The 72,089-nt window shown below is 39.8% G+C and overlaps 4 protein-coding genes across 4 annotated transcripts; all 4 read right to left on the bottom strand.

The window, feature by feature from the left end:
* Positions 1-7,091: 7,091 nt before the first annotated feature.
* LOC115808588 (bryoporin-like) lies at positions 7,092-8,040 on the bottom strand. Its single transcript, XM_030770008.1, has 2 exons — positions 7,883-8,040; positions 7,092-7,644 (listed from the first exon to the last, which is right to left on the bottom strand). The coding sequence occupies exons 1-2, from the start codon at positions 8,029-8,031 to the stop codon at positions 7,215-7,217; spliced, it is 579 nt and encodes a 192-aa protein (XP_030625868.1). The 5' UTR covers positions 8,032-8,040; the 3' UTR covers positions 7,092-7,214.
* A 21,386-nt stretch (positions 8,041-29,426) lies between these two features.
* On the bottom strand, positions 29,427-30,157 carry LOC115808694 (tereporin-Ca1-like). The gene is made up of 2 exons (XM_030770141.1): positions 30,018-30,157; positions 29,427-29,906 (listed from the first exon to the last, which is right to left on the bottom strand). Exons 1-2 carry the CDS (start codon positions 30,140-30,142, stop codon positions 29,468-29,470), a joined length of 564 nt encoding a protein of 187 aa, XP_030626001.1. The 5' UTR covers positions 30,143-30,157; the 3' UTR covers positions 29,427-29,467.
* An 11,933-nt stretch (positions 30,158-42,090) lies between these two features.
* LOC115806331 (DELTA-thalatoxin-Avl1a-like) lies at positions 42,091-42,501 on the bottom strand. Its single transcript, XM_030767002.1, has one exon. The coding sequence runs from the start codon at positions 42,499-42,501 to the stop codon at positions 42,091-42,093; it is 411 nt and encodes a 136-aa protein (XP_030622862.1).
* A 12,791-nt stretch (positions 42,502-55,292) lies between these two features.
* Positions 55,293-55,649, bottom strand: LOC115806332 (DELTA-thalatoxin-Avl1a-like). Its single transcript, XM_030767003.1, has one exon. The coding sequence runs from the start codon at positions 55,647-55,649 to the stop codon at positions 55,293-55,295; it is 357 nt and encodes a 118-aa protein (XP_030622863.1).
* Positions 55,650-72,089: the final 16,440 nt, after the last annotated feature.

A 72,089-nucleotide genomic window follows, 5' to 3' on the forward strand; every position in this document is an offset into this window, starting at 1 on the left:
ATTAACTTCCATTGTTAAGCTGATACTCAGGTTTTCTTGCATATCCAGCACAATGACCGCTCCCGACTGGCTAACCTTGAGGCATGCCTTTGAGCTATTAAGTGTTGGATGTCTTCTAATTTCTTGATGCTTAATGCAGGGAAGAGTGAAATGCTGGTTATTGGTCCCCCTACACATAAGCATAGATTTAGTGATCTTATCCTAAATTTTGACAACTGCATCATCTTTCAGAACTCTACAGCTAAAAGCCTTGGTGTGATCTTTTTACTCTAGTCTCTCACTAGTCACTCATATGAACACAACCAAAACTGCCTTCTATCACCTCTGTAATATCGCTAAAATTAAGCCCTTTCTAAGTATGGCTGATGCAGAAACCATTGTTCACACATTTGTCACGTCTCGGCTCGATTACTGCAATGTTCTTTACTCTGGTCTGCCTGCCTCTATAACCAAAAGTCTTCAGCTGGTCCAGAGAGATGCTGCCAGAATCCTGACCAGCACAAGGAAGTTTTACCACATTACACCTGTCCTGGTTTCCCTTTATTTGCTCCCAACTCATGCAAGGGCAGATTTTAAGATCCTATTTCTAAAATATGAAATACGACATGGTCATGCCAGCCTACCTCTCTCACTTAATTGCACCCTATAATCCCCATGTCCCCTGCGCTCTCAAGACTTTGGACTATTAGCCATATCAAGAATTTAAAAAAGAAGTCTGCTGGCTACCGAGCCTTTTCCTACCGCTCTCCTTTCCTCTGGAATAGTCTACCTTCAGAAATTAGGCAGACAAACTCTCTTCATAACTTTAAAACAAAGCAAAGATTTACATATTCTCCTTTACTTATGGATAATATAGTTTTGATTTCACTTTGTTATGGACATGTAAAGCCCTTTGAGACTATTAATAGTGATACTGGGCTCTAAATAAACTTGTATTATTATTATTATTATTATTATTATTATTATTATTATGCTAAATGAGGGAGTCTGTTTGCTTTGCTGACTTGATCGTTTCTCTGGGCTATATTCAATAGGCCTATAGCATATTATAATATAGTAGCTAGCTACGGTTGATTTTCAGGCCTGTTGGCTGGTCTTTGAAATATCGGTAATGTGAGAAAAAAACCTGAATCAATCTCTCTCTCGCTCACTCACTCACTGAGTAGTCGTATGTACGTGCATTGAAACCTACACTTTAAAGGAAGCCTACAACCGGGCAGGCGGTTCTAGTGCGTAGTATATGATCCTGCAGGCGCTACACCATCTCCTGACTCAGTTTCATTTCCCCATCCCTGCTCCTCTCCCCTGTGGACTGGGTGTGTAAGGAATGTGAAAACTGAACTCTGACTGGAATAAACGTTTCCTGTCACAACATAGACAGGTCTGATGTTTAGAGGAGCTGACACATATTGACTTTTCAACTCACTCATTACTGTGTGATGCTGCATCGTTTTTTTGTTTTTCTTTTTTTTTTTTTAATTGCTTTTCTTGTTTTCTTAGTAGTCAGCCAAAGTAAAGTACAGATGGTTTCATTCCTATACAGATATCCTTTTATAGACATACATACATTTCTAAGTTTCTTGCCGGAAGCAGGTCCCACAGACCTGGCCACCTCACAAAGCTGAAACACAGAACACAACACATAGCAGCATGCAGCAGCACATAGATGAGACACAAACAAAAAGTGAAAAGTGCTATTGGTTGAAAGTTCTAAAGAGTATATCTGCGTGTGGGGGTATCTGTCTGTGTGTGCTGCATGTTGCTATACATCTGCTGTGTGCTGTTGTCTTGTAAAGCATCAAAGTGGATGTGGTTTGCCCCACATACATATATCCTGTTTAGAACTTTCCAGCAAGTACATCTTTCGCTTTCTATTTTTGTCTTATCTGCTGTGTGCTGCTACATGTCTGCTGTGTGTTGTTTTCTGTTGTTTTCATAAAAATCACCGTACCTTATAAAAATGGAAAAATTGCATACATTTTTTTTTTTAATTTCAGATAGTTGAAACTGTCACATGAATGTAATGTTTTCTAAAAAGTCTGAAACTGTCATGTGAATGTTTTCTGATAAAGTTGAAACTGATATGTGAATATGCGTTGGATTGTAAAAAAGTTTATTTCTCTTTTCTGGTGAAAAGGTTGCTCTGATGATAAACCTAACATAAAAGCTAAGGAATGTGGAAAGAAAGACATGATAAGCATTTCTAAAGAGGAGGATGATCACATCCTTAAAAGTAAGAGAAAATCCATTTTGATGATATGTTTCATGTGTTAGATTGTCGTCCTGATTTCTGTAAGTGCTGTTTATTTTTTATGAATGTATGAAATGTAATTACGTAACATAATGCTGTGACAAATTTACTGTAAGATGGTCTCCCTTTATGGCAGAGATGCGGGATATGAGAAATAGCATAACTGCTTTGAAACAACAGATTGTGCATAAATGTGGAGGAGTGAATAGCATATATGTGTAATTTTATTCAATGAGGTGTGAAGCTCTCAACATGTCAGTGTAAACTGTTAGTCACTCACTTGCTCACTCATCTTCAAAGCCGCTTATCCTAATTAGGGTCATGGTGTTAGGGTCGGTGAGGCCTGGTAGACTGAGGACCCAAAAGCAGACTCAGAGGACAGAACGTTGTTTAGCAGATGTTTAATGAAGTCCTTCTTTCCAAAAAAATCCAAAAGACAAAATCACAGTGACAGTACCGGTGGGCAGAGACAAAGGTGGTGGTCAAAAACAGGCAGAGAAAGTCAGGCATGCAGAGACAGAAAAACCAGGCAGAAGTTCCAAAAAACACTATCCAAAAACAGGCAGGAGGTCAAAAGGTAACATGAGCGAGGCAAACAAACACAGAAAGCATGAACATGCGAGATAATCTGGCAAGCTAGTGGGGAAACAGACAGGGCTTAAATGCAGTGGCTGATGAGGTAAATGGCAGCAGGTGAGTGGGAACCAGGCAGGAAACAGGGTAAAACATGGACCGGAGCAGCCTGGAACAGACAGACAAGACATGCATGACAGGACACAAGGAAAACATGGATTAGGATCTGGAAGAGCAGGGCTGGACCGTGACACACGAGGGTTACTGGAGCCTATCCCAGCGCTCACAGGGTGAAGGGCGAGATAACACCCTGGAGAGGTCGCCAGTCCATCGTAGGACAGCATTGTGTGTCTTGAGTTAATACAAAGACATGCAGGACAGTGGGCCCCCAGGACCTCTTTTGGCTGTGTCACTTAATGGTGGGTTGTTTTTTGTTTTTGTTGTTGTTGCTGTTGTTGTTGTTGTTGATGTTGTTTTGTTCTTAAACATTCATGTGTATTTTGAGAGGTATGTAACTTAGAGCCCCTCACCTATCCTCACATAATCTCGTTCCCTACCCATATGTGGAATCAAAAGTATTTTTAAATAGTTTATAAAAAAGAAATTATTGCACATATGCACATTACATACATTGGTCACTGGGTGTCAGTGTTGTATGAGTCACTGATGAAAAACCAGCAGGACTCTGCACTTCTATGACCAGAAGCTTCTTAAAGACAGTGATTAGTTAGGTCGTTTATTTCAATGAGGTGATAAATTTCTTGGGTCTCAACCAACTCTCCTTATTGTTTCCTGTATTTCTTTATAAAAGTATTGTTTTTTCTATTTTAAAATAAGGGACGTGTTGTGGTCATCGATAGGGAAATGTGTGGAGTCCATGAGACAAAAGCATTCAATGACCAAAAATACTAGATGATCTGATACAACTGAATCTGTGATTCATGTTCTATGAAAATGAATGTAATATAAATGTTACATATCCACACATCACATACCACATATAATATACATGATAATATATAACATAAAACATAACTGGATTTTTTCATAAACCCAGAAGCTGTGTATATTCAGCAGCCAGTCATCAACTTCAACAGCAGTCCCAAGAGTGTGATCAAATGCAAAGTATGGGAGCAAAAGCATGACCACAAACCCCCATGATCCATAAAAATAAAAACATTGGTCTAACTACCCTTTAATATGTTAATATCTTACATATGGTCTAGTTACTTTGACTTCCTAAACAGATAAGATGGTGGGCTGTGGTTAACTTGGGCTGTGGTTATTGTTCACATTTTATTCACGTTCATTCAGACTGTAAATATAGCTAACAGACTAAACAACGGCTTATGTTAAAACATTGTCTCGTGTCATGATGAATTATATACCTGTAAGTACACTATTACCTACACTGTTGTCATGGCTTGGTGCTCACCACCTCCCCCTGCTGGCCAATCAGCACAGACTGTTTTACCAGTCTGACCACTTAACTGGTACTTGATAATCACTTGTGGTAGATAAAAGGGTCTGCACTTGATAATCAGGTATTCCAGATCAGCAGAGCAATAAGTGTCAGCCATGGTAGAGTTGGTGCATCATGATTTATTCACATAGATGCATAAACCACTGCCCCTGCTTTTACCTGTTGCTGTAGCAGCTCTCTCAGCCCTGAAAACCATGTGCCCCTCCAGTTCCACCACGTTGTTTGGGACATCATTGTTTAGCTAGGTGCTAGGTAGTGTTGGCCGGTGTTGATTTAGCCTTAGCCTAGCGCACAGACCTCCACACTTCCCCTGTCCTTGTTTATGGTCTCGACGCAGGCGCCGGAAATGTCCGTAGTGGTGTCCTTACTAACTCTGGCGGTAGTTTGCTGAAGTTGAATGGATCGTCTAAAATCAAGATGCCATTTTTTGGTCAACATATTTGAATAGTCCTATTTTCCCTGCATTTTCCCTAATGATGTTTCTGTCCAGAGGTCACAGGTTGGCTTTGATATCCTGGTAGTTCCCCTCATAGCCGATGCCTGACCCATGGGCCTGTGTCCTGACAGTGTCTGCTGTTTATTACATCTCCACACACAGACTGTGAGTGGACATCCTGCTCCTGGCACAGGCACAGAGGACATGCCGGCCAGAAACATTTCACTCACTTTCAGCCTCGGGCAATAGTGGTTGGTCTTGTTCGTACTTTCAGTGATATGATACTCTTTCACAAGCTATCATCTGCTAATGTTGTTATTTCCCATTATAAATGCATTATTTGCCTTTGAAAGTGAAGCGTTGAATTTGTTGTGATAACTGAGAGGAGAATGTGAGCGTTCCAGGACACTTGAGCGAACTTCACAGAAAACTCCACAGAAAAGCTCAGCGCAGTGTCTGTGATATACGGTCAGTGCCTGTGACTCATATCCCTTGTAACCTCATAGATCTTAATCACACAGCTCAGCCTCCAGACCTCCTGCTAGCATGGACATCCACTGTGTTTCCTTTAAGTACAATCCACAGTCCCTGGCACTGATGTGTTTGGTGCAGTCGTAGTTGTAGGAACAATTGTCTTTGCATGAGTTTGAAAACACCCAGCAGTAGCCAGTTCTAATAGAGGTTGCAGTCAGATGGGATGTAGAACATGATAGTTATCAGTTCATTACATTGTTGATTCTCCACATGGAGCAGCTCCTAAGTCAACATGCCAACTGTCACCCAGTATCCTGCTGAAGGCACAGATGTGTGTTTTGGTGGGGTGTATTGTTTCTTGCTAGCTGGGGCGATATGATGACATCAGTACCAAACTTATGTGTCCTATGAGGGATGAGGGAGTAAGAAGAAAACCTTTTCTGTGGACATGTGAATGTGGTATAATGAAAAAAAAATACACAAATGAAATAAAATCAAGGGGGAGTATTAACATCTAATATACTTACAGCTAAATATTAGTTCTCCCTTCTTCTAGAATGACCTGCCTACAGAAATAAGGGAGGCAAACTCTCTTCATACCTTTAAAACCAAACTAAAGACTTACCTATTTTCTCTAACTTATGGATAATATAATTTTGATTTGACTTTGCTGTGGACATGCAAAATCCCTTCAGGCTATAAATGGTGATACTAGGCTCTACATAAACTTGTATTATTATTATTATTATTATTGTTATTGTTATTGTTATTGTTATTATTATTATTATTGTTATTACTTCAGAAAAATATCTGCATAAGAATGAAACCACTCACTCACTCACTATCTAAGCCGCTTATCCTAACTAGGGTCGCAGGGGGTGCTGGAGCCTATCCCAGTGGTCATAGGGCAAAAGGCAGGGAAACACCCTGGACAGGTCGCCAGTCCATCACAGGGCAGACACACAGACAATCACACCTAGGGGCAATTTAGTGTCTCTGATTCACCTAACCTCCATGTCTTTGGACTGTGGGAGGAAACCGGAGCTCCCACGCAGACACGGGGAGAACATGCAAACTGGCCGCCTGGCCGGGAACTGAACCCGAGACCTTCTTGCTGTGAGGCCACAGCGCTATCCACTGCACCAGCCAGAATGAAACCATTACACAAAGAAATGGAAACCCTCTGGATACAACGAAAGCAAAAAGAAAGCACACAACAAACACTAACACACACACACACACACATGCTCATACTTCCTTACATACATCTCAAGCATCTTGCATGCATCATTCAGACACCAACATCATAACCTGAAAGACTAATCGAAAATAATAAAGTCCACATTTTAATATTACAATGTTTTATGATCCCACAAATCATTCCCCATGATAATATTATAATGATTATGTTCTTCTTGTCTTCAGCCTGTCTGCTCACACTGGACCAGAACACAGCACACAGAATAAGCGGTTAAGCGGTTTACTTAATGAGTGGGTGAGTTTGCAACACTGAACTAAAGCAACTTGTAATTCACTACTTATACCACATGTCCTTATGTGATATGTATACAGTTTAACAGTATTAAAAACAGTGTGAACTTTGCTTGTCGTTACTCTTCATTAACCTTTGGTTTATGAAACAATGTTTGTCAATAGAAGTGTGTTGCTTTAGTCTGACCACTTAAAACAAAACACACGCATGTAATTATAGTCACTGAGAGTAAATTACGAGTTCTCTGATATGGGTTCTCTCATACTAACTATGTTCAGTGTAAATCAGAGTCATCATGTGTTCACAAGTTTTCATAATGATCAGACAAGAACAAGTGCCAATCACATGTTTAACTTTAATCAGGTAAGTATTTCAGAAATCAGTGTTTCAAAACTGATAGAATGAAAAATACATTTGTAATTATCAGTGCTTTTTTCCTCTATAATAATGATGATATCATGTTGCATAATCTGGAATTACACACAATTTCTTACCAAGGCGTTTTTTAATTGATGCAGCACTTGTCATGGATCTCAACCTGAACATCAGCTGTTCTTGCATTGCTCATGGTAGCTCTGATTTCCACTGACTCCCGTGTGTACACGATACTAGGGTCTGTGGCCTTGACACGATTGAATCTATAGTCAGAATCATAGTACATGAATTTGTAGAGCGTTTCGTCACATGGTTGAGCTTGGTCAAAAATGCCCACCGCCAGCCAGTTGTCATACAAGTTGTAGTCAAAGGGCACAGAGAACATGATAGCTATTAGCTTATCAGAGCGGCTTTTCTCCCTGATGAACAAGTCATAAGTCAACACACCCACAGCCCCACGGGCAGTGCCTGCTGTCTTGGAGAAGGCACAACTGCTCTTGGTGTTGGTGTCCACAGTGGGTGAGGGAGGTTGGCTATTGTAGCCACTGTTCATCCAGACTCTAAATAAATAAAGATCATTTAGTTAAGCGAAATATGTGTCTGCTATCATTGCCTTTTAATAATAAATTAACTGGTGTATACACACATGTAGAAATAAGTGTGAGGAAAATGTTATTCTCACGTCACAGTGATCACATGTATAACTAAATAACTAAATCATTAAAAGAGCTTTGAGACTCATAGGCCTGACTTAGTCCTAATTTAATTGTAGAGATCTAAACCTCAGTCTGGTCTTACTTGGGATGGACAAGTGAGTAGACACTGCTGCAGTTTTTAATGTTTATGGTGCAGCTGTGACGGGAGGCATTTGCGACAGCTCGGCCAACGACTGGCACTGCGACAGCTGCTGCTCCAGCCGCAGCACCACGAGACACAGCCGAGAACATTTGAGAGAACATTTTATCTTACAAGAGAACGAGACAGAGGGAAACACACACACATAAAATGATTCCTTAAATCTGGAATTTCTTAATATGCATCAGTTAAGGTCAGCAAGAATGTGACAGAGTCACCTTATTCACTCACTTCCACAGTTCACTCAGACTATTATAGAATACCCATTATTTAGATAACAATATTGAAAGGAAAGTAGGAACAAGAAATTCTTCAGTTATCAACTGATGATCAACTACATACAAGGCTCTGGACACTCACCTCTCACGGTTCACTTTTCTGTGGCTCAGTTCACAGTGTTATACACTTTCCCTGACACTCCTTCCCACAACCCCACCCTCAACAACACATCAATACACACATGCTGCCAGCTAATGCATGTTCGCCTATCTAGGCATACTGACAAGAATTTATAACATCTTAGGTATCAGTGACGTGCACAGACGTTCGGAGGGGGAAGTGGCTCTACAACACATAAGCACTAAAGTTTCCGTTAACCCATAATTACCCATTTTTGCATGGTAAAATTTATATTAAAAAAATAATAAAACTTGCTGGGTCAAAAAGTCAAGTAGTAATGCTCATGCAAAACATAGCTATAAAGGCTATCCCTAAGCAGGACATTTGCATTTTCACAGCGAAACAACCTATTAACAGCACTGCATGTCACGGCCTGTGAGGCCTGGGATGTGATGTATGGATCCAGAAGCAGACTCCTGTGAGATTTTTAAAAAGGTGATTTTAATGATCAAAAAACAGCAAAGCAGAAAACAGTTGGCAGTGTGCGCCGTCAAAAAGGAAAATCCAGAGTTGGCGCACAGGTGGTCAGACAAAAGGCAAAAATAGAGTTTCAAGCAAAAAATTGTGTCAAAATCCAGATAAGGTTCATTACACAGAGGTCAGTCCAAAATCAGAGGTACACAAAAGGGCAAACACAGTACTCACAGAGCACAGGCAAAGGTCACAGAACACAGTGGCAAACAATCCAGAGAATTCATCAAAACCAAAAGCTCTTGTCAAGAGCAGAGATCCAAAAAAACAGGCAGCAGTTAAAAAGCATGAGCGAAAACCAGACGAGAGAACCTTCCAAAAACTGGCAAGATAATCTGGCAAGGGCTGAATGGGTGAGACAAGGCTTTTAAAAACAGTCTAATGAGGAGAAGGTGAACGGGTGAGTTGAGGGAAGGCTGGTGATCGGTGTGATTGCAAAAACATGGAGTGGAACCCAGGAACAGGACACAAACAGGAGAGAGGGAAAACATGGCTTGTGGACCAGGCTGGATTGTGACACTGCAAGGTGCAAAGACATATCGGACACATTTGATTTCAAGTCGGCAGCAGGGAACTTTCGGATGTTGCAGGTTACATTTTAGCGGCCTTTGTTGAGGTTTTGCTCAGTCGTTGCTGTTCGTTAAATAGTCAAACTGATTTGAGATCGTTGTCATTCTTTCATCAACCTAGGTGTACATTATGTGGGAGAGAATTCTCGGCCTGAGCCAGACTGTTCACTTACTTTCAAAATAAATAATCAAAGTCTTCAGAGTCTGATGCAGTATACATTTATTGCATGAACTCAATGCAGCATACAACAAACGGAGCCGGTCCCGGGAGTGGCTGAAGCAACCTTCACAAAGCACCAGTTTTTATACATATTCTTATCAATTCCCCAAAAAAGGATGCGCATTGCCTCATCTCTTTTCAGTTGGGCGCCCCTACCGGCAAAACCTCGCAGATTCCCCATCCACTCTGCATTACTTCATATTCTGTCTTTACAACAAGCATAAGCTGTCACCAATATTCACTGCCCCTATCATTAGTGGAATAAGACGTACCATGTAACCTTGAATGTTTCACCATCTGCATGCTTTGTTAATGACCACAGTGCACTGGCAGAGGCACCTTCCTTATCTCCCATGCAGCCTCTAAAGGGCCTCACAGACCTCTTCTTTTTGAACACAGAGAACTTGATATTTCTTGTAACTAAAAGATTGTATAGTTACAACTTTTAATATAAATGATTACACTGATCCACCCCTATAATAACGGGTACATAATTGTTACAGTGTTTATCATGATTGTTACAATGATTATCTTAAGGGAACATTTTATTTCTCCAACATTATATTTGCATTTGTAACATAGATTGTTACTGAATTGTGACCGGTAAATTTAAGGGGCAAGAAAAAATCTTAACAAAAAAATCTTTCATTCCAATTGAATTTAACGCTAACTGTTAACAATGCTTATGTTTCAGACATATCTATTACTAGCTGGCTCGAACAAAAACAGTGACCAATTGCATATGTTTCATAGACGTCAAACTAGTCGGTGAGCAATAGCTATATAGTCATGTATCCAGCCTGCAAAGCCAGTCAACAGCAATCTGCAACCATTGCCATCACTGTGGCTAAAAGCATTTTCTTCTGACTAGCTAACTTATTCATGTTTGGAGGAGCCCATGACTACATCAATGGGGCGCTGAGGGTACCAAGGACAGACAACTATTTACACTGAACTAGGTTACATAATTCATGTAAACCATGGAGACCCGCCCAACCAAACAGGAACTATCTTACGGATATATCATTCTTGCCGACAACAACTATGATGAAACTCACGCATATGCTGGTCCTGTGTGTGTATAACTAATAGCTTTCGCTAAAATAATATGGTGATCCCATTTGGTCTAACTTCGGCAATGATTTACCTGTGCTACTAATGGCTCGTCCCAGCTATCAAAACCCTTCAGAGGGGCAGATTGGCCAACAAAGGTCAAATGGGCTGTTGCCCGGGCAACAATAGCACGAACGTATACACATCCTTGTTATGTATTGTATTTTAAATCACATTATAAATTCATGAATGGAATATTCCATAAATTATCACCATTTGAGCCCTTGGCTTTGGTACCTCCAACTGTCCCAGTCACTGCTACATCTGTCTCTCTGGCCTTTTATTTACAGATAAGACAGAAACTGTCAACACTGACCTCATGTCCATTTGTTCAGACCTCTCAGCAGAAATGATACTTGTGCAATAGCAACACTGAAAGGAAAGCAATTCAGTAGTTTCTATTATGGCAGTCATAGAAACCTCAGCTGCAAGACCACTTGTCCTCCCAGGCTTACAACAGTTATAATTATTCTTCAACGTCAGCATGTTACACAAGCCCTCGTCTAGTGTGGTTTGAGTGGAGTTTCTGGTCCTGACATCAAATCACCAGAAGCTCTTTACTGTAAGCTACAGTCATCTGACTTCTTTGTCCACCTGACCTCAGGTCAGTCAACCTTCATCAATAAATCCTCAACACTGGAAAGTTATTAGTAAATGCACTTTAGTGTACAAAGTTCTTAATTTTCGTGTTATACATCAAAAACATCTTGTAATCACAATAAACTTTTCTCCTTATAAGGTGATTCTGATCCGTTTTTCTTTTTCTGTCGTGGCAGCTGCGGTACTGCCCCTTTCCATGCAAAACATTGAGGGGCGTGGCCAATTAGCATATTTGCTAAATATATAGTTCCAACATTTACATTTAACATGTACATGTATATTTACATTTAACATTTATATTTATATAATATTTTATAACTTTGGTTTAATGCAGGTCATTACTCTTGGAAAGGGTATTACAATATTTTACATGAATTTCTCTCATGTAGTGCATTTTTTTTACATTTGGCAGTGCAAAATGTTAAAAAACTGAGCAGGAAAAACAGAAAGTACAACATTTTACAAACGGTGCCCCACACACACACACACACACACACACACACACACACACACACACACACACACACACACACACACAGAATCAACTTAACCCCAGTTTATCTTCTAAGTTTGATTTGGTTGCGTTTTGAGCTAAGTTTAGGTGTGTTTAGTTATTCTTTTCTTAATGTCCCTTGATGATCCCAGAGAGCTCCCCTTTTATTGAGTTTGACTCCTCCCTTTGGGAAAGTCCCTTCAAAACAGCATTAAACATGGCAAAAACATGCCATCTGTCAGTTTCTACAAAGATAAAGAATTTAAACTGCATTGATATATGTTTTGATTCTTCTACATTAAGTCAGTACAGTCACTGAAAACTCCACCCCCCTCCCTCCACAAGCCCATTCATATGATATCAAATCCAGACTATATTACACATCTCAAAATAATTCAGTCACTGATCTTGAAATATTTGAAGGCTCACAGTTACAAGAACAGTTGCAAGAACAGTGCGCCTTATGTCTAATATACCATAAACGAGCACAAATTAGCATAAACGAGATGCTAAGACATGATCTGTTCCCTCCTTTGTAGCTTGCAGTGCAGACTCCAAAAAAGGAAGGAGAGGAAACTAACACATAAACTGTAACGCTGTATTTAAAAGCGAAAGTGAAACCAAAATTAATCCAGAGAATATTTTGGTTTCTGTTGCTTCTAATTCTTCTAATCTCATTCTACTTTCTAAGTCTCTACTGTCATCTCCACTAGGTTCTCCTTCTGGTTGTTTACAGATCACTCATATTGCTCAACTGTTATCTAGTCTACAGCAGTGAAATGGCACTGAGAGTCACATGATGTTTGTGCAGCAGGATCCCTCCATTCATGGGTCAGTTTTCAGCTTTATAATGATGAGTATAACACAAACACTACTGAAAGCTGTTCTTAGGGTCAGAGTCAGAGCATATTTACAGAATAGGAAGTACTTGTAACCCAGACAACAGAGCTGGTTCTCTCAGTTTTGTCTTCAGCCCCAGAACTGCATAAAGCAGAACAAAAAAAAACAACAACAAACACTGCATAACAGGATATCCTGTTGTTCACATCAGTTGTATTTTAACACATTTTCACAGAGGCATCATCATCATCATCTCTTTTCTTTTCTTTTTTTAATCTCAAATTAGCATCTGTGACCTGATCGAACTGACCTGATGCTGCCAAAATGTGACTTTTCTTCTAAGTTGGTATCTCAGTCATTTATCCATCAGGGTGGTATTATAACCTAACTGTTATTATTAATATTAATTAATATTCCAACTGTTTATGTAGCTCTTTTCTTTTCTTTTCTTTTCCCTTTTCTCTTACTGAGTTATCTCTTAAATTATGCTTTTTTATTGTGTATTGTACAGTCTGCCCTGCTGCAAACCTTCATTTCTCTGTTACTGTGCACTGTACCTTGGCATGTGACAAATAAAAAACTTGACTTAAAAAAGTTTCTAATCTACTCTTTGGTTTTATTATATGCTAGATTGTTTTTCATTTCATCGTACCAAAAGAAAAAAGAAAATATAGGAAGTTTCTGTATATAAACTGAAATGTTTCTCTTGTATTGGAATATTCCCCTTTGCAACTACTTTGATTCTTACATGTATCTTTTGACACATATAAATACTTCCTTCAGTTTGTTGTGGTTAGGGGCCCTCCTCAGGCATAACACAATAACAGTATCATCCTTGGTCTGAACCCTTGATTCTCCTATGACAGGTTTGAACCGTGCTCTGCCTTTTTTATTGTCAACAAATTCTCTGTTCTCTTTTCTGTGCACCCTCAGTTATGACTTTAGGGCTGGACAAAAGGATACATCATAAAATCTTTCTGAGCTATTCAAATGTAAGTTCAGCATCCTGATAGGCAAATCATTTTATGAGATCATAAGTCAACTTTAGACAGAAGAACTATATGATCCCAGTTCCTGGAACCACATCAAACACAGGCACACCCAGTCCACCAAATATGCTGCTTTTTGGTGATATTATACACAGCTCAGCATAGATAGATAGATAGATAGACAGATAGATAGATAATTTTTTTTTCCTTTTCTCACCTAAAACCATCTTTTAATTGCTTATTTGAGGGGCAGCACGTGTGTGTGTGTGTGTGTGTGTGTGTGTGTTGGGGGGGGGGGGGGGGGGGGGGGGGTGTGATATAGAGACTTTTTGTTAAGTGAGCACATTGCTCACATTACTCCTGTGTCACACAGGGACTCAATTTGTGCATAATTCTCCACAAGTACTGTCAAGATTGTGTGATGTGCCACCTAGTGGACAATATGTGTAACATAAATACAGTCAGAAACAATCAACACATAACTGAGAAGACTTAATTTAGCATGTGTGTGAGTGTGTGTGTGTGTGTGAGTGCGTGTGCACATGCGTGTGTGTGTCCATAGAGAGATATGTTTCCAGCTTTGGTATTTTCTAATCATAGTGTTCCGGCTTAGGATCAGAACATTTTTAAAAGCTAAAGAAATCACTGTATTTTCACTGTATTTTTTTTTTTTTCACTTGATTGCAACTGTGGCAATAGATGGTATGCATAGCCCATTTAAATGTGGTAATGTTTTGCCTGATTTTAATTTTATATCTCAGGATTGCCAGTTTAAATGAACACCTCCTCGCTTTTGGTAAATGAAAAATTAAATCTGAATAAACAGTGAATATAATTTTAAATATTTGTTATTTGGTAACCTGATCACCTGCCCTAAGTGTAATAAGAGCCATTATCTGGTGTTGTACTGCGTATTTTACTCATGTCAGACTTACTGAGTGCACCGTAAGCATTTACCCATCTCCTGTTCAAATCTAATACCTCTCATGACAGATCCATAAGGCCCCCTACTGCTGAAATTGTTGCATATGTGAACATGACACACTGTCACCACTAGGGACCGCTGTGGTATAAAGATGCATACCAAAGGTATTTGGGGTCTGGGTATTATGTCTACATGGACAATTTATACAAGCCCAAAGTACATGGTGCTCTCGCTAGTGGTATGCGGAGGAATCTGTGAAATATTTTTAAAATGAATTTAAACACATATACTATCATGCCTGTGAGGGACTGGCGATCTGTCCAGGGGGTTCCGCCGCCTTTCGCCCAATGAGCGCTGGGATAGGTTCCAGCACTCCATGACCCTAATTAGGATAAACGGCTCTGGAAATGAATGAATGAATGAATGAATGAATGAATGAATGAATGACTAGTATTATCAAAGTACTACTACGAATAAAAATACCTTAACCATGAGATCACTGATATGGGATTTAAAATACGGTTTGCCTCTCCTGTAATATTTTTGTTTCGATATCACCCTGTTTACAAGTTACAAGCTTATTAACTAGTAAGCGGAGGTAGCTGAAATGATGAATGGTTCAAAAACCCTGCAATTGCGGTTCCAAAGGAGAGGGAGAGGTGCGAATCAGGAGAGGAATATTTCGAGCTGCCCTGTAGAAACTGAAATGCGGAGGGGATACAAGCTTGCATTGCGCCCTGGACGTAAACTATGACTGAGTTTAAAGAAGGAACTAGTTATGGTCATCGATAGGGAAATATTTGGAATCCACAACAAGACAAAAGCATCATACAATGACTAAAAGTATCAAATGATCTGATTTTATACGACTGAACCTGAGGGCAATGACTGTAATATAAATATCACATATCCATACATCACACGTCATATACAGTATATGTGAAAATGTACAACATAATGGATGTTAATGAATTTTTCAGAAGCCCAGATTCAGTTGACATTATGTTAATGTCTTACATATGGTCCGGTTACTTTGACTTGTTAAACAGATAAGAAGGTTTTATTTGTTTTTTATTTGTGAATACAGCACCAAACTGATTTGGGCTCTTTGCCATCTTATTCACTCTCATTTAGACTGTAAACATAGCTAACACACTTAATAACAGCTTATGTTAAAACATTGTCTCCTATCCTGATGAAGCACATCATTACCTACACTGTTGTCATGCCTCTTACTCACCACCTCCCCCTGCTGGCCAATCAGCACTCTGTCTTACAGGTATGACCGTTTAACCGGTGATCAACAGCCATTCAATCATGAGTTGAAACCTGTGCTGGGTCTGAAATCATTCATTCATTCACTACTCCCTATATAGTGTTTGACACATAGAACACTCACTAGGGGATACGGGCAGACAGCTGTTGATACATCTTGGTCACTATTTAGATGTTACGCTGCTACATAATCACATGCCGGATATTCATAATTATTATCTCTGCTGCATAAACAAACACCAGAACATCTGCATTTGATTGGTCTGTAAAGACTTACCTGCTTTCATGAGACAGGCTACAATGCATGATGGTCTATGTAGGGTACATCGATTGTACACTACTTTTCACAGTGCGTTGTGGAATACTTTGAGTCCACTATATAGAGTATAATAATTCTCACTATACATTTGGATGGCACTACAAAATGGCAAACTCACTATATAGTGGACTGCACAGTGAGTACTGAGTGATTTTGGACACAGCGCTGGTCTCTGTCTATGAACCCTGTTTGCTTCTGTCTATATTCACCCCTTTATTTTTAGTGTCTGTGTGAAGTCTTAACTTGTTATTCTTCAGGGCTTTTTGGCTCTTAGCAGACAAGGTAAGGATTCTACCAAATGAAGAATGTTGAGTGAAGTGAAGGTCTCTCTTCAACAATAGACTGGTCTCTTATGGACAGTTACAGTATTCTGATAATATCCCTTCAAATTGCTTCAAACCTTGTAAATGAAAACCGTGGAAACCTGGGGCTCACTAAAAGATTAGGATCAAAGGAACATCCTCAACATCCAAACACTGGGAGCACATATGATCAAGAAGCAGGTTACAAAGGATTAATTCTTTAGCAGCATATACATTTGGAATAATTGTCCATGTGTATATTGATGTGATGTTGAGGGTGGGGTTGTGGGAAGGAGTGTCAGAGAAAGTATATAACACTGAGCCACAGAAAAGTAAATCATAGGAGGTGAGTATCCACAGCCTTGTATGAAAAGACATGTAGTTGATCATCATCTGGTGACTGGAGAATCTCTTGTTCCTTCTGTCCTTTCAGTATTGCTATCTCAATAATGAGTATTCTTTAATAGTCTGAGTGAACTGTGGAAGTGAGTGAATAAGGTGAAATTGTCAGATTCTTGCTGACCGAAAATGATTCCTTTAATATTCTACACTAGAACATCTCAATCTGCACCAGTTAATGTGTGCGTGTGTGTGTCTCATTGTCTTGTAAGATAGAAGTCGAAACTGCTGCCAGCTCTGTCTGCGGCTGGTGCAGCTGCTGCGATGACTATCAGTGACAACCGCTGCAGTCCGAGTTGTTGGCCAAGCTGTTTCAGATGCCTCCCATCGCAGCTGCACCATAAACATTAAAAAATGCAGCAGTGTCTACTCACTTGTCCGTCCCAAGTAAGACTGCACTTAAGCTTCAAGCACTGAGGCTTAGAGCTCTACTGTTAAATTAGGATTAAGTCAGGCCTAGGAGTTTAAAGGCACTTTTAGTTGATGATTATGTAAGTGATCAGTGTAACATGAACAAAATATTTTTATTACACTCATTTCTACATGCGTATTTAAACCGATTACTTTTATGTTAAAAAGTGATGATAGTAGACACACATTTCATTTAACTAAATGGTATTTATTTATTTATTTAGAGTCCGGATGAACAGCGGCTACAACAGCCAACCTCCCTCACCCACTGTGGACACCAACACCAAGAGTAGTTGTTCCTTTTCCAAGACAGCAGGCACTACCACAGGGGCTGTAGGTGGGTTAACTTATGAACTATTCAACAAGGAGAAACAATGTTCAGATAAGGTGATAGCTATCATGTTCTCTATGCCTTCTGACTACAACTTGTATGACAACTGGCTGGCGGTGGGCATTTTTGACCGCGCTCAACCATGTGACAAAAAGCTCTACAATCTCATGTACTATGATTCTGACTCTACATTCAATCGTGGAAAGGCCACAGACCCTACTATAGTGTACACACAGGAGTCAGTGGAGATCAGGGCTGCCATGAGCTATTGTTGAGGTGGAGATTCATGACAAGAGCTAAATCAATGATAAAACGGTTTAGTAAGAAATTGTGTGTAAACCCAGATTATGTTATATAATATCATCGTTATTACAGACGAAAAGGTATTGATAATTACAAATGTATTTTTCATTCTATCAGTTATGTAATGCTGATTTCTGAAATACTTACCTGATTAAAGTTAAACATGTGATTGGCACTTGTTCCTTTCTGGTCATTATGAAAATTTGTGAACACATGACTAGTCTAATTAACACTGATCATATGTAACCAGTCTGCTCTGACACATATATGTGTGTGTGTGTGTGTGTGTGTGTGTGTGCGCATATATATATTTATCTCTGCGCTCATAGTGAATGTTATGGTTACCAGTCTCAGTTATAGTAAAAGCAAGTCAGTGGAAAATTATCATTTAATAGATAAATTTGTGTATTTAACGTGCAGACATGCATACATTTTAAATAGCATTTCATTTCAAGCTGTTTTTCAGATTCAATTTGAATTTTGACGAATTTTGCAAAACATAAACCTGTCACTCACATGAAATAACATTCACTCACCAGATGTATGTGTCCAGCTATCTACAAGTTAGAACATGGATGTCATTAAAGTTCATTTTTCAAGGGTTACGAGTTCATCCTGTTTTTAATACTGTCAAACATCTCACATAAAGACATACGGTATAAATAATGAATTATGAATTGTTTTAATTTCAGTGTTGCAAACTAATCTCTGTTAACTCTAGTGTGAGGACAGTGCACAGTGTGCAGATGAAGTTCACACTAAATACCCAGGAGCCAGTATTAACTGAGGGTCTACATGATGAGAACAGGTGCTAATTATATCTCTAACCTTCCATATTTCTCAGCAGCCATTGAGAGAGACTGCATGTCAAAATGTTTTTGTTCTGTTTTAACACAAAGGGTTAGGAAATGTGAACAGATTATCACACACCATACAGCAAACATAATCAAAATAACATTAATAATCTCATTAATACTGTATTTAATCAAACAATGATTGTCTCATGTTGTTTGAGAGATTGTGATCATTTTGTGTCATTAGAGCTGCTTTATTACTGTTGCATTTAAACAGATGTGATTTCATCTCGACCTGGGAGATGGTGTGAGAGGTTGTGACTAATTACTGCAGACAAATGAGTGTAGCTGCATTTACACTGATTCTGATTTCTTGTTGGTTTTTCTCTGTGATCTCATCCCTATTACAACTGACACATATTTGGAGTGTTGTCAGGATAAATCCCAAACCCTCCATGGAGGGGATCAGTGAATGTGTGTGTTGTGTGTGTGTTGTAAGGTCAGTGTGTCATTGAAGAGGTGGTACAGGGACAGAGTGCCAGCAGCTTGGTCCAGATACATTCTGGAGGAGGAGTGAGGCAGAGATAGTTTTGCTCTTATCATTGTGGCAAAAACAAAACGAGTTATTCCATCATTCCATACTGTCGGACCTGTCATTCCTACCCATTCCTTCCTTTGGAATGTCATTCCTTTAGCTCTACTGACGCCTACACATGTAACTCTTATCTGAGTTCTGTCTCCACTGAACTCCTCCTCCCAGTGACAGTGCTCAGTCAAGGCCTCTCTACACACAACTTGGTAGTCATTCTTAAATCTCTCATAATGATAAGGCAAAGCCACTGAAGTCTCTGTCACCTTCCTATTCTCCTCAGAAAGAGAATAGGTTCTCTTAAAGAGAGGTATGAAGAGAGTTTGCCTCCCTTATTTCCATAGGTAGGTCATTCTAGAGGAAGGGAGAGCGGTAGGAAAAGGCTTGGTAGCCAGCGTACGTCTTTTGAACTCTTTGAACGACTACTAGTCTGGAATCTTGAGACCACAGGATGTGAGGGGGGGTTAACAGGAAACTCTTTCTTTTCTTTCCTATGTTGTGTGCTGTGTGCTGCTCCTTTAGGTGTCTTTGTATTGAGACAAAGTGAAGAAGAGGTGTTTTCTCCACATATAGATATAGATACCTTTCAATCAGGAAGAACTTTCACTTTCTATTTTTGTAGGGTCTGTTATGTGCTCCTGTGTGCTGCTAGGTGTCTGCTGTGTTTTCTTGTAAAGCATCACGTAGTTCAGCATTTTGGTGGTTTTGTGTTAACATTCAGACAGTGTTTCAAACCATAATTTTTTTCTTTTAGTCGTTCTGAATTGAAAGTAAATTATACTTTTAATTTATCGGTCACACAGACACACAATAAATAAAAGAATAAATATAATAAATAAATAAGTATTCCTGCCCACTACACAACACTCTACAGCCATACCACACACCGCCATCACTGCCAAAGTGGTGGCCCAAGATGTAACTACCTTTCTCTTACTTCATAAGCAACAGATAACAGCTAAGAACAGAATGAACATTATTAAAAGGCATGCTGTTCTCTAACAGGAAGATGGAAATGAATATTTCTGTTTCCAAAGTGAAGCTTCTTTCAAAGCATAACACATTTTTTTTTGTTTTTGTATTGAGACAATGTAAAGTGCCCCCACCCCCCCCCCCATACAGATATCTTCTGAAAAAACTTTCAATCAGGAAGGACTTTCATTTCCTATCTTTGTTTCTGTTTTCTTCTAAAGCATATTGTAGTTCAGCATTTCAGTGGGTTTTGCAGGCAGGGCTTCAAATCAAAATCTTTTTCTTTCAATCGGTTCCTTCTGAGCACAATCAGTGTTTCAATATCTCCAGCTTTGCGTTCCACTTTGACCTGTCTTGAAAAAAGCAGACAGTCAGCCCCCTACTGGGCATGACACGGCAATTTTATCAGGCAACATAGATAAATGTTTGAGTCAGGTATGACACATGTCATGATAGCAGGCCAGGTCGCAGGTGATTAGAGAACCTACTGAGGTAAAACCCTCTGAGGCTGCAGGAGTCCTATGAGTCAATGACTCCTCTCCTCCACCCTAGGGCTAGGTTTAATGTGACTAGTTATTCAGTTAGTGGAGAGACTTCCCTCTCTAGGCCTCCTAGTCCTCACTGTGCCTCAGTTACACAACATAACATGGACTCTGGTTATCTGTATGACAGCAGCATTAGCATACTTTCACACCCACGCAGGTCTCTTTGGTCTAGAGTCAGAGAGACCATATCTCACAATAACTTGGTAGTCTCCCTCCTCCGTTACCATCGTTGTAAGCCCAGTGACAGTGCCCCATGTTTTCTCATAGTAGTGCTCTATCGCCCCCTGGGGTTCTAAAGTCAGTTTCTAGATGAATTTTCTGAATTTTCTTGTCTCTGACATGATAACTAGAGTGGATAAAATCCTGATAATGGGGGAGTTCAATATCCACATCAATAGCAGTTTTGATTCTCTTAATACATTTTTTACAGCTATAATAGACACTTTTGCTTTTAACACATATGTCCACGAACCCACTAATTCCAGTGGCAACACCTTAGATCTTATTTTAGCTCACGGCCTAAATGTCTCTCACGTAGTCGTCCCTCCTTACTCTGCTGCCCTCTCTGACCCTTTTCTCATTAATTCCCAGGTAACGCTCCTCCTCCTGACAGTCGTCTCTACCACGGTTCGTAGCTGCCGTCGCATTAATGCCTCCACCACTGCTGTGCTCCCTGACCTCCTCCCTACTGGCCTCACCTCTTTCAATTATCAGCAAGGGTCACTGAACCACCTGACTGACAGTATAAATTCTACCCTCTGTAATACATTAGATATGGGAACACCATTAACTGTAAAATTAAATAAATAAATAAATAGGTGTAAACGCTCAAAACCCTGGTTTAAGATACAGACTTCCAGCGCTTTTCAGATATGGACTTATGGCATTATCCAGGGTGGCAGTCCATCAGAACTGCTCCGCCTTATTTGTACTGTTCTTCTGTTTACTTTAGTTTCAACACCTTTTTCGCATTATTTTTGTCTTTTTTCCTGCCTTAGTCTCTTAAGAATGCACTCTGCTCACTTTGCTGCAGTTTTTCCTGATGTTCCTGCTCAGGACATTTTTTCACCCAAACAATATACAACCGCATGTCAGGGGGTGCAGACTCAAAACTTTCAATTTATTATCACTAGTTGCTCTTGTGACATGTTTCATGCCTGACTCATTTATCTTTGTTGCTCTAGTGACATGTTTCATGCCTGACTCATTTATCGTTGTTGCTCTAGTGCTCTAGTGACATGTTTCATGACTGACTCATTTATCTTTCTTGCCTGATAACATAGCGACATCATGCTCAGGCGGCTCAGGCCATCTGCTCTTTTCAAGATGGAACAAACGCTGAAATACGTGAAATATGTGAAGCTTTACAAGAAAATAGCAACAGACATGTAGCAGCACATGACAGACCCTACAAAGATAGTAAGTGAAAGTCCTTTCTTATTCTACTTCTTCTTTTTCTTCTCCTTTTTCTTCTTCTTCCTCTTCTTCTTGTTATTGCAAAAGGATATCTACATAAGAATGAAACCGTCTGCACACAAAGAAATACAAACCATCTGGATACAAAGAAAACCAATGGAAAACACACAACAAACATGATGCAGTGTAAATCAGAATTCACTGAGTTATGTGAAAAGTTCAACTCTTATGATGGAACTGGTCAGAACACCCATCCCCTCTTTTGGTGAATTTAGTGAATGTATTTGGTTTGGCAACATGTGTTATACTTTGAAAGATGCTTCACCTTGGAAACAGAAATAATCACATGAAAGGAAGAGCTTGCCTTCTCATGCTGTTTATTCTGTTGTTCTGCTGTTAAAAGTCTGTTTGTTATGGAGTAAGAGAGTAAGGTGAAGGGAACTGATGTTGTGATATTTAAGGACAACTGGGGCTGTGATGGAAGTATTTTGTCATTAGTTCTAGACACTTCCCCAACATTCTGACCTTTTAGCAGTACTGCTGACACTCAATTTAAGCTTCAACAAGAACTAACACAAACTAACATACACACACACACACACACACACACACACACACACACACACACACACACACACACTCTTCCTCACATACATCACATGCATCATTCACGCAACAACTTGCCCTGAACCTACATTCCTCTGCTAAAGTATATGTGTATATGTGTATTTACTATTAGGCATGAAAGGAGGAAAAAAGCTCACATCCAGCTTTTCTAATATTCATACTTCATACATTCATGCTAATATTCATGACTATTAAAAATATTCATTCACTGTGATCATATATCATATGATTCTGGATAATTCTGAAAGACCTAAATTGTTTTTTCCTTGTTATTTGTTTCTTTTTTTCTGTATATTGAAAAGTTGTCTGTCTAATAATAAATTAGTTCTTGTATGTGCGGTACCTCTTATGGCATTACACACAAATTTCCAAGTAAGTCATGTCCAGTAACCCCAAGAAACAGTAATGTTTCAACACACCACTTTCTTTTTGAAGTCCTCACATGGTTGGGTTAAAGAGATGATGAAGAACAACAGAGGTGATTTGTAAAGGTAAGGCCTAGAGCGTTTTCAGTATCGGGGGAGAGAAAGAGCTTGAGAAATCCTTTGCTCCCTTCAGTCTAACCTTCATGGCCAACTTGTTAATCAGCAGATTTACTTTCAACTCCCAAAACATGCCTGTTATGAAGGAGAAACATGTTCCCTCGAAGCAGCCCTGTGGGTCAGTCACAGAGGACATATTGAGGACTGTTATCACTGAGATGGAGGGGCTCCTCAGCTCAAAGCCCTTTGGCTACATATCCTCAGATATAGCAGGCTGAAGAAATGTCTTATTATATTCAATAACAGTATTTATTGTCAGTTAATGAAAATGAAGAACCAAACGCCATAACCTGAAAGAGTAAGCGATAATAAAGTCCATGTTTGAATGTTACAACGTTTTATGATCCTACTGACCATTCCCCAAGAAAATATTTTAATAATAGCGTTCTTCTTATCTTCAGATGCCTGTCAGCTCACACTGGACCAGAGCACAGCACACAGAACCTGTTCTCTTTCTGAGGAGAACAGGAAAGTGACAGAGACTTGTTACAGTGAATGTCTGTAATGTGACGTCATTGTTTTGGCCTGTTGTTTCAGGATACTCTACTTTCTACACAATAATATGAATAAAGAGATGATGAATATGATAAACTGGAAGTCACTTTTTTTTTTTTAAGTTTTAACACTCTCTAATAGGCATTTTATGGAAAATATTTAAGCATTAACACTGCCTTAACATATACTTTGCGTAATCAAGTCTTAAGCTGCAATACTAAGTGTCATGAAATGTCATTAAATGTTGAACAGTGAAAAATAACAAGGAGGAAGTTATGTGAGAATGTCATGGTTGGGTGTGTGCAGGAATGTGTCTGCAAGCCCAAAAGAAGAAGTATTATTGATCCTTTGTAACCTCTTTATAATCAAGAGTATCGGTCACTGCTTGAACTGTCTGTAATCTTGGGTGAAAATATCTTAGATTAGACAAGTGAAACTGTCAAAGGGATGTCAGGCCGTTGTCTCTGAGACTTAGCAACTCTTCACAAGAGTTACACTTTTCAGAGGGTTTTGAATTTGTTGCTGAGTGATGAGAGGCTACACGACTTTTATCTTGCATATCTGGCAGTCTGCTTTCTTTTATTATCATCAGTAAGCTTAAATGCTCCCAAACCAGGGATTTTTTGGACATTTTTGTCCAGGACTGAGAATCACGAACGAACATTATTCCTTGCTTATGCGTGAATTTATGCCTTGGGTGAGAGCAAAACGAGGCTTCCGTTACTGTAATTCATAGAGTGTAAATGTGTTTATTGGAAAAACTTTTTATACTAAATGAAAAAGTAGGCTGCTTCAACATCTAAATTTCTCGTATTACACTAGCAACAACCTTAAAACTGCCACTGAGCACCCATCTTAGTGATCAAATGCTTCATTTCACTATGGAATGCCAATTCAATGAGCGAAGCTTTAAATTTTTCAGTACAGCCCTAGTGTTAAGTGGCATACTGAACGTGGTGTACTGAAAAGTAACAAAATAAAGCAGCAGACAACGCTTTTACTGTAAACAAGTTAACCACTTTAATTGCTTTTGGATTAAAAAGTTTGCAATGTGCAAAAGTGCAGAACATACAGTATTAGGGCCACATTGAGGGGGGAATAAATCTGAGATTTCAAGAATAAGTCGTAATATTACAGAAATAAAGCCGTAACTCCATGGCCAAAATTCACAGTAATATGAGGAATAAAATCAGAAAATTTCGAGGAAACAAAACATGATTTTTAGGAAAATGTATGACCACCAACAAAACGGGCCACAGGACAGTCAATGGCAGCCTGAGCCTGCTTCTGGCAACTGCTGTTTGTCTCAGCAAGTGTCTGTCACAGTCACCAGGCAACTTTAATCATCTTTAAACGTTTGATAAATGCGGTTTGGCTTGTTGAGCAAACACAGGTTTACAGTTTAGTTCCTTATTTTAACGCAGGCGTCAGGCTGCTCCTCTGATGTATCCTCTCTAAAATAACACGTGGCCTAAAAGTACGACTTTATTCTCTTAATACTGTGTCATTTTTCCAGAAAAATCATGGGTAGATTCTCGTAATATTACGACTTTATTCTGATTCTCTGATCCTAAGAACAATACTCAACTAGAATTCAAATCAAGTAACTTAGATAAACAGAAGGATGTCCTTTTTGCGAAATTACTTTTTTGCTGCGTTTCCCACGCAGAGGAGAGGACTGTAACCTAGCATTAGTCTGACTGACTGCACTTGCTTCAAAATGCAGTTAACGTCCGTTACAGTGCGCATGCGTGCGACATCAGCTCTGATAGAAGCAATTGATTAAACCAGTAGTATTAGCTGGTCAGATCGTTAACATATCGCGTTTTGTATGATTACCATTCATATGATGTATCAGAAAAAAAACGAACAAACAAATAAAAAACAAATTCAAACTCTCTTGTGGGACATTTCAATTTTGGGGCCCTCTGGTGGCCAAAAGTGTCCTAAGCAGCGGCTAAGTTCGCTTATGCGTATGCCAGCTCTATAGCCACACAGCCCGTTAACATAATATTGCGTTTTGTGTGATTACTGTTGGTGTAATATAATATATCACAAAAGCAAAAAGAAGCCACATGGTTCGCTAATGCCTCGGGCCGGCTCTGACTGAGAGAGTTTACATAGAATCATAACTTTCACCGTGGCCACAGAGATACTCAATGTATTTTTAAAATGCCCCCCATTTCAACAAGACTTGGTTTCCTAAACCATTCTTAATTCTATACAAGTTAAAACACACAGCTCAGTGTAGTAGGGAGAGGACAGAGCAGGACTCACAGTAATATAACTCATCCCCAGATATATCAGATTGAAGAAATGTAAGTCTTATTTAAGTTTTATTGTATTCAATAACAGTATTTATTGTCAGTTAATGAACATAAAGAACCAAACGCCATAACCTGAAAGAGTAATCAATAATAAAATCCACATTTGAATATTACATTGTTTTATGATCCCACCAATCATTCCCCATGATAATATTATGATGATAACATTCTTCGTGTCTTCAGTCAGTCAGCTCACACTGGACCAGAACACAGCACACAGAACCCGTTCTCTTTCTGAGGAGAATAGGAAAGTGACAGAGTCGTAAGGTGGCTTTGCCTTATCCTGATCATTATGAGAGATTTAAGAATGACTACCAAGTTGTGTGTAGAGAGGCCTTGACTGAGCGCTGTGACTGGGAGGAGGAGTTCAGTGGAGACAGAACTCAGATAAGAGTTACATGTGCAGGCATCAGTAGAGCTAAAGGAATGACATTCCAAAGGAAAGAATGGGTAGGAATGACAGGTCCGACAGTATGGATTGATGGAATGATTGTTTTTGGCACAATGGTGTGAGAAGAGCAAAATAATTTCTGCCTCACTCCTCCAGTGCAGGAATGTACCTGGACCAGGCTGCCGGCACTCTGTCCCTGTACCACCTCTTCAATGACACGTGAATTGAATTTAACTCTTGTACTAATTTTGCTTCTGCAGGAGACTGCGGAGAATGCGTAATGCTGAAACCAACACACACAGATATGATCCACAGACAAGATAAGACAACGTGTTTTGTTGGTAAACTATATCATTGCAATTATTTCATAGCAGTGCCTGGAATTCTAAACAAACTTTTAATCAATCTTCCTTTCTTCTCTACTTTTTTCTCTCTCTCTAGCATCCTGCAAGACCTACTGAGGCTACTCGAAAGAGTTACAGGATGAACCAAGAAGGGAATCTAGAGAACAAAGAAGGGGGCAGGATCGCCACTCGAACGAGACAAAGAAGGAGAAGAGTAAGTCAAAACATCATTTCCCCAGCAGTTCTTTGACGTTTTCTCCATTTGCTATTTTCAGTGATCTAATTTCTGTTTTCACTGTGTTTTGAAGCTGCACAAGGCCAGAGCTAGTGTTCTTTAAAATGAGGAAGAGGCTGCCATATGGAAGATCGCATCAGTAGATATAATTTCTGAAGAGGAGGACACCATCTTGGATGGAAGGTCAGAATGGGTCTTCCCGCCTAGCACAGAGTTGTCTGCACTGTGTGGGGTGCTACAGATTAGACTGGACAAAGACCAGAAATATGTTGTGAATCACCATGCACGAGCTGGTGCAGATAGATTCACAATGGAGACCACGGAAGCTGGGTTGTTCTTGGGAATGTTCAACATTTAGAGTTTCATTCATGTTCCCAAAAAGCATTTATATTATATACTATGATATTACAGTATAGTACAGTGATATATATACATATATATGTATATGTGTGTGTGTGTGTGTGTGTGTGTGAGAATTTATATGCCTTATAATTTATATTTTACTGTATTTTTTTTATTTATAATAAAATTTGTGTAATTCATTTTTGTCTGACAGACTATTTATACAATCTACCTATGAGCATAAAACAACACCACCACCAATAATAATAATAATACAAACCATATGAAATCATGTCTGGGGACACACACATTTAGGAGTATTCCATGCCGCGTAACAGAGCTGCGAACTGCCAGATACAGCCGATTATCTGTGGAGTATTCAGGAATATACAAGAGTATTCCAGTCTGGATACATCTCTTTTCCTGCAGTGACACTGACCTTACAACACACACAACACGCACATTCACTGATCCCCTCCAGTGGAGGGTTTGGGATTTATCCTGACTACACTTCAGATGTGTGTCAGTTGTAATAGGGATGAGATCACAGAGAAAAACCAACAAGAAATCAAAATCAGTGTAAATGCAGCTACACTCATTTGTCTGCAGTAATTAGTCATAACCTCTCACACCATCTCCCAGGTCGAGATGAAATCCCATCTGTCTAAATGCAACAGCAATAAAGCAGCTCTAATCACTCAAAATCATCACAATCTCTCATATAACCTCCTTGGTTAAGGAGAGATCATTGCTAAACTGTTTGATCAATAAGAGCATTAATGAGATTATTAATGTTATTGTGATCACTGAGGGCGTTGACATGTGATTTATCAGAAGTGTTGTGATTGGAGAGAAGTGGATTGGACGGTTCCAGGACAATTAAGTTGACTGTGATCTCATGTTTGCTGTGTGGTGTGTGATAATCTGTTCCCATTTCCTAACCCTTTGTGTTAAAATAGAACAAACATATCTTTACATGTAGTCTGTCTCAATGGCTGCTGAGAAATGTGGAAGGGTAGAGACATGATTAGCACCTGTTGTCATCATGTAGACCTTCAGTTAATACTGGCTCCTGGGGAATCGGTATGAACTCTGTCTCCACATTGTGCACTGTCCACACACTTGGATTAAAAGAGATTAGTTTGCAACACTGAACTAAAACAACTCATAATTCATTATTTATACCATATGTCCTTGTGTGAGATGTACACAGTTTAACAGTTTCAGGTGAGTGACAGGTTTATGTTTTGCAAATCTCATTGAAATGGAATCTGAAAAAGAGCTTGAAATGGAATGCTGTTTGAAACTCATTTCTGCATGTTATGTATACAGATTTATGTATTAAATGATAATTTTCCAGTAACTTCCTTTCACTATAACTGAGACTGGTAACCATAACTTTCACTATGGCCACAGAGATACAAAATGCCCCCATTTCAGCAATTATTTCAGATATTCCAGTATTTGTGAGGAGACTTGGTTTCCTAAACTGTTCTGAATTCTACACAAGTTAAAACACACAGCACAGTGCAGTAGAGAGAGGACAGAGCAGTACTGATGTAACTTAGACTTAAGAACAGTATGCCCAAGTCTGTGTTTGCATAATAATGTTGGATTAACCTTTGGCTTATGAAACAGTGTTTATCAACAGAAGTGTGTAGCTTCAGTCTGACCACTTAAAAAGAAAAAAATATGTTTGTAACTGTAGTCATTGTGAATAAATTGTGAGTTCTCTGGTATGGGTCCTCACATACTAACTATGTTCAGTGTAAATTAATGACCAGAAAAGAACAAGTGTAAATCACGTTTAACTTTAATCATTTCAGTTTCAGGAAAGTGTTTCAGAAATCAACAATACAGAACTGATAAAATGAAAATACATTTGTGATTAGCAATGGCTTTTCCTCTGTAGGAATGATGCTATCATATGATTGGATTACACACAAATTCTTAATAACACATTTTAGAATTGCACTTATCATGGATCTCCACCTGAGCAATAGCTGAGCATGCATTGCTCATGGAAGCCCTGATCTCCACTGACCCCCATGTGAACAACATACTAGGGTCTGTGGCCCTGGCACGAACGAACCGAGGGTCATGCTTATAGTACATGAGATTGTAGAGTGCGTGGTCACATGGTTGACCCAGGTCAAAAATGCCCACCGCCAGCCAGTTCTCATAGTAGGTGTAGTCAAAAGGCACAGAGAACATGATGGCCATCATCTTTTCAGCGCGGCATTTCTCCCTGATGAACAGGTCGTAGGTCAGCACACCCACAGCCCCTGTGGCAGTGCCTGTTGTCTTGGAGAAGGCACACACCCCCTTTTGTTTGCTGCCTACAGTGGGTGGGGGAGGGTGGGTGTTGTAGCCGCTGATCATCCAGACTCTAAATAATTAAATATCGTTCAGTCAAATGAAATATGTGTCTGGTACCATCACCTTTTAACATTGAATTAACTTGAGTAAATACACATGTGGAACCTCAGTCTGGTCTTACTTGGGGTTGACAAGTGAGTAGACTCTGCTGCCATTCGTAATATTTATGGTGCAACTGCGGCCGGAGGCTTCTCCGACAGCCCTGCCAACATTCACAGCATTAGACGCATGTGCAAACCATGCCATTTTCCCGTATTTACTTTTTTCCTACGAGAGAATGAGACAGATGGAAACACACACACACACACACACGCGCGCACATTCATTAAGTGGTGCATATTAAGAAGTTCCAGAGTAGAATATTGTCTAGGATTTTCGGCAAAAATGTGACAGTGTCACTTTACTCACTCACTTAAAGGGTTCACTTAGACTATCAAAGAATGCTCAATATTTAAATAACAATAATGTAACTGTCCTTAAGAGACCCTTTTATTGTTGAAGAGGGGCCTTCACTTCCCCCAACGTCCCTCATTTAGTAGACAACCTGAGTCCTTCTCTTATATCTGTTTAGAGCCAAATAACCTAAAGTTCCTCTCATTTGGAACTAGAAAGCAAAACAACCTTGCCCAACTTATGGTCATCAAATAAGCTTCCTGCACTGATACTAAGTCTCCTCAATGTTTATACAGTCAGTTCATTTTGCAAAGCTGAACTGGCCTAATTCTTCAGTAAGAAGGAATGCATGACACCAGGTTCAGATGAACACTTTGATTACTGACCACTTGATTACCTAGAGTGTCACATTTTTGGATGGATGGAATAGGTTCTACAAATACAAAAAAATACAACACACACACAAACACACACAGAATCAACTCACCCTCACTTTATCTTCTGAGTTTGATTTGGTCGTGATTTTATCACCTAAGTTCAGGTGTGGTTAGTCAGTGTTTGTTCTTTTTTTTCCTCTTTAACAAATATCCCTTGATGATCTCGGAGAGCTCCCCTTTTATTGAGTTTGACTCCTCCTTTGGGGGCAGTCCCTTGTAACTAATTCATAGCTTGGCTTTAATATAACTCACTCTTACTATTGTCATTCTTGCCTTATTGAGACTGTAAGCCATAACAACATGGCAAAACATGCTATCTGTCAGTTTCTACAGAGATAAAGAATGTAAAATGTATTGATATATATTTTGATTCTTCTACATTAAGTCAGTACAGTCACTGAAAACTCCACCCTCCACCCTCCACAAGCCCATTCACGTAATGTCAAATCCAGACTATTTTACTCATCTCAAAACAACTCAGTCACTGGTCTTGAAGTTATTCGAAGGCTCACAGTTACAAGAACAGTGTGTCTTATGTCTAATACAGCTTAAATGAGCAGTCAGTTTTGTCTTCAGACACAGAACTGCATAAAGGAGAAAAAAAAAACAAACACTGCATAACAGGATATCCTATTGTTCACATCAGTTGTGTTTTAACATATTTTCACAGAGGCATCATCATCCCTTTTCTTTTCTTTTCTTTTAAATCTCAAATCAGCATCTGTGACCTGATCAAACTGACCTGACACTGCCAAAATGTGACTTTTCCTCTAAGGTGGTATCTCAGTCATTTATCCCTCAGGGTGGTATTCCAACCTAACTGTTATTATTAATATTAATTAATATTCCAACTGTTTATGTAGCTCTTTTCTTTTCTTTTCTTTTCCCTTTTCTCTTACTGAGTTATCTCTTAAATTATGCTTTTTTATTGTGTATTGTACAGTGTGCCCTGCTGCCAACCTTCATTTCTCTGTTACTGTACACTGTACCTTGGCATGTGACAAATCAAAAACGTGACTTGAAAAAAGTTTCTAATCTACTCTTTGGTTTTATTATATTCAAGGTTGTTTTTCATTTCATCGTACCAAAAGAGAAAAGAAAATATAGGAGGTTCCTATGTATAACCTGAAATGTTTCTCTTGTAATAGAATATTCCCCTTTGCAACTACTTTGATTCTTACATGCACTCTTTTGACAGATGTAAAAACTTCCTTCAGTTTGTTGTGGTTACGTGCCTTCTTCAGGCATAACACAATAAAAGTATCACCCTTAGTCTGAACCCATGATCCTCCTTATGATTAGACCACTGACAGGTTTGAACCCTGTTCCTTCTACTTTATTGTCAACAAATTCTCTGTTCTCTTTTCTGTGCACCCTCAGTTATGACTTCATGGCAGAGCTTAAAGATTCATTATAAATTCCTCCTGAGCTGTTCAAATATAAATTCAGCCTCCTGATAGGCAAATCATTTTATCAGATCATAAGTCAACTTTAGACAAATCAACTATTTGATCCCACTTCCTGGAACCATACTGAACACAGACACACCCAGTCCACCAAAACTTTAGAAACAATGTGTTTTTATCTGTAAAAGCAACTGCTCATTATAATTTATTTGGCTGCTTTGCTCCATTTGATCTCATAGAATTTAGAGCACTCCTCTCACACCCACGTCTTCAATATATATATATATGCTTGATCCCATCCTCATACAGCTATTAAAGAACTGTTATTATTAATCAACACACATTTACATTTATTTATTTTGCAAATGCTTTTATCCTAAGCGACATCCAGTGCAAACCATTGTTATATATAATTAATCCATCTCTATGCCTTGAACATGTACACAGAGAGCTTAGAGCAGCCGTTATTAAACCACTTACTAGGAAAGCAGATATTGATCAAAATCGCCTGTCCAGCTACAGGCCTATTTTCAATCAATATTTTGTTTCGAAAATCCTAGAAAAGGCTGTAGCCAGTCAGTTTGGTTTATTCTTGCAGCAGAATAATATTTCTGAAGATTTTCAGTCAGGATTTAGACCACATCCTGACACATAAACTGCTCTTGTTAAGGTCTTGAATGGTTTAAACCTTGCCTCAAATCATGGCTGTGTGTGTCTGTATTTGTGCTGTTAGATTTCAGTGTGGCTTTTGATACTGTGGATCATGTCATTTTGCATTTCCACAGGCTGAAAAATCTTGGTGGCATAGGTGGACAGACACGCTCATGGTTTAGGTCCTATCTAACTGACCACTGCCAGCTTGTTCTTGTAAATTTTGAGCACCTGAAGTATCCTCAAGTAAAGTTATTGTTCCCCAGGCCCAGTGCTGAGGCCACTATTTTTCTCAATGAATATGCTGCTTTCTGGTGATATTATATATAGCTCGGTATAGGTAGATAGAAAGATAGATAGATAGATAGATAGATAGATAGATAGATAGATAGATAGATAGATAGATAGATAGATATTGTTTTTTTTTTCTTTTCTCACCTAAAACCATCCTTTACTTGCTTCTTTGGAAGGCAGGAAATATCTTGCATTCCAGAGAACTGTGAATGTTTCTGTGTGTGTGTGTGTGTGTGTGTGTGTGTGTGTTTGGGGGGGGGGGGGGGGTATAAAGACTTGTTAAGTGAATACATTGCTCACATTGCTCCTGTGTCACACAGGGACTAAATCACTGACAAGTACTATCAAGATTGTGTGATGTGCCACCTAGTGGACAATAGGTGTAACATAAATACAGCCAGAAACACTCGACACATAACTGAAAAGACTTAATTCAGCATGTGTGTGCATATGTGTGTGTGAGTGTGTGTGTGTGCGTTCGTGTGCACATGCGTGTGTGTGTGTGTCCATACAGAGATATGCTTCCAGCTCTGGTATTTTGTAATCATAGTGTTCCGGCTTAGGATCAGAACATTTTTAAAAGCTAAAGAAATCACTGTATTTTCACTGTATTTTTTTTTTCACTTGATTGTAACTGTGGCAATAGATGTTATGCATAGCCCATTTAAATGTAGTAATGTTTGCCTGATTTTAATTTTATATCTCAGGATTGCCAGTTTAAATAAACAACTCCTCGCTTTTGGTAAATAAAAAAATAAATCTGAATAAACAGTGAATATAATTTTAAATAGTTGTTATTTGGTAACCTGATCACCTGCCCTAAGTGTAATAAGAGCGATTATCTGGTGTTGTACTGCGTATTTTACTCATGTCAGACTTACTGAGTGCACCGTAAGCATTTACCCATCTCCTGTTTAAATCTAATACCTCTCATGACAGATCCATAAGGCCCCCTACTGCTGAAATCGTTGCATGTGTGAACATGACACACTGTCACCACTAGGCGTCGCTGTGGTATAAAGATGCATACCAAAGGTATTTGGGGTCTGGGTATTATGTTTACATGGACAACTTATACAAGCCCAAAGTACATGGTGCTCTCGCTAGTGGTATGCGGAGGAATCTGTGAAATATTTTTAAAATTCATTTTAATTTAAAAACATATTATACTATCATGCCCTGTGATGGACTGGTGACCTGTCAAGGGTGCTTCCCAGCTTTTTGCCCAATCAGTGCTGGGATAGGCTCCAGCACTCCACACGAGAACACAACTTATAGTTCATGCAACTCAAATTGGTCATGAATGAACTCAACAGAATGACGTTTTTTTGCTGTTGTTAAACTGAATAAATACCTTAAGTGGGCACTTCTTGATGGCTTAGAATTTGTATGTATCATATCATCATATCATTTTCTGCAGCTTATCCGGGACAGGGTCGCAGTGGCAGCTGCATGAGGAGGGTAGCCCAGACATCCCTCTCCCCGGCTACATCCACCAGCTCCTCCTGGGGGATCCCAAGGCGTTCCCAGGCCAGCCGAGATATATAATTCTACCAACATGTCCTGAGTCTTCCCCGGGGTCTCCTCCCAGTTGGTCGTGCCCAGAACACCTCCACAGGGAGGCGCCCAGGAGGCATGCTGACTAGGTGCCCGAACCACCTCAACTGGCTCCTTTCAATGTGGAGGAGCAGTGGCTCTACTTCAAGCTCCTCCCGGGTGTCCGAGCTCCTCACCCTATCCCTAAGGGTGCACCCAGCCACCCTGCGGAGGAAGCTCATTTCCGCCGCTTGTATCCGCGATCTCATTCTTTCGGTCACTACCAAGAGCTCGTGACCATAGGTGAGGGTTGAAACAAAGATCGACTGGTAAATTGAGAGCCTTGCCTTCTGACTCAGCTCCTTCTTCACCACGACGGTCCGATACAACGACCACATGACTGCCGTGGCAGCCCCGATCCGCCTGGCAATCTCCAGCTCCATTTTACCCTCACTCGTGAACAAGACCCCGAGATACTTGAACACCTCCACTTGAGGCAGAAACTCAGTCCCAACTCGGAGGGGGCAAGCCACTTTTTTCTGACATAGGACCATGGCCTCGGACTTGCAGGTGCTGATCCTCATCCCGACCGCTTCACACTCGGTTGCAAACCGCCCCAACATGTGCTGGACGTCACAGTTTGATGAGGCCAACAGAACCACATCATCTGCAAAAAGCAGAGACGCAATCCTGAGGCCACCGTACTGGACACCCTCCTCACCCCGACTGCCTTGAGATCCTGTCCATGAAAATTAAGAACAAGATCGGAGACAAGGTACAGCCCTGGTGGAGTCCAACACTCACTGGGAATGAGTTTGACTTTGTGCCGAGAATACGGACACAGATCTCACTATGGTTATACAGGGACCAAATGGCTCACAGCAGCGAACCTGGCACCCATACTCCCGCAGTGCCCTCCACAGGACACCCCGGGGAACACGATTATAAGCTTTCTTCAGGTCCACAAAACACATGTAGACTGGACTGGCAAATTCCCATGATCCCTCCAGTATCTGTGCAAGGGTGAACAGCTGGTCCGCTGTTCCACGGCCAGGACGGAATCCACATTGTTTCTCCTGGATCCAAGGTTCGACAATCGGCTGCATTCTCCTTTCCAGTACCCTGGAGTAGGCTTTCCCAGGGAGGCTGAGCAGTGTGATACCCCAATAATTGGAGCACACTCTCCGGTCCCCTTTTTTAAAAATGGGGACCACCACCCCCGTCTGCCACTCCACAGGCACTGTCCCTTACTCCCATGCAACGTTGAAGAGGCGTGTCAGCCATGACAGCCCAACAACATCCAAAGCCTTCAGCATTGTTGGGCGGATCTCATCCACTCCTGGCGCCTTGCCACTGTGGAGTTTTCTAAGTGCCTCAGTGACCTCTGCCAGAGAGATGGGTGACGACCCTCCCGAATCTTCTGGCCCTGCCTCCTCTGTGGAGGCTGTGTCATTTGGCTTTAGGAGCTCCTCAAAGTGTTCCTACCACATCTTCAGTTGAGGTCAGGACCAATTTAAGCCGTACCATCCTACCAAATATTGTGACTTTTCGATGGACGGTTTTGGTTTTATGGGCAAAATTGGAAAAGTGGCGTAAGCACGAGAAGAAGAGGAAGAAGAAGAAGAAGAATCTGAGTAAGAAAAAGAGGGTTCCAAATTTGCTTGGACCTCTAATAATAATAATAATAATAATAATAATAATAATAATAATAATAATGATAATAATAATAACAACAATAATAATCTGAGTAGAAACAGGAGGGTTCTAGCTGTGCTTGAACCCCTAATTACATCTTGGGCCACCACTTTGGCAGGGAGCGTATGGTATTTATTTATTCATTCATTCTTTCATTTATTGTGTGTGTGCCACCATCATGAAGAAAGGGAGAGTGTGGAGACAGGGTTTGGTACACAGTGGTCAGAGATGTCAGAGACAAGGTTGGGGCAGTAGTCACATGAATAGTCCAAGGTTTGGTACACAAGAGACAGAACAACAAGGGCTTGGGAAAACTCATAATGCTCAGAAGAACCTACAGATCACACAGAGACAACTAAACATTATAGAAAAACAAATTACAGATAATTAATGACACAATGCAAAGAAAGATATCAGGGGAGTAGATAATGTTATATTTAAGGACAACTGGGGCTGTGATGGAAGTATTTTGTCATTATGTCTGGATATTTCCCCAACATTCTGGCCTTTTAGCCACACGCCGGATGGTGTTTAGCCTCCAACAAGAACTAACACAGACTAACTGAAACTAACACACACACACACACACGTACGAACACACATGCCTCCTCACATACACCTCATGCATCTTGCATGCATCACCTTCACACAAGACCACTGAAATGCTGAACTACGTAGCACTCTCCACGAAAACAGCACACAGCTGACACATAGCAGCACACAGGATGTACACTGGCTACCACGCCTTTTCATACCGCTCTCCCTTCAGGTAGAATGGCCTACCTACAGAAATAAGAGAGACAAACTCTCTTCACACATTTAAAACCAAACTAAAGACTTTTCTATTTTCACTGACTAATGGATAATATAAAGCCATTTAAGACCATAAATTCTGGGCTCTAAATAAAATTGTATTATTATTATTATTATTATTATTATTATTATTATTGTTACAAAAGGAGAGTGAATGAAAACCCTCTGCACACAAAGAAATACAAACCATCTAGATACAAAGAAAACCAAAGGGAAACACACAACAAACATGATGCAGTGACACACTGTAAATCAGTATTCACTGAGTTATGTGAAAAGTTCAACTCTTATGATGAAGCTGGTCAGAACACCCATTCCACCTGTTTTGCTGAATTTATTTGGTTTGGTGTGTTTTGTTATACTTTGAAAGTTACTTCACTTTGGAAACTGAAATAATCACATGCAGGGAAGAGCTTGCCTTTTCATACTGCTTATTCTGTTGTTCTGCTGTTAAAAGTCTGTTTGCTAGGAAGTAAGAGAAAGTTAATTACATCTTGGACCACCACAGCTGAGGCTGTGATGGAGGTATTTTGTCAGTAGGTCTGGACATTCCCCCAACATTCTGGCCTTTTAGAAGCACTGCTGACACTCAGTCTAACTAACTCACACACACACATACTTCCTCACATACATCATCCACACAACAACTTGCACTCAACCTATATTCCTCTGCTATAGTACATATATATATATGTGTGTATTTACCATTAGGAGGAAAAAAGTCCACATCCAGCTTTTCTAATATTCATATTTCATTCATTCATACTAACATTCATGACAATTAGAATTGTTCATACACTGTGATCATATGATTCTGGATAATTCTGAAAGACCTAAATTGTTATTTATTTCCTTTTTTCTGTAATTTGACAAGTTGTCTATCAAATGATAAATTAGTTCTTGTATGTGCAGGTATCCATTATGGCCTTACACCCAAATTTCCAAGTAAGCCATATCCAGTAACCCCAAGAAACAGGAACATTTCAACACACCACTCACTTTATGAAGACTTCTGAAATCTTTTGAAGTCCTCATGTGGTTGGGTTAAAGAGATGATGAAGAACAACAGAGGTGATTTGTAAAGGTAAGGCCTAGAGCATTTTCAGTATCGGGTTAGAGAAAGAGCTTGAGAAATCCTTTACTACCTTCAGTCTAAGTGGAAGCTCATTGACTACTGTCAATGAATTTCCTAAGGAAACTGTGACGTGACGTCATCATTTTGGCCTGTTGTTTTCGGGATACTCTACTTTCTACACAATAATATGAATAAAGAGATGATGAATATGATAAACTGGAAGTCATATTTTAAGTTTTAACACTGTCTAATAGGCATTACTTACGTCGTTTGATCCAGAGTTCGCTGTCTTTGTGGTGTCGAAGGTTGGCATTCCTACCATAGATGAGGATGCACTTGAACGTTCACAAACAAAACAGTGATTATGTCCGCAGTAGGTTAAGCTAAATTTAGGCATAACTAACGATATTCTAAACTTAAATTTACTAACGGTCATTTTACGAATTTAGAAATAAGCTTTCTCCCCTCCTGGAATCGCAACCTTATCGTGGTGGAGGGGTTTGTGAGCCCCTGTGATCCTGGGAGCTGTACTGCCTGGAGCATGTAGCTCCTGGTTGGTAACCCAAGGCAGAGAGGTCCCAGGTGAGGGGCCAGACAAAAGGCGATTCTAAAAGGCCTTATGATCAGCACCCACATAGAAACAGGCACCTCGCTGGGAATAGGGAGACCGGGGCCCCCCTGGAGCCAGGCCTGGGAGGGGAGCTCGTAGACGAGCGCCTGGTGGTCGGACCTGCCACGGGGGGCTGCCCTCTCGTGGGCCCACCACCTGCAAGGTGAGAAATAGGGGCCGGGTGCAGAATGGGGCGAGGGACCCAGCGGACTGGACTTACGGTACAGAAACTGGCTTTTGGTACGTGGAATGTCACCTCTCTGGTGGGGAAGGAGCCGGAACTTGTGCGGGAGGTGGAGCGATACCAACTAGATTTAGTTGGGCTCACTTCTACGCACAGCAAACCGTCAGGCGACTCAGGGGGGGCAGGCAAGGCCTAGTCCAGGCTGTTCTCAGCAGGGATGGGGAGGTCCTGACCTCAACTGAGGATGTGGTCAGACAGTGGAGGGAACACTTTGAGGAGCTCCTAAACCCGACTTCCGCCCTCCACAGAGGGGGGAAATCTCTGACTGTCGTGACGGCATGCTGGTAATTGTAGTCATTGAGGGTAAATAATGAGTTCTCTGATATGGGTCTGTAAGTCAACGATCTGTACCCGGAAGCACGATCGTTTTTGCACATGCGCATTATGGCATAATCAGAAACACAATTTTTTCCTGCACAATTTTTACCATGCATGTGCGAACATTTTACCACGGTGAACTTGTAACTGCTCGATTTTCCTTGCTCCCAGATTTTCCCTGGAATTACGAAATCCCAAAGTCCGGTCTGCAACAGGCAATAGTTTACTGCACTACCCAATTTGCATGGTGTTTTACGACATTACATCCTATTTCTGCATTCCCTGCCCGATTTACAATATTTTATTAGGTCATAGTTCATAACTATGCTATTGTTTATGCTATGCTAATCTGCTAAGCCTACGGACAATAAACTGTGCTTAACTAAATTAAATTATGCTCTACTAATATGCAAAGCCTTCAGAGAATCTTCGAAAATATAAAAACAGTTGTTCAGTAACATTATCAGTAGCCTATATGCTAACACTCCACCTCTCAATGAAAACAATACGTGTTCTTTGTGCCGTAAAATGTTTATGCATGAACAGTACAAATCTGGCTCATGTCATATAGTGTGCACACACTCTGGATGCTGCACATGCGTATTACAGTCTGGACTTCCGAATAATTCGTACTTGGGAGTGAGGAAAATCGGGCAGTTACAGTCTGAACACTTGATGGATGGCAGACAGCATGTTCCGTTCTGCACATGCGCGTAATTACTTAATCGGTAAACCAATTTATTCCTGCACGATTTGTACCATGCATGTGTGAACATTTTAAATGGAAACACCTGGTAATTCCCAACGAGAGTCTGTTTAAAGATATTTATTGTTTCTTATAGCACAGATATGGAAATGTTTCTATATCTGCGTGTTATAGATTGAGCAAGTGACAGCTGTCATTTTGTATGCTGCGGATTAGCATTTTTCCAAGTTCAGGGTTGTTAAAAAAAGCCTATGAGCAATGGGATTTTGGAAAATCAACAAAGTAACGCCCGTTGTAGTTAAATAACTGCTTGACCCACATTCAATTCTGTTCAATAAAATGCATTCGTATGTCGTCTATGTATAGACTTTAGACCCATTATATCTCTAAAATATACCTGTTGCTATCCCTCTGCTAACATCGAAAAATAACAGCACCACAGATGAAGACAGTTAAAGCGTCACCAATTTCACAGCAGAAGCTAACCATAGCTGACTTTACCAATCAGGGATCACAAGTTTTCACAACAACCAGGCAGTTTCATTTAATCAGACACATGAATTAGAGGATTTGATAGCTGCAGCTTCGTATTCTATAGAATAAGTCAGAACTTTTAGTCGTATTTTCATACATTATGGAAGACAAATGTGATCATACACCAACACTGCTCAAATGATATATTTTTATTGACGCACAAAGTTATTGTTTATTAGATTAGATTACATTAGCCTCAACTTAATTATACAGAGTACAGGTACACAGCCACACTTAACCAGCATCCAGCCAAAAGGGAGAGTGAGGTAGTCGGTGTCAGAAAAAAGTCAAAAGGTTAAAACGTTTATTGTCAGATGCACAGTTAAAACAAGGACATAAAAATCATAGAAGGGATCAGGCAGTGTAGTAAAAGAGATTCAATTCTGCACACGCACTGACTTTAGCACGTGCAGAATGGATTGTGATTCCGGGTACAGATTGTGGAGTCATACTAACTATGTGTAGCTGATGTATAAATGTAATATATTTAATTTTTTTTTAAATTTCACCAATAATCCATTTTCAGTTTCTGTGTGCATTTTGTTGTTTTTCTGTATACACATGCTTATGTATACATATTTCTTTTGAGGAGCTTTTATTTTATTCATTGTACGTTTGTTGTGTGACCTCTGATATTTTGGTGACGTTACTCTGTGGGTTTGTGGTTTTCTCCACAGTGGGCTGGATGCTTTGATGAGGAGAGGTAGGTTTACACCACTGCTAATTCTGACAGCGTGGTAAAACACTAAAGCACTGTGGGTAGAAACACTAAACGGAGACGCGCTTCTCAACTTGAACAGGTCACAAATGCTGTGGGTTTTTTTGGGTTTTTTTGGCATTGTAATATTTATATCAGTGTGTGTATGCATTGTCATTATTATTGATCGTGTACAGTATTTTGGGCATTGTAATATTTATATCAGTGTGTGTATGCATTGTCATTATTATTGATCGTGTACAGTACTTCTGTGTGGAATTTTCTCATGTGGTCTAATTTTCTGTTTCTTTTCTCCGTTAAAGATATACTTGTAGAACCCCGCTTATGTGAGGTTCCTGTACTGCTGTTTTTGTGTTTCATACAGAATAAATCCTGCCCCTCGGTTGGTTAGACAGTGGTTGTCTTCATCTTACTCCACATTATACACAGCACAATGCAGAGTCAAAAAGAAAAAAAAAAGAATAAACACAATCACACACACGCATATTTATATAAAAAAGTGTCAGAGCAGACTGGTTACACATGGTCAGTGTTAATGAGACTGGCCACGTGTTCATACGTTTTCATAATGACCAGAAAAGAACAAGTGCCAATCACAAGTTAACTTTAATCAGGTAAGTATTTCAGAAATCAGCATTACAGAATTGATAGAATGAAAAATACATTTGTAATTATCAATACCTTTTCCTCTGTAAAAATCCTGCTATCATGTCATATAATCTGGGATTACACCCAATTTCCGACTAAGCCATCTTAACATTGACTTAGCACTTGTCATAGATCTCCACCTCAACAATAGCTGCCCTTGCACTGCTCATGGTGGCCCTGATTTCCACTGAGTTCCATGTGTACAATATACTACTTCCTGCAGCCTTGACACGTTTGAATGTGGTTTCATCCTTTTCGTACATGAGTTTGTAGAGTTCCTTGTCACATGGTAAACTATTGTCAAAAATGCCCACTGCCAGCCAATTCATATAGATGTTGTAGTCAAAAGGCACAGAGAACATGATGGCCATCATCTTATCAGCGTCTTTTTTCTCCTGTTCCAGGTCATAAGTCAACACACCCACGGCCCCACTGGCCACACCTGTATTCTTGGAGAAGGCACACACCGCCATTGTGTTGACGTCCACAGTGGGTGGGGGAGGTTGAGTGTTGTGGCCGCTGTACATCCAGATTCTAAATAAATATCATTCAGTTAAATGAAATATGTGTCTGGTATCATCACTTTAAAGTAACATTAAATAAAAAATTACAGTAAATGGTGTAAATACCCATGTAGAAATGAGTGTAAGGAAAATGTTATGCTCACGTCACAGTGATCACATATATAACTAAAGGAGTTAAATCACTAAAAAAGCTTTTAGAGTCCTAGGCCTGACTTAGATCTAATTAAATAGTCTAGATCTAAACCTCAGAGTGGTCTTACCTGGGGTTGACAAGTGAGCAGACACTGCTGTAATTCTTAATATTTATTGTGCAGCTGCGATCAGAGAGAGAGAGCTTGCTGACATCCTGACCAACCTTCACAGATTTAGACACAGTTTCCAACCGTTCCATTTCCACGTGTTTACTTTTGTCTTGCAAGACAATGAGACAGAGGGAAACACACACACAAACACACACACACACACACACACACACACGCACACACACACACACACACATTAATTGGTGCAGATTGAGATGTTCCAGTGTAGAATATTAAAGGAAACATTTTAGGTCAGCAAGAAATTGACAGTGTCACCTTATTCACTTACTTAAATGGTTCAAGATTTTATTAAGTCACAGGTTTCCACAGTTTCCATTTTCAAGGTATAAAGCAATTTTAGGGGATATCATCAGAAAACTGTAACTGTCCATAAGAGACCATTGTACTGTTGAAGAGGGACCTTCACTTCCCCCGACATCCTTCATTTGGTAGACAACCTGAGTCCTTACTTTATGTCTGCTTAGAGCCGATTAACCTAAAGTTCCTCTCATTTGAAACTAGAGGGCAAAACAATCTTGCCCAACTTATGTTCATAAAATAAGCTTCCTGCACTGATACTAAGTGTCTAGAATAATTAGATGCTGGAAACTGTCTCCTCAATGTTTATACAGTCAGTTTATTGTGCAAAGTTGACCTGGCCTAATTCTTCAGTTAGAAAGAATACATGACAGCAGGTTCAGATGAACACTTTGATTCTGGACCACACGATCACCCAGAGCATCACATTTTCGAGAGCATGGAATAGGTTTTACAAATACAAAAAAAAAAAAAAAACCCCAAAAAATACACACACACACACACACACACACACACACACACACACACACAGAGAATCAACTCACCCTCACTTTATCTTCTAAGTTTGATTTGGTCGTGGTTTTATCAGCTAAGTTCAGGTGAGGTTAGTCAGCGTTTGTTCTTTTTTTCCTCTGTAGTTAATGTCCCTTGATGATCTCAGAGAGCTCCCCTTTTATTGAGTTTGACTCCTCCTTTGGGGGCAGTCCCTTGTAGCTAATTCATAGCTTGGCTTTAATATAACTCACTCTTATTATACTCACTCTTATTATTGTTATTATTGCCTTATTGACACTGTGAGCCATAACGATATGGCAAAAACATGCCATATGTCAGTTTCTACAAAGATAAGGAATTTAAAATGTATTGATATATGTTTTGATTCTTCTACATTAAGTTAGTACAGTCACTGAAAACTCCACCCTCCACCCTCCACAAGCCCATTCACGTAATGTCAATCCAGACTATATTACACATCTCAAAACAACCCAGTCACTGATCTTGAAGTTATTCGAAGGCTCACGGTTACATGGACAGTTACAAGAACAGTGTGTCTTATGTCTAATATACCATAAACGAGCACAAATTAGCATAAATGAGTTGCTAAGACATGATCTGTTCCCTCCTTTGTAGCTCACAGTACAGATAAAAAAAGTGACGGGAGGAAACTGACACAAAGCATAAACTGTGAAGTCTGAGCTAACGCTGTACTTAAAACCAAAAGTGAAACCAAAATTAATCCAGAGAATATATTTTGGTTTCTGTTGCTTCTAATTCTTCTAATCTTATTCTACTTTCTAAGTTTCTACTGGTATTTCCACTGGCTCCATAATGATAAATATAACACAAATGCTGATGAAAGCTGTTCTTAGACTCAGGGTCAGAGAACATTTACAAAACAGGAAGTACTTGTAACTCTCATAACAGAGCTGGTTCTCTCAGTCAGTTTTGTCTTCAGCCCCAGAACTGCATAAAGGAGAAAAAAAAACTGACACTGCATAAGAGGATATCCTGTTATTCACATCAGTTGTGTTTTAACACATTTTTACAGAGGCATCATCATACCTTTTCTTTTCTTTTCTTTTCTTTTCTTTTCTTTTCTTTTCTTTTCTTTTCTTTTTAATCTCATCTGTGACCTGATCGAACTGACCTGACGCTGCCAAAATGTGACTTTTCTTCTAAGTTGGTATCTCAGTCATTTATCCCTCAGGGTGGTATAAACCTAACTGTTTTCTTTTCTTTTCTTTTCTTTTCTTTTCTTTTACTGAGTTATCTCTTAAATTATATATTTTTTTATTGTATATTGTACAGTCTGCCCTGCTGCCAACCTCCATTTCTCTGTTACTGTACACTGTACCTTGGCATGTGACAAATGAAAAACATGACTTGAAAAAAGTTTCTAATCTACTCTTTGTTTTTATTGTATGATAGGTTGTTTTTCATTTCATCATACCAAAAGAGAAAAGAAAATATAGGAGGTTCCTATGTATAACCTGAAATGTTTCTCTTGTAATAGAATATTCCCCTTTGCAACTACTTTGATTCTTACGTGTATCCTTTGGACACATGTAAAAACTTCCTTCAGTTTGTTGTGGTTAGGTGCCTCCCTGGCCCAACATCCACGGCTGTGTGCCCTTGAGCAAGGCACTTAACCCCCATGCTCCCCGGGCGCAGAGGAATGCTGCCCACTGCTCCTGCATCTGTTGTGTGTGTTCACTACTGGTGTATTGGATGGGTTAAATGCAGAGGCAAATTCACTGCTCACTTCACAGTGTGTGTGCGCAATCACGGAGAATTTACATTTTCTTCAGGCATAACACAATAACACTATCATCGTTAGTCGGAACCCATGATCCTTCTTATGACAAGACCACAATATTCAGAATCCATCTCTCCACCTGCTTAACTGACCTACACGGTGACATGACGTGACGTGCAAATGAGCGACAGAAAACCCACCACGCAAATGTCACCATCCCGAATTGTTTAGTGCTGACGCCCCGTGCCGCCCCCAGTAAGATGCCGCCCTGGGCGCCTGTCCATTTCGCCCATACCTAAATCCGCCACTGGTCGTACACAAAGAACGAGTGTATTGTTCAGTTTGGTTCCAGTCTTATTTTATTTGATATATGAAACTGTTATGAGGCACTTATTTTCGGTATCTATACAATGTATAGTCTGGGAGTTGAATGGTATGACTACAGACAAAAGCTGAGTTCTTTTTGCTCTACCAGACAACTAGAAGTCTTGTCTCAACTTAGCAAACACGGGCAGTTTGTGACTCGGGTTTTTAAAAGGTTTGAACGCATGATTTTGCTGGACGCGTCCACATGTCAAAATGCAACTTTCCGCACTTCTGAATATTGATGAATAGAAGGCTACTAATTTTTAAATGTCAAAGTAATTTGGTAAGGAAATGATGGTGAAATATGTTGTTGTTAATGTATTATGTTGCAGTTATGTCAGAGAATAACTGTTTAATGTTTTGGGGGAGAGGATCGGTGTGGCATAGAGAGGTAACTCTGGCGTGCTTGTGTATGTGAATGCTCTATCAAGACAAGTTCACCAAGACAAGTTAACCCTAACCCTAACTCTCCTGTAGTACACCAATATCCCCTTTACTGGACAAGAAAAAAGACTGAATGCATGAATGAATGTGGTGACGGCAGTAAAAATATACAAATCAGAGTCACAAATCTGAGACAAACATAATCTTATGCTTTTTTATTTAATGTTAGAGCTGTTATTTGAGTAACATTGCACAGTTTTGATACCAAATCATTAGTTTTCAGTGTTTTAGGTGTAGTTGTAGTTGTTCAGCTGTTACTCAACTACTAACTTGCGTACTCAACTACCATATTGCGCTGCACTGATTACCTACACAGGTTACTCCCTACTGCACTGTCCACTGTCTACTGCAGTTTCAATGCACTGCTGCACATTGATTACTCCATGTCTGATTCACAATGTTTACATGATACTGCACTGACACTACACTGGTACATAAAGCTGTACATCCCCCATGTGCAATACCGTTGTTCACACTCGTCACTTTAAATTTTAAGTTTAAGCCTCCTTCACATGTATATAGTGTATATTTCATATTCTATTTCTTATTCTGTTATATTTATTGCGCACCCTCTTTGTACTTTAATTGTTCATTGCTCATACCTCTCTTTTCTATTTTTTTTCTTAGTTAACTCCTTATTCTCCTACGCTAATTTTTTTAATCCCCTATTTTGCTCTATTCTACTCCTTAGTGTCTTACTCTTTATTTATTTGAATCCCCTACTGTACTTTTATTCTATGACTAGTGTGCTCTTACTGCTGAGTTGACCTGTTTCTCTCGTCTCACACATTTCATTGTACCGTTGACCCTGTGTTAACCTACATATGACAAATACACTCTTAAACTTAAGACTTAACTTGATTGTACATATCACACCTTTCTCAGATCCACTGACTGAATCACGGGGTTTTACTCATCTGCTGTCACCATAAGTACACAGACCCTGTGGCAACACAAATGCAAGTCATGGCAACCCAGAGGAATAACCAATGGCTTTAGAGTGTTGAAGACACATACATTCACCACTAGGGGTCAGTGTTGTATGAGGCTCTTGTCAGAAGGTGATGGAAAAAATCAGTAGGATGCCAGACGTCTATGACTTGATCTGAGGAACCTTGTTAAAGATAGTAACTAGTTATATTAGTGATTTGCCTCAAACTTTCATGTCTTCTGTTACAGATTAGCAAGTGCATTCATTATTCAGCTGCTATGTATTGCCATGTAAGCATCTTGTAGTCAATTATAAAGGAATCTTCTGTTTCCTCATGTCTTTAAAGACAAATATAAGGTTTAAAGAAATCATTTACAAGTAGCCCTTATGTCAAAACTTCAAACACAAGTCTCCAACTCACCAGACTAGATAGGCCGCTCACTAAAATGAAGGTGAAGGGTGAAACTGAGAAATGGACTGCAATAAAGGCCTGAGATCTGGTCTGACAGTTGTACATGTGACATGCAAGACGTTGTTAGAAGAGACATGCAATATGTAAGTGCATATCAGTCAGTCTGGACCTGAAGTGGGATCAGTAGTTACTTGTCATGGTTACTTGTGTTTTTTTTTTCTTGCCCGCCATGAGGATTAAGTCAGAGTGTGCCGTCCTGTTTTGATTTTGATTGTTGTGGCATGTAAAACCCTTTGAGACTGTAAACTGTGATATTGGGCTCTACATAAACTTGAAACTTGAAAGTTGTTTACAGAGTTCTGTAAAAGTTCTCTCATCCCGGCAGCTCGATCCGTTTTTCACATGCGCACTTGCGCAAAAGTTAACTAACCCTATCCTTAACCCTATCCCTAACTGTCAGTCCACGCATGTGCAGAGCAGACCATGCTTCCAGGACGGATCGTGCACTTACACATCTGAATAGTCTTTTTTGCTTAGGAAGGTGCCTAACCGAGTGAAATAACCCGGAAGTATCTTTGTGACAGCCATGATATGAGCTGGCTGAATTCTCTAAATGTTAAGGGAAGATGCTTCGATGCGACTTTTCCTATCTCCTTTAGCATGGGGTACACTGCCAGCTCTAGTGACATGTGTCATACCTGACTCAAACATTCATCTATGTTCCCTGATAAAATTGCTGTGTCATGCCCAGTAGGGGGCAGGTCATCTGGTTTTAGCAGCCAAACCCTAAAATACACGAAGCTTTCCGCACATGCCTCCTCACATACACCTCATGCATCTTGCATGCATCACCTTAACACAAAACCACCGAAATGCTGAACTACGTCGCGCTCTCCAAGAAAGCAGCACACAGCTGACACGTAGCAGCACACAGGATGTATGCTGGCTGCCACGCCTTTTCATACCGCTATCCCTTCATGTAGAATGGCCTACCTACAGAAATAAGGGAGACAAACTCTCTTCACACCTTTAAAACCAAACTTAAGACTCATCTATTTTCACTGGCTAATGGGTAATTTAATTTTGATTTGACTTTGCCGTGGGCACGCAAAGCCCTTTGAGACTATAAACAGTGATTCTGGGCTCTAAATAAACTTGTACTATTATTATTATTATTATAATTATTATTATTATTATTGTTGTTGTTGTTGTTGCTTTTGTTCCAAAAGGATATGTGCATAAGAATGAAACCATCTGCACACAAAGAAATATAAACCAGGGTCCAAGCACGATTAATTTCATGCACTGAAAGTCTGCAATGAAGATCTTTCAGTATATTTTTCATGTATTAAAATCTGGGTTTAAAATGGGTATGTGGAAGTGCTTGTAGAATCTGTGTTTTATGACGGGTTACTTTTAAATTTGGAACATCATTTCAGAATGGCCTTGTCATTGTGCAGAAAAAAATTCAGAATGATTGATGCAAAGGTGAATGAAATTGGCTCATTTGCATATTAATAAGTAAATGAAGCAACTTGATTGGCTTGTGGTGGGCATGGTTTCGATATAGCAACTTTTCCTTCATCAGTTTGACAGAGGTCAGTGTAAGGGTTTCACATACCAAGTTTTGTGTCGATCAGGCTAGTGGTTCAGAAGCACATAAGTATTAAATGTCAAAAAACCCATTATGCCTCCATTGCAAATTGACTGACACATAGCTCTGATGTTATTTGACGTAGCAACTATTCGTTCCCAATTTAGATAGAGCACACCCCAAAGGCCCTACAAGTGAAATTTTGCATCAGTTGAATTTACGGTTCATGAGAAGAAGATTTTTTTTTATTATTTTTTTCATATGTTAAAAATTGGATTAAAAATGTGCATGTTCAAGCGCTTATGGAGCTTGTGTTTTTTGATGACTCGCTTACAAATTCTGAATAACCTGTCAGTGAGGCCTCGTCATTTCGTACACGAACTTTCAGAATGATTGATGCTACAGTAAATGAAATTGGCTCATTTGCATATTAATTAGTAAATGAAGGAACCTCATTGGCTTGTGGAGTTTTTTGATGTCGCAGCTTCATCTTCGCAATTTAAGTCGTTCCATCCTACCACATTTTGTGACTTTTCGATGGACGGTTTTGGTTTTATGGGCAAAATTGGAAAAGTGGCGCAAGCAGGAGAAGAAGAGGAAGAAGAAGAAGAAGAAGAATCTGAGTAAGAAAAAGAGGGTTCCAGATTTGCTTGGACCTCTAATAATAATAATAATAATAATAATAATGATAATAATCATAACAACAATAATAATCTGAGTAAAAACAGGAGGGTTCTAGCTGTGCTTGAACCCCTAATTACATCTTGGGCCACCACTTTGGCAGTGGGGGTATGGTATTTATTTATTCTTTCATTCTTTTATTTATTGTGTGTGTGCCACCACCATGAAGAACGGGAGAGCGTGGAGGTAGGGTTTGGCACACAGTGGTCAGAGATGTCAGAGACAAGGTTGGGGAAGTAGTCACATAAATAATCCAAGGTTTGGTAACACAGGATACAGAACAACAAGGGCTTGGGAAAACTCATAATGCTCAAAATAACCTACAGGTCACACACAGACAACTAGACATTATAGAAAGAAAAATTACAGATGATTAATGAGACAATGCAAAGAAAAATATCAGGGGAGTAGATAATGTTATATTTAAGGACAACTGGGGCTGTGATGGAAGTATTTTGTCATTATGTCTGGATATCTCCCCAACATTCTGAGCTTTTAACCACACTCCTGATGGTGTTTAACCTCCAACAAGAACTAACACAGACAAACAGAAACTAACACACACACACACACACACACACGTACGAACACACATGCCTCCTCACATACACCTCATGCATCTTGCATGCATCACCTTAACACAAAACTACTGAAATGCTGAACTACGTAGCACTCTCCACGAAAACAGCACACAGCTGACACATAGCAGCACACAGGATGTACACTGGCTACCACGCCTTTTCATACCGCTCTCCCTTCATGTACAATGGCCTACCTACAGAAATAAGGGAGACAAACTCTCTTCACACATTTAAAACCAAACTAAAGACTTTTCTATTTTCACAGGCTAATAGATAATATAAAGCCATTTAAGACCATCAATTCTGGGCTCTAAATAAAATTGTATCATTATTATTATTATTATTATTATTATTATTATTATTATTATTACAAAAGGATTTCTGCATAAGAATGAAACCCTCTGCACGCAAAGAAATACAAACCATCTAGATACAAAGAGAACCAAAGGGAAACACACAACAAACATGATGCAGTGACACACTGTAAATCAGTATTCACTGAGTTATGTGAAAAGTTCAACTCTTATGATGAAGCTGGCCAGAACACCCATCCCACCTGTTTTGCTGAATTTATTTGGTTTGGTGTGTTTTGTTATACTTTGAAAGTTGCTTCACTTTGGAAACTGAAATAATCACATCCAGGGATGCTTATTCTGTTGTTCTGCTGTTAAAAGTCTGTTTGTTATGAAGTAAGAGAAAGTTAATTATATCTTGGGCCACCACTTTGGCAGTGATGGCAGTGAGTGATGTGGTTGTAGACTGTAGTATTGTGGGCTCGTTTATTTATTTATTTGTTTATTTATCTATTAGTGTGTGTGTGTGTGTGTGTGTGTGTATGTATGTATATGTATATATATTTACCATCAGGAGGGAAAAAGCCCACATCCAGCTTTTCTAATATTCATATTTCATTCATTCATACTAACATTCATGACAATTAGAATTGTTCATACACTGTGATGATATGATTCTGGATAATAAGACCTAGATTGTTGTTTGTTTCCTTTTTTCTGTAATTTGACAAGTTGTCTATCAAATGATAAATTAGTTCTTGTATGTGCAGGTATCCATTATGGCCTTACACCCAAATTTCCAAGTAAGCCATATCTAGTGACCCCAAGAAACAGGAAAGTTTCAACACACCACATACTTTATGAAGACTTCTGAAATCTTTTGAAGTCCTCATGTGGTTGGGTTAAAGAGATGATGAAGAACAACAGAGGTGATTTGTAAAGGTAAGGCCTAGAGCATTTTCAGTATCGGGTTAGAGAAAGAGCTTGAGAAATCCTTTACTACCTTCAGTCTAAGTGGAAGCTCATTGACTACTGTCAATGAATTTCCTAAGGAAACTGTGACGTGACGTCATCATTTTGGCCTGTTGTTTTCGGGATACTCTACTTTCTACACAATAATATGAATAAAGAGATGATGAATATGATAAACTGGAAGTCATATTTTAAGTTTTAACACTGTCTAATAGGCATTACTTACGTCGTTTGATCCAGAGTTCGCTGTCTTTGTGGTGTCGAAGGTTGGCATTCCTACCATAGATGAGGATGCACTTGAACGTTCACAAACAAAACAATGATTATCTCCGCAGTAGGTTAAACAAAATTTAGGCGTAACTAACGATATTCTAAACTTGAATTTACTAAGGGCCATTTTAGAATTTAGAAATAAGGTTCACCCCCCCCCCCCCCCCCTGGAATCGCAACCTTATCGTGGTGGAGGGGTTTGTGAGCCCCTGTGATCCTGGGAGCTGTACTGCCTGGAGCATGTAGCTCCTGGTTGGTAACCCAAGGCAGAGAGGTCCCAGGTGAGGGGCCAGACAAAAAGCGATTCTAAAAGCCCTTATGATCAGCACCCACATAGAAACAGGCACCTCGCTGGGAATAGGGAGACCGGGGCCCCCCTGGAGCCAGGCCTGGGAGGGGAGCTCGTAGACGAGCGCCTGGTGGTCGGGCCTGCCACGGGGGGCTGCCCTCTCATGGGCCCACCACCTGCAAGGTGAGAAATAGGGGCCGGGTGCAGGATGGGGCGAGGGACCCAGCGGACTGGACTTACGGTACAGAAACTGGCTTTTGGTACGTGGAATGTCACCTCTATGCCAACCAGATATAGTTGGGCTCACTTCTACGCACAGCAAACTGTCAGGCAACTCCAAAGGGGCAGGCAAGGCCTCGTCCAGGCTGTTCTCAGCGGGGATGGGGAGGTCCTGACCTCAACTGAGGATGTGGTCAGACAGTGGAGGGAACACTTTGAGGAGCTCCTAAACCTGACTTACGCCCTCCACAGAGGGGGGAAATCTCTGGCTGTCATGACGGCATGCTGGTAATTGTAGTCATTGAGGGTAAATAATGAGTTCTCTGGTATGGGTCTGTAAGTCAACGATCTGTACCAAGAAGCACGATCGTTTTTGCACATGCGCATTATGGCATAATCAGAAACACAATTTTTTCCTGCACAATTTTTACCACGCATGTGCAAACGTTTTACCACGGTGAACTTGTAACTGCTCGATTTTCCTTGCTCCCAGATTTTCCCTGGAATTACGAAATCCCAAAGTCCGGTCTGCAACAGGCAATAGTTTACTGCACTACCCAATTTGCATGGTGTTTTACGACATTACATCCTATTTCTGCGTTCCCTGCCCGATTTACAATATTTTATTAGGTCATAGTTCATAACTATGCTATTGTTTATGCTATGCTAATCTACTAAGCCTACGGACAATAAACTGTGCTATGCTAATATGCAAAGCCTTCAGAGAATCTTCGAAAATATAAAAACAGTTGTTCAATAACATTATCAGTAGCCTATATGCTAACACTCCACCTCTCAATGAAAACAATACGTGTTCTTTATGCTGTAAAATGTTTATGCATGAGCAGTACAAATCTGCCTCATGTCATATAGTGTGCACACACTCTGGATGCTGCACATGCGTATTACAGTCTGGACTTCCGAACTTTCATACTTCCGGGGAAAACCCGGGAGCGAGGAAAATCTTGGAGTGAGGAAAATCAAGCAATTACAGTCTGAACACTTGACGGACGGCAGACAGTGAGTTCCGTTCTGCACATGTGCGTAATTACTTAATCGGTAAACCAATTTCTTCCTGCACGATTTGTACCACGCATGTGTGAACATTTTAACTGGAATTACCTGGTAATTCCCAACGAGAGTCTGTTTAAAGATATTTATTGCTTATTATAACACAGATATGGAAATGTTTCTATATCTGTGTGTCTTATAGATTGAGCAAGTGACAGCTGTCATTTTGTATGCTGCGGATTAGCATTTTTCCAAGTTCCGGGTTGTTAAAAAAAGCCTATGAGCAATGGGATTTTGGAAAATCAACAAAGTAACGCCCGTTGTAGTTAAATAACTGCTTGACCCGCATTCAATTCTGTTCAATACAATGCATGTGTATGTCATCTATGTATAGACTTTAGACCCATTATATCTCTAATATGTGTTTGTTGCTACCTCTCTGCTAACATCGAAAAATAACAGCATCACAGAGGAATACACTTAGTTAATGCATTTTCCAGAACTTTTTATTCGTATTTTCATACATTATGGAAGACAAATGTGATCATACACCAACACTGCTCAAATGATATATTTTTATTGACGCACAAAGTTATTGTTTATTAGATTAGATTACATTAGCCTCAACTTAATTATACAGAGTACAGGTACACAGCCACACTTAACCAGCATCCAACCAAAAGGGAGGGTGAGGTAGTCGGTGTCAGAAAAAAGTCAAAAGGTTAAAACGTTTATTGTCAGACGCACAGTTAAAACAAGGACATAAAAAATCATAGATGATGCATAGAAGGGATCAGGCAGTGTAGTAAAAGAGATTCAATTCTGCACACGCACTGACTTTAGCACATGTGCAGAATGGATTGTGATTCCGGGTACAGATTGTGGAGTCATACTAACTATGTGTAGCTGATGCATAAATGTAATACATTTAATTTTTTTTTTTAAATTTCACCAATAATCCATTTTCAGTTTCTGTGTGCATTTTGTTGTTTTTCTGTATACACATGCTTATGTATACATATTTCTTTTGAGGAGCTTTTATTTTATTCATTGTACGTTTGTTGTGTGACCTCTGATATTTTGGTGACATTACTCTGTGGGTTTGTGGTTTTCTCCACAGTGGGCTGGATGCTTTGATGAGGAGAGGTAGGTTTACACCACTGCTAATTCTGACAGCGTGGTAAAGCACTGAAGCACTGTGAGTAGAAACACTAAACGGAGACACGCTTCTCAACTTGAACAGGTCACAAATGTTGTTTTTTTTGGGGGGGGTCGGGCATTGTAATATTTATATCAGTGTGTGTATGCAATGTCATTATTATTGATCGTGTACAGTACTTCTGTGTGGAATTTTCTCATGTGGTCTAATTTTCTGTTTCTTTTCTCCGTTAAAGATATACTTGTAGAACCCCGCTTATGTAAGGTTCCTGTACTGCTGTTTTTGTGTTTCATACGGAATAAATCCTGCCCCTCGGTTGGTTAGACAGTGGTTGTCTTCATCTTACTCCACATTATACACAGCACAATGCAGAGTCAAAAAGAAAAAAAAGAATAAACACAAACACACACACGCATATTTATATAAAAAAGTGTCAGAGCAGACTGGTTACACATGGTCAGTGTTAATGAGACTGGCCACGTATTCATACGTTTTCATAATGACCAGAAAAGAACAAGTGCCAATCACAAGTTAACTTTAATCAGGTAAGTATTTCAGAAATCAGCATTACAGAATTGATAGAATGAAAAATACATTTGTAATTATCAATACCTTTTCCTCTGTAAAAATCCTGCTATCATGTCATATAATCTGGGATTACACCCAATTTCCGACTAAGCCATCTTAACATTGACTTAGCACTTGTCATAGATCTCCACCTCAACAATAGCTGCCCTTGCACTGCTCATGGTGGCCCTGATTTCCACTGAGTTCCATGTGTACAATATACTACTTCCTGCAGCCTTGACACGTTTGAATGTGGTTTCATCCTTATCGTACATGAGTTTGTAGAGTTCCTTGTCACATGGTAAACTATTGTCAAAAATGCCCACTGCCAGCCAATTCTTATAGATGTTGTAGTCAAAAGGCACAGAGAACATGATGGCCATCATCTTATCAGCGTCTTTTTTCTCCTGTTCCAGGTCATAAGTCAACACACCCACGGCCCCACTGGCCACACCTGTATTCTTGGAGAAGGCACACACCGCCATTGTGTTGACGTCTACAGTGGGTGGGGGAGGTTGAGTGTTGTGGCCGCTCTTCATCCAGATTCTAATTAAATATCATTCAGTTAAATGAAATATGAAATATCATCACTTTAAAGTAACAGTTCATTAAAATTGAAGTAAATGGTGTAAATACCAGTGTAGAAATGAGTGTAAGGAAAATGTTACGCTCACGTCACAGTGATGACGTGTATAACTAAAGGAGTTAAATCACTAAAAAAGCTTTTAGAGTCCTAGGCCTGGCTTAGTCCTAATTAAATAGTATAGATCTAAACCTCAGAGTGGTCTTACCTGGGGTTGACAAGTGAGCAGATGCTGCTGTAATTCTTAATATTTATTGTGCAGCTGCGATCAGAGAGAGAGAGATTGCTGACATCCTGGGCAACCTTCACAGCAGTAGACGCAGCTCCCAAAAATTCCATTTCCCTGTGTTTACTTTTGTCTTGCAAGACAATGAGACAGAGGGAAACACACACACAAATACACACACACACACACACACACACACACACACACACACACACACACACACACACACACACATTAACTGGTGCAGATTGAGATGTTCCAGTGTAGAATATTAAAGGAAACATTTTAGGTCAGCAAGAAATTGACAGTGTCACCTTATTCACTCACTTAAATGGTTCAAGATTTTATTAAGCCACAGGTTTCCACAGTTTCCATTTTCAAGGCATAAAGCAATTTTAGGGGATATCATCAGAAAACTGTAACTGTCCATAAGAGACCATTGTACTGTTGAAGAGGGACCTTCACTTCCCCCGACATCCTTCATTTGGTAGACAACCTGAGTCCTTACTTTATGTCTGCTTAGAGCCGATTAACCTAAAGTTCCTCTCATCTGAAACTAGAGGGCAAAACAATCTTGCCCAACTTATGTTCATAAAATAAGCTTCCTGCACTGATACTAAGTGTCTAGAATAATTAGATGCTCAATGTTTATACAGTCAGTTTATTGTGCAAAGTTGACCTGGCCTAATTCTTCAGTTAGAAAGAATACATGACAGCAGGTTCAGATGAACACTTTGATTCTGGACCACACGATCACCCAGAGCGTCACATTTTCGAGAGCATGGAATAGGTTTTACAAATACAAAAAAAAACCCCAAAAAAACAAAAAGTACACACACACGCACACACACACACACACACACACACACACACACAGAGAGAATCAACTCACCCTCACTTTATCTTCTAAGCTTGATTTGGTCGTGTTTTTATCAGCTAAGTTCAGGTGTGGTTAGTCAGCGTTTGTTCTTTTTTTTCTCTGTAGTTAATGTCCCTTGATGATCTCAGAGAGCTCCCCTTTTATTGAGTTTGACTCCTCCTTTGGGGGCAGTCCCTTGTAGCTAATTTATAGCTTGGCTTTAATATAACTCACTCTTATTATATTCACTCTTATTATTGTTATTCTTGCCTTATTGACACTGTGAGCCATAACAAGGCAAAAACATGCCATCTGTCAGTTTCTGCAAAGATAAAGAATTTAAACTATATTGATATGTGTTTTGATTCTTCTCCATTTAGTCAGTACAGTAATTGAAAAACTCCACCCTCCTCCCTCCACAAGCCCATTCACATAATGTCAATCCAGGCTATATTACACATCTCAAAACAACTCAGTCACTGGCCTTTAAGTTATTCAAATGCTCACGGTTACATGAACAGTTACAAGAACGGTGTGCAATATGTCTAATATACCACAAATGAGCACAAATTAGCATGAATGAGTTGCTAAGACATGATCTGTTCCCTCCTTTGTAGCTCACAGTGCAGATAAAAAAAAGTGACGGGAGGAAACTGACATAGAGCATAAACTGTGAAGTCTGAGCTAATGCTGTACTTAAAACCAAAAGTGAAACCAAAATTTATCCAGAGAATATTCTGGTTTCTGTTGCTTCTAATTCTTCTAATCTTTTTCTACTTTCTAAGTTTCTATTGTCATCTCCACTACCTTCATAATGATGAATATAACACAAATGCTGATGAAAGCTGTTCTTAGACTCACGGTCAGAGAACATTTACAAAACAGGAAGTACTTGTACCCTCATAACAGAGCTGGTTCTCTCAGTCAGTTTTGTCTTCAGCCCCAGAACTGCATAAAGGAGAAGAAAAACTAACACTGCATAACAGGATGTCCTGTTATTCACATCTACTGTGTTTTAACACATTTTCACAGAGGCATCATCATCCACCACCATGGGGTTCTTGGGTTGCCACCACGACAGGCACCGATGACCGTCTGGCCACAGCTCAAAGCTGCCGCTTCAACAATGGAGGCTCTGAACAGGGTCCATTTTGACTCCATGTCCCCAGCCTCCCTTGGGATCAGGGAGAAGCTCCTCCGGAGGTGTGAGTTGAAGATCTTCCGTACAGGGTCTTCAGCCAGCCGTTTCCAGTTCACCCTCACTATGCGCTTGGGTTTACCAAGTCTGTCCAGCAGCCTCCCTCGCCATCTGATCCAACTCACCACCAGGTGGTGATCAGTTGACAGCTCTGCCCCTCTCTTCACCCGAGTGTCCAGCACATACGGCTGCAGGTCTGATGAGACGACTACAAAGTTGATCATCGACCGTTGGCCTAAGGGGCTCTGGTACCAGGTACTCTCATAAGCTGCCTTATACTTGAACATGGTGTTCATTATGGACAATCCATGACTCGCACAGAAGTCCAACAACAAAGCAGCACCGTTCCTCCCAATCACTCCCCTCCAAGTCTCTCCATCCTTGCCAACGTGAGCATTGAAGTCTCCCAGTAGAACTACAGAGTCCCCAGATGGTGTCTTCACTAGGACACTTTCCAGTGTATCTAGGAAGGCTGGGTACTCCGAGCTGCCATTCGGTCAGAGATTTCCTCCCTGCAACCCACCGCGCAAATGTCACCATCCCGAATTGGTTAGTGCTGACGCCCCGTGCCACCCCCAGTAAGATGCCGCCCTGGGCGCCTGTCCATTTCGCCCATACCTAAATCCGCCACTGGTTGTACACAAAGAACGAGTGTATTGTTCATTTTGGCTCCAGTCTTATTTTATTTGATATAATTTACAGAACCTTGAGGGACTCCAGTGAGCAAAGGGCGGGGGGAGAAGACCGATTCCGTCCAAGAGACCTGGTAGGAACGGCCAGACAGATAGGACTTGAACCATGCGAGTGCAGAACCCGCGAAGCAAGCAAGGGATGAGAGGAGAATCTGGTGGCTGACCGTGTCAAATGCTGCGTGTCAAATGCTGCGGAGAGGTCTAGGAGTACGAGGACAGAGCTGAGAGACTTCTCTCTGGCCAAGTGGAGCCCCTCCGAAACAGCAAGGAGGGCCGTCTCGGTGGAGTGGCCGACTTTGAATCCAGATTGATTCTGATCCAGGAGATTGTTCTGCAGAAGATATGGAGAGAGTTGGCTATATACTGCACGTTCCAGGGTTTTGGAGAGAAGCGGTAGGAGAGAGACTGGACGGTAGCTACTGACATCAGCTTGGTCTAGAGTGGGCAGTGGCTTGACCCGTGCCCTATTCAGGGCAGAAGGAACTGTGCCAGTAGACAGGGAGCTGTTGATCAAGGACGAGATGAAGGGCAGAATGTCGTCCGAGAGGGGGGGTGATGGGGTCTAGAGGACAGGTAGTAGGACGATGGGATTTGATAAATAGGAGAGCTTCAGAGTCAGATAGAGGGGAGAAGGAGGAAAAGATAGTCGGGGGGGGCGGAGGGTGCAGGATCCGAGGTAGGAGGGGATGGGGGGAAGGAGTCACAGATATCTTTGATCTTCTTCTCGAAGAAGGAAACAAAGTCATCAGCAGATAGGGATGAGGGAGGAGGAGGAGGAGGAGGAGGAGGAGGAGGAAAGAGGAGGGAAGAGAAGGTGGAGAAGAGTTTGCCAGTGTTAGAAGAGGCTCTCCAAGAAAACAGCACACAGCTGACACATAGCTGTACACAGGATGTACACTGGCTTAGTATTATTATTATTATTATTATTATTGTTATTATTATTATTATTATTATTACTATTATTATTGTTGTTGTTGTTGTTGTTGTTCCAAAAGGTTATGTGCATAAGAATCCTCTGCACACAAACAAATACAAACCAGGGTCCAAGCACAATTAAGCTAATTTCCTGGGGGTCTTTAATTTCATGCACTGAGAGTCTGCGATGACGATTTTTCAGTGTATTTTTCATGTATTAAAAACTGGGTTTAAAATGGGTATGTTGAAGTGCTTGTAGAATCTGTTTTTTGACAGGTTACTTTTAAATTTGGAACATCATTTCAGAATGGCCTTGTCATTGTGCAGAAAAAACTTCAGAATGATTGATGCAAAGGTGAATGAAATTGGCTTATTTGCATATTAAAAAGTAAATGAAGCAACATGATTGGCTTGTGGTGGGCATGGTTTCGATATAGCAACTTTTCCTTCATCAGTTTGACAGAGGTCAGTGTAAGGGTTTCACATACCAAGTTTTGTGTTGATCAGGCAAGTGGTTCAGAAGCACATACGTATTAAATGTCAAAAAACTCATTATGCCACCACTGCATTTTGACTGACACATAGTTCTGATGTAATTTGACGTAGCAACTATTCGTTCCCAATTTAGATAGAGCACACCCCAAAGGCCCTACAAGTGAAATTTTGCATCAGTTGAATTTACGGTTCATGAGAAGAAGATTTTTTTTTATTATTTTTTTCATATATTAAAAATTGGATTAAAAATGTGCATGTTCAAGTGCTTATGGAGCCTGTGTTTTTTGATGACTCGCTTACAAATTCTGAATAACCTGTCAGTGAGGCCTCGTCATTTCGTACACGAAATTTCAGAATGATTGATGCTACAGTAAATGAAATTGGCTCATTTGCATATTAATTCGTAAATGAAGGAACTTCATTGGCTTGTGGCGGCCAAGTTTTTTGATGTCGCAACTTCATCTTCGCAATTTAAGTCATGCAATCCTACCAAATTTTGTGACTTTTAAATGGACGGTTTTGGTTTTATGGGCAAAATTGGAAAAGTGGCGCAAGCAGGAGGAGAAGAGGAAGAAGAAGAAGAATCTGAGTAAAAACAAGAGGGTTCCAGATTCGCTTGGACCTCTAATAATAATAATAATAATGATAATAATAATAATAATAATAATAACAATAATAAACAATAATAAACAACCTACAGGTCACACACAGATAACTACACATTATAGAGAAATAAATTACAGATGATTAATGACACAATGCAAAGAAAAATATCAGGAGAGTAGATAGTGTGATATTTAAGGACAACTGGGGCTGTGATGGAAGTATGTTGTCATTATGTCTGGATATTTCCCCAACATTCTGGCCTTTTAGCCACACTCCTGATGGTGTTTAACCTCCAACAAGAACTAACACAGACTAACAGAAACTAACACACACACACACACACACACACACACGTACGTACGAACACACATGCCTCCTCACATACACCTCATGCATCTTGCATGCATCACCTTAACACAAAACCACCGAAATGCTGAACTACGTAGCACTCTCCACGAAAACAGCACACAGCTGACACATAGCCATACACAGGATGTACGCTGGCTGCCACGCCATTTCATACCGCTCTCCCTTCATGTAGAATGGCCTACCTACAGAAATAAGAGAGACAAACTCTCTTCACACATTTAAAACCAAACTAAAGACTCATCTATTTTCACTGGCTAATGGATAATATAAAGCCATTTAAGACCATAAATTCTGGTCTGTATTATTATTATTATTATTATTATTATTATTATTATTATTATTATTATTATTACAAAAGGATTTCTGCATAAGAATGAAACCCTCTGCACACAAAGAAATACAAACCATCTAGATACAAAGAAAACCAAAGGGAAACACACAACAAACATGATGCAGTGACACACTGTAAATCAGTATTCACTGAGTTATGTGAAAAGTTCAACTCTTATGATGAAGCTGGTCAGAACACCCATTCCACCTGTTTTGCTGAATTTATTTGGTTTGGTGTGTTTTGTTATACTTTGAAAGTTACTTCACTTTGGAAATTGAAATAATCACATCCAGGGAAGAGCCTCCCTTTTCACACTGCTTATTCTGTTGTTCTGCTGTTAAAAGTCTGTTTGCTAGGAAGTAAGAGAAAGTTAATTACATCTTGGGCCACCACTTTGGCAGTGATGGCAGTGAGTGATGTGGTTGTAGGGTGTAGTGTAGTGGGTTTGTTTGTTTATTTATTTGTTTATTTATTTATTTATTATTTTGTGTGTGTGTGTGTGTGTGTGTGTGTGTGTGTGTGTGTGTATGTGTGTGCGCGCGTTTGTGCCACCATCATGAAGAGCAGGAGAGAGCGGAGACAGGGTTTGGTACACAGTGGTCAGTGATATCAGAGACATGGTTGCGGCAGTGGTCACACAAATAATCCAAACACAAATAAATTTGGTACACAGTATAGATATTATAGAAAAACAATTACAAATGCTGAATGACACAGTGCAAAGAACAGTGTCAGGGGACTGGATGTTGTGATATTTAAGGACAACTGAGGCTGTGATGGAGGTGTTTTGTAATTTGGTCTGGACATTTCCCCAACATTCTGGCCTCTTAGAAGCACTACTGACACTCAGTCTAACTAACACACACACACACACACACTTCCTCACATACATCACATGCATATTACATTCATCATCCACACAACAACTTGCATTCAACCTATATTCCTCTGATACAGTGCATGTTCTAAGGTTAGAAAAAAATACATTCATATATATATGTATATATATATATATTTACACATATACGTGTGTGTGTGTGTGTGTGTGTGTGTGTGTGTGTGTGTGTGTGTATGTATATATTTACCATTAGGAGGAAAAAAGCCCACATCCACCTTTTCTAATATTCATACTTGTTCATACACTGCGATCATAGGATTCTAAATAATTCTGAAAGACCTAAATTGTTATTTGTTTCCTTTTTTCTGTAATTTGACAAGTTGTCTATCAAATGATAAATTAGTTCTTGTATGTGCCGGTATCCATTATGGCCTTACACCCAAATTTCCAAGTAAGCCATATCCAGTAACCCCAAGAAACAGGAACATTTTTTAACACACCACGTTCTTTATGAAGACTTCTGAAATCTTTTGAAGTCCTCATGTGGTTGGGTTAAAGAGATGATGAAGAACAACAGAGGTGATTTGTAAAGGTAAGGCCTAGAGCATTTTCAGTATCGGGTTAGAGAAAGAGCTTGAGAAATCCTTTACTACCTTCAGTCTAAGTGGAAGTTTATTGACTACTGTCAATGATTTTCCTAAGGAAACTGTGACGTGACGTCATCATTTTGGCCTGTTGTTTTCGGGATACTCTACTTTCTACACAATAATATGAATAAAGAGATGATGAATATGATAAACTGGAAGTCATATTTTAAGTTTTAACACTGTCTAATAGGCATTACTTACGTCGTTTGATCCAGAGTTCGCTGTCTTTGTGGTGTCGAAGGTTGGCATTCCTACCATAGATGAGGATGCACTTGAACGTTCACAAACAAAACAGTGATTATGTCCGCAGTAGGTTAAGCTAAATTTAGGCGTAACTAACGATATTCTAAACCTGAATTTACTAAGGGCCATTTTACGAATGGAATCGCAACCTTATCGTGGTGGAGGGGTTTGTGAGCCCCTGTGATCCTGGGAGCTGTACTGCCTGGAGCATGTAGCTCCTGGTTGGTAACCCAAGGCAGAGAGGTCCCAGGTGAGGGGCCAGACAAAAAGCGATTCTAAAAGCCCTTATGATCAGCACCCACATAGAAACAGGCACCTCGCTGGGAATAGGGAGACCGGGGCCCCCCTGGAGCCAGGCCTGGGAGGGGAGCTCGTAGACGAGCGCCTGGTGGTCGGGCCTGCCACGGGGGGCTGCCCTCTCATGGGCCCACCACCTGCAAGGTGAGAAATAGGGGCCGGGTGCAGGATGGGGCGAGGGACCCAGCGGACTGGACTTACGGTACAGAAACTGGCTTTTGGTACGTGGAATGTCACCTCTATGCCAACCAGATATAGTTGGGCTCACTTCTACGCACAGCAAACTTTCAGGCAACTCAGAAGGGGCAGGCAAGGCCTCGTCCAGGCTGTTCTCAGCAGGGATGGGGAGGTCCTGACCTCAACTGAGGATGTGGTCAGACAGTGGAGGGAACACTTTGAGGAGCTCCTAAACCTGACTTACGCCCTCCACAGAGGGGGGAAATCTCTGGCTGTCATGACGGCATGCTGGTAATTGTAGTCATTGAGGGTAAATAATGAGTTCTCTGGTATGGGTCTGTAAGTCAACGATCTGTACCCAGAAGCACGATCCTTTTGGCACATGCGCATTATGACATAATCAGAAACACAATTTTTCCTGCACAATTTGTACCACGCATGTGCGAACATTTTACCACGGTGAACTTGTAACTGCTCGATTTTCCTTGTTCCCAAATTTTCCCTGGAATTACGAAATCCCAAAGTTCAGTCTGCAACAGGCAATAGTTTACTGCACTACCCAATTTGCATGGTGTTTTACGACATTACATCCTATTTCTGCGTTCCCTGCCCGATTTACAATATTTTATTAGGTCATAGTTCATAACTATGCTATTGTTTATGCTATGCTAATCTACTAAGCCTACGGACAATAAACTGTGCTATGCTAATATGCAAAAGGAAAATCTCGGAGCGAGGAAAATCAGGCATTTACAAGCTGAACACTTGACAGACGGCAGACAGTGAGTTCCGTTCTGCACATGCGCGTAATTACTTAATCGGTAAACCAATTTCTTCCTGCACGATTTGTACCACGCATGTGTGAACATTTTAACTGGAATTACCTGGTAATTCCCAACGAGAGTCTGTTTAAAGATATTTATTGCTTATTATAACACAGATATGGAAATGTTTCTATATCTGTGTGTCTTATAGATTGAGCAAGTGACAGCTGTCATTTTGTATGCTACGGATTAGCATTTTTCCAAGTTCCGGTTTGTTAAAAAAAGCCTATGAGCAATGGGATTTTGGAAAATCAACAAAGTAACGCCCGTTGTAGTTAAATAACTGCTTGACCCGCATTCAATTCTGTTCAGTACAATGCATGTGTATGTCGTCTATGTATAGACTTTAGACCCATTATATCTCTAATATGTGTTTGTTGCTATCTCTCTGCTAACATCGAAAAATAACGGCATCACAGAGGAATACACTTAGTTAATGCATCACCAATTTCACAGCAGAAACTAACCATAGCTAGCAGGAATCACAAGTGTTCTCACAACAACCAGGCAGTTTCATTTAATCAGACACATAAATTCGAGGATTTGATAGCTGCAGCTTCGTATTCTATAGAATAAGTCAGAACTTTTTATTCATATTTTCATACATTATGGAAGACAAATGTGATCATACACCAACACTGCTCAAATGATATATTTTTATTGACGCACAAAGTTATTGTTTATTAGATTAGATTACATTAGCCTCAACTTAATTATACAGAGTACAGGTACACAGCCACACTTAACCAGCATCCAACCAAAAGGGAGAGTGAGGTAGTCGGTGTCAGAAAAAAGTCAAAAGGTTAAAACGTTTATTGTCAGATGCACAGTTAAAACAAGGACATAAAAAATCATAGATGATGCATAGGGATCAGGCAGTGTAGTAAAAGAGATTCAATTCTGCACACGCACTGACTTTAGCACATGTGCAGAATGGACTGTGATTCCGGATACAGATTGTGCAGTCATACTAACTATGTGTAGCTGATGTATAAACGTAATATTTTTTTTTTTCTTTAAATTTCACCAATAATCCATTTTCAGTTTCTGTATGCATTTTGTTGTTTTTCTATATACACATGCTTATGTATATATACTTCTTTTGGGGAGCTTTTATTTTATTTACTGTACTTTTGTTGTGTGAACTCTGATATTTTGGTGACATCACTCTGTGGGTTTGTGGTTTTCTCCACAGTGGGCTGGATGCTTTGATGAGGAGAGGTAGGTTTACACCACTGCTAATTCTGACAGCGTGTTAAAACACTGAAGCACTGTGGGTAGAAACACTAAACGGAAACGCGCTTCTCAACTTGAACAGGTCACAAATGCTGGGGTTTTTTTGGGGGTTTTTTTGGCATTGTAATATTTATATCAGTGTGTGTATGCATTGTCATTATTATTGACCGTGTACAGTATTTTGGGCATTGTAATATTTATATCAGTGTGTGTATGTAGTGTCATTATTATTGATCGTGTACAGTACTTCTGTGTAGAATGTTTGGTTTCTCATGTGGTCTAATTTTCTGTTTCTTTTCTCCGTTAAAGATATACATGTAGAACCCCGCTTATGTGAGGTTCATGTACTGCTGTTTTTGTGTTTCATACAGAATAAATCCTGCCCCTCGGTTGGTTAGACAGTGGTTGTCTTCAACTTACTCCACATCATACACAGCACAATGCAGAGTCAAAAAAAAAAAAAAGAACACACACACACACACACACACACACACACACATACATATGAAAAAGTGTCAGAGCAGACCGGTTACACATGGTCAGTGTTAATGAGACTAGCCACATGTTCATACGTTTTCATAATGACCAGAAAAGAACAAGTGCCAATCACACGTTAACTTTAATCAGGTAAGTGTTTCAGAAATCAGCATTACAGAATTGATAGAATGAAACATACATTTGTAATTATCAATACCTTTTCCTCTGTAAAAATCCTGCTATCATGTCATATAATCTGGAATTACACCCAATTTCCTACTTAGCCATTTTAACATTGACTTAGCTCATGTCATAGATCTCCACCTCAACAATAGCTGCCCTTGCACTGCCCATGTTGGCCCTGATTTCCACTGACTCCCATGGGTAAATTATGCTACTTTCTGCAGCCTTGACACGTTTGAATGTGGTTTCATCCTTTTCGTACATGAGTTTGTAGAGTTTCTTGTCACATTGCTGATCTTTGTCAAAAATGCCCACTGCCAGCCGGTTCTTAAAGAGGTTGTAGTCAAAAGGCACAGAGAACATGATGGCCATCATCTTATCAGTGAGGCGTTTCTCCTTCATGAACAGGTCGTAAGTCAACACACCCACGGCCCCACCGGCCACACCTGTATTCTTGGAGAAGGCACACACCGCCATTGTGTTGATGTCCACAGTGGGTGGGGGAGGTTGAGTGTTGTGGCCGCTGTTCATCCAGATTCTAAATAAATAAATATCATTCAGTTAAATTAAATATGTGTCTGGTATCATCACCTTTTAACATTAAATTAACTGGTGTAAATACACATGTAGAAATGAAAGTGATCACTTCTATAACTAAAGGAGTTAAATCACTAAAAAAGCTTTGTGACCCCTAGGCCTGACTTAGTCCCAATTAAATAGTATAGATCTAAACCTCAGCGTGGTCTTACCTGGGGTTGACAAGTGAGTAGACACTGCTGTTATTCTTAATATTTATTGTGCAGATGCGACTGGAGAGAGAGAGATTGCTGACATCCTGGGCAACCTTCACAGCAGTAGACGCAGCTCCCAAAAATTCCATTTCCCCGTGTTTACTTTTGTCTTGCAAGACAATGAGACAGAGGGAAACACACACACAAACACACACACACACACACACACACACACACACACACATTAACTGGTGCAGATTGAGATGTTCCAGTGTAGAATATTAAAGGAATCATTTTAGGTCAGCAAGAAATTGACAGTGTCACCTTATTCACTCACTTAAATGGTTCAAGATTTTATTAAGCCCCAGGTTTCCACAATTTCTGTTTCCAAGGCATAAAGCAATTTTAGGGGATATCATCAGAAAACTGTAACTGTCCATAAGAGACCATTGTACTGTTGAAGAAGGACCTTCACTTCCCCCAACATCCCTCATTTGGTAGACAACCTGAGTCCTTACCTTATGTCTGCTGGGAGCCGACATATAATCATAATGTTCCTTTCATTTGGAACTAGAAAGCAAAACAATCTTGCCCAACTTTTATTAATCAAATAAGCTTCCTGCCCTGATACTAAGTATCTAGAATAATTAGATGCTGGAAACTATGTCTTCAATATTCATACAGTCAGTTTATTTTGCAAAGTTGACCTGGCCTAATTCTTCAGTTGGAAGGAATGCATGACAGCAGGTTCAGATGAACACTTTGATTACTGACCACCTGATCACCTAAAATGTCACATTTCTGGAAGCATGGAATATGTTCTACAAATACAAAAACACACACACACACACACACACAAACACATACGCACACACAAAATCAACTCACCCCAACTTTATCTTCTAAGTTTGATTTGGTTGTGTTAGGTTTTATCAGCTAAGTTCAGGTGTGGTTAGTCAGCGTTTGTTCTTTTTTTTTCTCTGTAACTAATGTCCCTTGATGATCTCAGAGAGCTCCCCTTTTATTAAGTTTGACTCCTCCTTTGGGGGCAGTCCCTTGTAGCTAATTCATAGCTTGGTTTTAATATAACTCACTCTTATTATACTCACTCTTATTATTGTTATTCTTGCCTTGACACTGCGAGCCATAACGATCTGGCAAAAACATGCCATCTGTCAGTTTCTACAGAGATAAGGAATGTAAAAAGTATTGATATATGTTTTGATTCTTCTACATTAAGTCAGTACAGTAATTGAAAAGCTGCATCCTCCATCCTCCTCATGCCCATTCACGTAATGTCAATCCAGAGTATATTACACATCTCAAAACAATTCCGTCACTGGTCTTGAAGTTATTCGAAGGCTCACGGTTACATGAACAGTTACAAGAACAGTGTGTCTTATGTCTAATATACCATAAATGAGCAGAGATTAGCATAAATGAGATGGGTATGATCTGTTTAAAGCTCACAGTGCAGATAAAAAAGGGAGGGGAGGAAAGTGACATAGAGCATAAACTGTGAAATCTGAGCTAATGCTATACTTCAAAACCGAAAGTGAAACCAAAATTAATCCAGAGAATATTTTGGTTTCTGTTGCTTCTAATTCTTCTAATCTTATTCTACTTTCTAAGTTTCTATTGTCATCTCCACTGCCTCCATAATGATGAATATAACACAAATGCTGATGAAAGCTGTTCTTAGACTCAGGGTCAGAGAACATTTACAAAACAGAAAGTACTTGTAACCCTCATAACAGAGCTGGTTCTCTCAGTCAGTTTTCTCTTCAGCCCCATAACTGCATAAAGGAGAAAAAAAAAAAACACGAACACTGCGTAACAGGATATCCTGTTATTCACATCAGTTGTGTTTTAACACATTTTCACAGAGGCATCATCATCCCTTTTCTTTTCTTTTCTTTTCTTTTTAATCTGAAATTAGCATCTAAAACCTGATCGAACTGACCTGACGCTGCCAAAATGTGACTTTTCTTCTAAGTTGGTATCTCAGTCATTTATCCCTCAGGGTGGTATAAACCTGTTTTTCTTTTCTTTTCTTTTCTTTTCTTTTCTTTTCTTTTCCCTTTTCTCTGACTGACTTTTTCCAAAGTTGGCATGTGACAAATAAAAAAACTTGACTTGAAAAAAGTTTCTAATCTACTCTTTGGTTTTATTATACTCTAGGTCGTTTTTCATTTCATCATACCAAAAGAGAAAAGAATATTTAGGAGGTTCCTATGCATAACCTGAAATGTTTCTCTTGTAATAGAATATTCCCCTTTGCAACTACTTTGATTCTTACGTGTATCCTTTGGACACAAGTAAAAACTTCCTCCAGTTTGTTGTGGTTAGGTGCCTTCTTCATGAAGTGAATGAATGAATGAGTAATACTATCAAAGTACTACTACGAATGAAAATACTTTAGCGATGACATCATTGAAATAGGATTTAAAGTATGTTTTGCCTCTCCTGTAATATTTTTGTTTCGATATCACCCTGTTTACAAGCTACAAGCTTATTAAGTATTACAAGCTAAACTGTGATGGCAAGATAGTAAGCTGAGATAGCTAAAATGATGAATGATTCAAAAACCCTGCTCCAAAGGAGAGGAAGAGGTGCGAATCTGGAGAAGAATATTTCGAGCCGCCCTGTAGAAACGGAAGTGCGGTGGGTGTACTAGCTTGTATTGCGCCCTATGACTAAACTATGACTGAGTTAATAAATGTACAGGTACTGCTGCTTAACCAACCCATGTATCTGAAATCCCGGGTTCGCATGTAGACCATCGCTATCTAACGTTAACGTGTCAGTGTTAACACCGAACCTCCTGTCAGCAAGTTGGATTGTCTCGTGCTCAAAAAGACATATCCAAGAGTTGCACTGATATCGCGTGCGTCTCCTCATTCAACCTACAGCCCTCAGTTCCCTATCTGTAGAAGCTCAGCTTCATTCGAGCCTAAACATCTCACCGGCTGGCATGGTATCATTAAAAAGGGTTACACAAAGATGGTCGACTCCTGGTAAAAGTCTATTCCGCCTTGTTACTGCGATCATATAAGGAAGTGTAAGACGAAGTCATTTTCATTTTGAATCACAGGCAAAAGAAGGAAAAATTGACTTCGTTGAGAATTTAATTTTTCAACACGAGAAAACCATTTATGGTTCATAAAACTCAAATTGGTCATATATGAACTCAAGAGAATGACATTTTGTTGTTGTTGTTGTTGTTGTTGTTGTACTGAATAAATAGCCGAAGTGGGCGCTTCTTAGTGACTTAGTATGTGTATGACGTGACGTGCAAATGAGCGATAGCGCAAATGTCGTTCGCGCAAATGTCACCATTCTGAATTTTGTGACGACGCCCCGTGCCGCCCCCAGCAAGATGTCGCCCTGGGTAGGGACCCGTTCCGACCACACCTAAATCCGCCACTGGTTGTACACAAAGAACGACTGTATTGTTCAGTTTGCCTCCAGTGTTATTTTATCCGATATCTGAAACTGTTATGAGGCACTTATTTTCGGTATCTATACAATGTATAGTCTGGGAGTTGAATGGTATGACTACGGACAAAAACTGAGTTCCTTTTGCTCTACCAGACATCTGGAACTCTTGTCTCAACTTAGCGAACACAGGCAGTTTGTGACTCAGGTTTGAACCCACGATTTTGCTGGACGCGTCCCCATGTCAAAATACAACTTTCGGCACTTCTGAATATTGATGAATAGAAGGCTACTAATTTTTAAATGTCAAAGTAATTTGGTAAGGAATTGATGGTGAAATACGTTGTTGTTAATGCATTATGTTGCAGTCATGTCAGAGAATAACTGTTTAATGTTTAGGAGGAGAGGATTGGTGTGAGCCTACATCAGTATGGCATAGAGAGGCAGCTCTGGCGTGCTTGTGTAAGTGAAGGCTTTACCAAGACAAGTTCAGTGTCATTCTGAGTTTTAGTAGGTGTCTCGTCCTGTGTAATGTTTCTTCTGTTCCCCATTCACCTGCTGACAGTTTAACAAAAAAGATCTCAAGCTGTAGTTTCAGTGTCAGTTATCCTGCCTTAGACGCACTGTCTGAGACTATATAATAGGCTATAGAAACAACATTATGCAAATATTAAACACAGCCGCAGGGACATTTTCACACCGCAGTAACTGTAGTGTTTTAATAGGGAGATAATCATTCTTGATTTTTTTATTTTGGTGTGGGCGGTGCTTCCTTGATGAAAATAGTTTTGATTTCATGCACAGAGTGCACGGTGGAAATACCGCGAACATCTAAAGTGTAAAGAGAGCACGTCTTTTGGATCTGGCAACGAGTCAGGGCTTACTCAGCATCTCTTACTTAACAGCTCTTACTTAGCATATATCAAGTCTGTGTTTTCTTTGTTTGATCACATTACACATTTTTAAACGATATGAACTCAACACAAGAACGTCGATAAATCTCACAGACATTTCCATGTTCCAGCAGATGTTCATATCATAACGCTGCAGTCTCCCGTGTCCAACGTGTTGCAGGTTTAGACAGGGTAATGTACTTTCTATTCTACATCACTTACTAGTGTTTTCTTGTTGTTGTTAGTTCTTAAACATTTATGTTTGTTTATTTGGAGCGGTATATAAGTAAAAAAGATTCCCTCATCCCGATGAAACATCCTCACATAACCCCCCTCCTTACCAGTACATGGTACCAAGAGTCGATTTTAAATAGTTTATAAAAGAAAAATATTTGTGTGCACTACATACATTCACCACTAGGTGTCAGTGTTGTATGAGATGCTGATCAAAAACCAGCGGGTCTCTAGGGCCAGAAGCTTCTTAAAGACTGTAATTAGTTATATAGTGCATTTTGATGATGTGATACGTTTTTTGGTATCCACTCATGGGTTTTATGTTGTTTATTTATCGATTTATTTGTTTGTTTGTCGGTTCATATGTTTTACAAAAGTATTGTTTTTATTTTAAAACAAGGAACTAGTTATGGTCATTGACAGGGAAATATCT

The sequence above is a fragment of the Chanos chanos genome, chromosome 3, assembly GCF_902362185.1.
Source record: "Chanos chanos chromosome 3, fChaCha1.1, whole genome shotgun sequence".
Taxonomy (NCBI): Eukaryota; Metazoa; Chordata; class Actinopteri; order Gonorynchiformes; family Chanidae; genus Chanos; species Chanos chanos.

What these genes read in the sequence shown, in the direction of transcription:
- LOC115808588 (XM_030770008.1), bottom strand. Translation starts at nt 8,031, where the DNA reads ATGTTCTCGGCTGTGTCTCGTGGTGCTGCGGCTGGAGCAGCAGCTGTC. An exon ending in TACTCACTTGTCCATCCCAA is followed by an intron (nt 7,645 to 7,882) that starts GTAAGACCAGAC and finishes TTATTTATTTAG; the next exon opens with AGTCTGGATGAACAGTGGCT.
- LOC115808694 (XM_030770141.1), bottom strand. Translation starts at nt 30,142, where the DNA reads ATGGCATGGTTTGCACATGCGTCTAATGCTGTGAATGTTGGCAGGGCT. An exon ending in TACTCACTTGTCAACCCCAA is followed by an intron (nt 29,907 to 30,017) that starts GTAAGACCAGAC and finishes TTAATTATTTAG; the next exon opens with AGTCTGGATGATCAGCGGCT.
- LOC115806331 (XM_030767002.1), bottom strand. Translation starts at nt 42,501, where the DNA reads ATGTACAGCGGCCACAACACTCAACCTCCCCCACCCACTGTGGACGTC.
- LOC115806332 (XM_030767003.1), bottom strand. Translation starts at nt 55,649, where the DNA reads ATGGCGGTGTGTGCCTTCTCCAAGAATACAGGTGTGGCCAGTGGGGCC.